General features: G+C 32.6%; 3 protein-coding genes and 1 pseudogene across 5 annotated transcripts; all 4 read right to left on the bottom strand.

The window, feature by feature from the left end:
- Nucleotides 1-30,057: 30,057 nt before the first annotated feature.
- Nucleotides 30,058-32,797, bottom strand: LOC108477146 (probable ribose-5-phosphate isomerase 2). Of its 3 annotated transcripts, none has more exons than XM_053023516.1 (2): nt 31,576-32,689; nt 30,058-30,303 (listed from the first exon to the last, which is right to left on the bottom strand). In XM_053023516.1, exons 1-2 carry the CDS (start codon nt 32,324-32,326, stop codon nt 30,281-30,283), a joined length of 774 nt encoding a protein of 257 aa, XP_052879476.1. In that variant the 5' UTR covers nt 32,327-32,689; the 3' UTR covers nt 30,058-30,280. The 3 variants fall into 3 exon arrangements, with proteins under 3 accessions (XP_052879476.1, XP_017635095.1, XP_017635094.1); XM_017779606.2 differs by lacking the exon at nt 30,058-30,303 and adding an exon at nt 31,304-31,472 and having other exon boundaries at nt 31,576-32,688; XM_017779605.2 differs by lacking the exon at nt 30,058-30,303 and having other exon boundaries at nt 31,304-32,797.
- A 4,586-nt stretch (nt 32,798-37,383) lies between these two features.
- LOC128285484 (uncharacterized) lies at nt 37,384-40,081 on the bottom strand. The gene is made up of 5 exons (XM_053022963.1): nt 39,988-40,081; nt 38,116-38,169; nt 37,853-37,966; nt 37,636-37,756; nt 37,384-37,508 (listed from the first exon to the last, which is right to left on the bottom strand). Exons 1-5 carry the CDS (start codon nt 40,036-40,038, stop codon nt 37,384-37,386), a joined length of 465 nt encoding a protein of 154 aa, XP_052878923.1. The 5' UTR covers nt 40,039-40,081.
- Nucleotides 40,082-40,228: 147 nt separating this feature from the next.
- On the bottom strand, nt 40,229-41,718 carry LOC108477310 (signal recognition particle 9 kDa protein-like). Its single transcript, XM_017779811.2, has 3 exons — nt 41,228-41,718; nt 40,738-40,831; nt 40,229-40,478 (listed from the first exon to the last, which is right to left on the bottom strand). Exons 1-3 carry the CDS (start codon nt 41,387-41,389, stop codon nt 40,402-40,404), a joined length of 333 nt encoding a protein of 110 aa, XP_017635300.2. The 5' UTR covers nt 41,390-41,718; the 3' UTR covers nt 40,229-40,401.
- An 8,405-nt stretch (nt 41,719-50,123) lies between these two features.
- On the bottom strand, nt 50,124-54,022 carry LOC108477585 (uncharacterized; annotated as a pseudogene).
- Nucleotides 54,023-72,089: the final 18,067 nt, after the last annotated feature.

Here is a 72,089-nt window from a genome sequence, read left to right as displayed (position 1 = left end):
CCTTAATCAACAGTAACAAATTATATTTTAAATGATCAATATTCAAATTCATCTTAATTTGAATTGTGTTTGAATTGTGTTGATCAAAATATAATACAAAAAATAGATTTGATTATTCAAATATAATGTTGCCTACATATTTAATTATTGTTTAATTATATTTTTAAAAGTTGGTTTATTAAATTTAATATTTGACAATTTTGAATATATGACATATATTGTTACCTAATAAAGTATAGATTTGAATAATAAATATTAAATTTATGACATAACTATGATGAGGGTGAAAAAATTATATAACAAATATATTTATTAAAATTTATATAAAAACCAAATGATATTTTGGTTACAATGGTAAAATTATAGATTTGATATGCATAGTTTTTTTTCAAATCTCATTTTAGGTAAGTTTATATTAATTTATAAAGCATAAAAAACACCTTCATAATATTTTGTATATAAAAAATTAATAATTTCTCAACTGAGAAAGAGTTATTGCCTAACCTATAAAATTAACATAGTCAAGTACTTTTTATTTTTGATGAATTACAAGAAGTGAGCAAAACCCTAACAACAACGCGATTAGAACCCAAACTGCACTTGAGGTGGTGAACACCCTGACCATCAAGTCAACACACGGAATTCAATGTATTTTAAGTATAAGCATCGATATTCAAATATCTTTTAATTGAAATGAATTCAAATAACAATTATTGTAGAATCTAACTTAAATGAATTTTTTTAACTTTAATATAAAAAAATAGACTCTTCCATTCTAATTCTCAGAATTAGTGACCCAACATAGTAAAACAAAATGCTAGTGAAAGAGTGAAAAGCTTGAAAATGTTTCGAAGAGAATATTGTTATATAATTTATATTCATACATACATTGTTATTTATAAATATATAAATTAGCTCAGTGTAGCACCCTTAACCCAAATCCGTCTCTAGAATAAGGTTACAGAGCATTACCGAAGATTATAGAACAAATAGACAAAAATTTCAAACATTTCACATCATATAATATTCATACCATAAATCAACCGAAAACAAACATATTGTCCCTTATATAAGCCTTCAAGGCCCAAAATACGCATTAGAAACAAGTCGGGACTAAATCAGATACTCAAAATTTTTTTCAAAAAATATTGAAATTTTTTTCAAAAAATATTGAAATTTTTTAAAGTTGCAAGGGACACACGACCCTGTGGCCTGGCCTTGTGACTCACATGGCCAAGAGATACACCCATGTCTCAAGTCGTGTGGCCATTCGAAATAGGGACACTCGGCCGTGTCCCAGCCTGTGTCCGTGCCCGTGCTCGTGTAACTCTCTGACTTGGGTCACAAGGCCAAGTCACACGCCTGTGTGCTAGGCCGTGTTGAGCATACTGACTTGAACAATTTTAAAGATACAGGGGACACACAACTGTGTCACCTAACCGTGTATCTCACATAGCTGAGACACACGCCCGTGTCTCTGCCTGTGTGGACAAAAATAAGTCATTTCTAAGCCACATTTCTCACCCAATTTGGTACCAACCTAAACACAAATTTGCATATCAACAAGCCATAACATGACATTCAAATCAAGCCAAAATCAAGTCTTAAACATGTATTATCACAATATACAACCAATATGCCCTTAGGCACCTCAAATGACAAATTAATAACATGCCAACCAAATATCCATATTTACCTAGATAACCAAATGCATATATGCATAATTATACCAAATATACCATTTCAAACTAATCATCAATATATCTATAATTTTTCCATCATTCACCCATATCAAACACACATTAAATATGTTAAGGCCACATATATAAACACATCAAAATACATCCAATAGAAGCCATTCAAATGGCTTGTCTCAACAAAACATTTATATACCAACATTGGCCAAAATATCCTATACATGCCATTATAATCAAAATTAATTTACTAAAAGTATCAAAAGAGCCAATGGATAATGTGAAATAGCTCCGACCAGCTTCTAACCCAAATGAACTTTCGAATTACTATAAAACATGGAAAATAACACAGAGTAAGCACTTAAGCTTAGTAAGTTCGTATAATACAGAATTTAACTTATCATATTTCCATAAAATAGGTAAGTAAATATAGCATATCTAAATCAATTTGGCCAAAAGCCTAAACACATGATCACCAACATATTAGCCATGAAAATCACATATAAAATCCAACACACATGGTTGAATTAATCAAATAATCATATTTCATGTATATACCAGTAATAGTTCATATCAAACTCATATGATTTCATAATAGAACTGTGCTCATTGAACCATTTAAAATATCGTTGGATACACGAGTAGTACACATGAGGTTTACTGAACTGTAATCTGTTAATTTATATTCATGTATGCTCATACGAGTTGTAAACGGAAAGCTCCTCTGAATTGAATAACGAGAAGCTCATGCACGCTAAATAACGGGAAGCTCATGCGAGTTGTATAACGGGAAGCTCATACGAGACGTGGTGTGTCCGCAACACATGCAGGACCCCAACCAAATCGGTAACCCTAATGACATGTCATTTGTATCCTACGAATTTCATAAGGTTCAGACTGGACTTGGTAGTCGTCGAATATACAACCGGTATTTATTCACGACAGTTGTACAATTCACAAACAATAATTCAATTTAACACATATTAATGTACAACTTAATTACACAAACTTACCTCGACAAGTTTATATAAATACAAAGGCGACTAATCTGATATTTTTCCTTTGCCTCGATCTAACTCAGTACTAGGTCTAACCAGATCTATATGAATGAATTTAACTCAATCCAATATAATTCGTATTCAATTTAGTCCAACACTCATTTTTGAAAAAATTACTATTTTACCCCTATACTTTTAATTTATTACAATTTAGTCCCTAGGCTTGGAAAATGACTTTCATGCAATTTAATCCTTACTCAAGCCGAGTCAATTTTTATATATATTAATAGCAGCCCACTTAATTCACAATTTCACAAATTTACCATAAATTTATCATCTGTTTCAATTTAATCCCTAATTGATAATTTCATCAAAATTCTCTTTACAAAAGTTGTTTATCTAACAACAACCTTTCATTTTCTATCATAAAGTTTCAAAATTCAAGCATACTCATCAATGGCAAAACCCTAATTCTTTATCGATTAGCTACTACGACGTTGGAAACATAGAAATCATAAAAAATGGGACAAGAATACATACCTAATTAAGCAAAACAAGCTTGCTAATATCTCAAGCTTCCATGGCTAGGTTTTCTCTTCTTTTCACTTTTTTTTATTTGGTGGTAGATGATGATAATAGATTTTTTATTTTATTTAATATCACTTTAATTGATAATTTCCAAAATTAATCTTAATGTTTCATGAAATTTCCAATGGTGACTATTCATGCTTAACCACTAAGCATTTTAATGGTCTATTTACTATATAAAGACCTCCGATTTAAAATTCTATAGCTATTTAATACCTTTAGCTATTAGAACTCGACTTTTACACTTAATACAATTTAGTCCTTTTCATCAAATTAGGTATGTAAATGGTAAAATTTTGTTTCTATCATACAATAGAACATAAAATAATAATAAAAATATTTTTTTTCGACTTCGGATTTGTGGTCCCTAAACCACTATTTTGATTTTACTAAAAATAGGCTGTTACACTCAACGGCTCGAGGGGGTGGCAGGGCACTCACCTCCTCCTGAAAGTTTTATAAAATTTTAATTTAATATATGGTAAAATTATAATTTAATCTTTCAAAAATGTTAAAATTTCAATTTAGTTTTTTGAAAACCATAAAGATATAAATCAATATAAGATTAAAATTATATTTTAGCTCTCATAAAATATATAACTTAATCTAACCCCCTTAAAAAAAAATTCTGACTTTGGTCCTCAATTAGCTATAAACAAATTTAACAATTATAAATATAACTTTATGTATTTATTTTGTATATTTTATATATTTCTAAAAGATATATAAATTATAACCATACATCAAGTATAAATCATACAAGCAACTTAATAATTGCCTATTTGGATAGCTTATTATTTGCATGTGAAAAGGACGTGCATCTAAGCCTCAAGCACCTCCTAATGATATAGGGACGAAAACAGAGTATGGACAATAATTTGAAGTAGTCATGCTCCCCTCTTTCCTACACCTTGCTGTTTATTAAGAATGAATCCATCCCATTGCCTTTGCCTTTGGAGTCCAGTTTCTTTTCTAATTATTATTCTTACTATTACATTAACCATTTTTATTTTTTTTGTACAAAAGAAGCATTAGCCTCCAGATAAAGAAAAAAATTATAGATATTGAGATTTGAATTTTACACTTGTTTAATATTATCTCTTAAAAATGATTGTATAAACAAACTGGTTTAAGCTCTAAATTCTTATATTAACCATAATTATTAAATTTAAATTGGATGCTTGTGGAGTGTGCCTCGTATTTATGAGCTGATGTCGCGACGAAACGACTACGACGTCCTGGCAAGAAGATTGGCCACGTTTTGACGACGCGAAGAACGACGTCCCGACAAGGAGCATTCAAAATGGCGAATGTCCCCCAATTCAACCAAGTTTTCTTCTCTTATTTAAACTTTGCTATTGTTTCCCAGTTAAAATCTTGTTAGTCTAGGTTATTTTAGCCATATTTAATCTACAAATTTAGTCTATAAACAGAGCTGCTGTAACCTAGAATAATTATCTTCATCATCTTTGAGATTGAGAAAGCTTTATGAGTTTTGGGAAATTTTGGGTTTTAGCTAGAATGCTTTGTACTTTTGTGAGATGTATGACACTTTGACTATCACAATATACGGTAGTCTTATTGTTTCTATCAATCAGCTCTCTGAAAAGACATTTCAACCAAATGACTTCTTTCACAACCTTTGTGATAGCCATGTATTTAGCTTCGGTAGTCGATAAAGCCACAATGGCTTGAAGGATGGCTTTCCAACTAATAGTCTTATTTCCAAAAGTGAACAAATAACCTGTGGGATATTTTCTTTTGTCTAAGTCTTCGGCATAATTTGAATCTACATAACCAATTAGACCTTCTGAACATTTTTCGAATTCCAAACAAGTATTGGAAGTTTGCCTCAAATATCTTAAAATCCACTTCATAGCTTGCTAGTGTAATTTGCCAGGTTTGGCCATATATCTACTTACTACACTAAAAATATGTGAGATATCGGGACTAGTACAAACCATTGCATACATTAGGCTTCCGATTGCACTAAAATAAGGAACCAAGGACATGTAACTTTCTTCTTCTTCGGTTTGTGGTGCATCTAAAATTGAAAGTCTAAAGTGGGCATCTAAGGGAGTACTTATCAATTTAGAGTCTTGCATTCCAAATAGCTTGAGAATTCTTTCAATATATAACTGTTGCGATAGAAATAGCTTCCCGAAGTGTCGATCCCCAACAAATTTGTATTAGAGCCTAGTTCAGCTTTCGCAGATCAATTCATTTGGTGACACAACAATGATTTGGGATATTGAAAAGTTCGACGGATCACAAATTTCAGTTTTTGACAGTTTCGAATAATTGCAAAAGTAGGTAATGTGGCTGAGGACAAGGTTGATGATTCGCTGCTCTCCACATAATTCGATTGAAGGTGGAGTTGTATCAGTTGTCAGGCATGTACTTGGTTTAGAGAAGAATCTAATCCCCTTTTAGTCTTTAGGAATCGTATCATATTAAATTAAATCCACTCATTTCTAAATTCAAATGTGAAAAACTAATTATGAATCTAAGTGAATTATTAGCATGGACTGTCCCGAGAGATAACATAATTATTGGTATCAATGTGATAATACATTCAATAATACAAAATCCTATATTCCATATTTTCTTTTCTTCCCTTCAAAAAAGAATCAAAATGAAGTTAATAAATATAGTTGTGAACAAGAAATGAATTTTCCTTGGTGACATAGGAAAGTAAAACTTTAACATTGAAAGTAATGATCTTTTTTTTCTTTTTAATTTGCGAGGATGTGTTGGGTTTATATTGAAATTTTGATTTATGTAAGAAATGATTGACAAAAGGAGGAGTGTGCTTTTACCATCCAAAATACATTTTTATGTTATATTTAATTAACTGAATCAACAATAAATGGTTTATCTGATATGAATATTATTTGATAATTAAGTCATATTGCAAATTAATGAGATATGAGGTGATTCAATTTTAGATTTATACTAATGACAATTCCCTAAGGCATGGAGTGTATTTTTTTTAATGTTATTTTACATTGAATCCCGCAAGCTTTTATGAAATTGAATTCTTTGTGAGGTTGTGATTGATGTAGAAACTTCGAAAATGCTTAACTGGCAAACCTAAAGCTGTGTATTGCAGTGATTGGTTACAAGAAATTTTTTGTTCCACTTTGCATTCAAATCAAAGTTGATATGTAATTTTAATATATATTTATTTTTAACATAATAAGTCAAAATTAATTACTTGGGAAACATTCTACTTTAAAAATAAAAAAATAAAAAGAAGAAGAAGAAGAAGAAGAAGAAGAACAGAAGGGGGAAAGAGTTATAAATGCAGTGTTTGCCGAAGAATCTTTTAATTATATAAAAAAATGTAAAACCTATAAGAGACGCAAGCAGAAGAGAAAATGATGAGATATAAGAGAAGGCCAGCTTAGCGGAGTTGGTTGAAGATTTGGTAAACGTCTTTATTTCTTCATATCATTTTGCCAATCAACCAACGTGCATGACAATATTAAAATCAAAACCCTGGCTTTAGATTTCAGGGTTTGCATAACAAAACTATCTTCACACGCTAATAATATAAAACTCAAGAGGTTTTTTTTTTTTAATTAGGGTATTTACTGTTAATTGTAATGATTAACTTTTTTATTATTGGTGATTTAAAAAAAATAAATAGTTACTTATTAAATGTGTTTTATTCTTATGAGTGGAACTAAGCTCTCATTCATATAATTAAGAGATAAAATAAGCAACCATCACGTTGTACCTTATAATTAAAAGCAAAAGTTGAACAGATTGAGTCTTAGCTCAATTGGTATTGGGATTGTTGCTAGTGCAACAGGATGCGTGAACTATAAGTAGTTCTAAACATTATATCAAAAAGAGTAGATATAATAAAAATTTATAATAAAATTAATATTAAAAAAAGCTAAACTTGAAACCCAAATTTTTGTTGAAGTATATGAGTAAAAATTTTTATACACCAAAAATAAAATTTCCCATTGAAGTATAGGATCTCAGGTTCCTTTTGAAATTGTAGCTTATAGTAAATGCTATTAACACTAAAATAATTACAACGTAGATAATCAAATTTATGTATACATTAAAATAGTCACTTCTCTACTATTTATATGTATAAATGAAATTTATGTATATACATATATAATGAACTCCTTAAAAATAATTTATTATATATTAAATTTATAAATGTAAGTATGTATACTATAAACATAAACAAATCATTCATCAGGTCATTATCAAGGCAAAGTTTGACAAAAATATTTAATTATATGAAAGTGATTTTCTTAAATTTATATTATTATTTTAACAAAACTGTCGCATATGCTCCTCAGATTTTTCAACTTCATTTAATATTAAAAATTCACATCAAAAATTTTTTTATGTATTATATTTAACAGAAGAAGAAAAAATGGTAGTGTGGTTTATAAAGCTGATAATTAAATAAACATAGTCATACTGCTTGAATTAACAGACATAAATTAAATTTGGATATCTTTTGGGGTTTAATATGATGTTTTAGGCGATTAAATTATTAGAAATGTAGGCCATGAAGAAGATTTAAGGATTATGGGAGGAAAATAAGGTGTAATTTCCTTTACAATTTACAACATTTCTATTTTTAATCCGATGGAGCCGCAGCAAGGATTTGGTCTCCTTATTAAATTAAATTTTTTTTAATTTATTTTACAACTTAATAATTTAATTTAAATTCTTTTATTCTTTAATTAAATATAAATTTTGTATTTTCACTCCTTCAATTATATTTTATTCAATTTTTAAAATGATTTTTTTAACTTTGACCCACTGTTCATATCCAACACATTATTACTCAAGTTAAAATATGTCATCATCCTGTATTTTTCTTAATTTTAAAATTTAGTTCTCTATTTTTTTATTTTTAGGAATTTAATTTCTTTACTTTTTAATTTTTAAAGTTTAAATCCAATTGTTAATACTGTTAAAAAATTTCGTTAAATTTTTGGTGCCATATTTTAAAACAAAAAAGGTACTCACTCAAGAGTCATGTAACTAAAACTAACATTGTAATGAACATGAATTTAACAAAATAATTTTAATAGTATTAAAAATTAGACTTGAATTTTAAAATCTAAAAAATAGAATGACTAAATTCCTATAAATAAGAGTATAAAGACTAAATTCTAAATTTTGGAAACTTACAGGGACTATAGTACATTTTAACCTATTACTCGTTATTAGTATGATACATACCCCTCCGAAAGCCGTTCGAATAAGGTTATCTGCCAGATTTGCCCAAATGGGATTGTGGACAAAGTCTATTTTGCAATTTAAGCTAACCTTATTTGATTAGAATTATTATTACTAATTAAAAAATAATTTTATTTTCTTTTTGCTTTTTCAATATTCAATAAACAAATCGGCCGAAAGATGAACAATAATTTAAGGCCATGAGCCCAATAGAAAACAGATTTGGGCTGAATAATTCAGTTCGCAGCCGAACCTGTCCTAGACCATGGAATGGTCTTCAGATTATGAACAATTTTTTTTTTTAATGAAAGAAAGGTTAATATTTAATACACTGGTAATATAATTTTATTTTAAAATATTTATTTTTATTTTAAAATCCATGAATTGGACCTTTTAAATTCATATAATTTATATAAAAAACTTATATGAATAAGTAAATTCATATATATCCTCTCAAAAAGTTTATATATTTACATAGTATTGCAGCATCTATTTATATATTTCTATTTAAGGTATTAGTAAAAGATGTACTCATGTACTTGTACAACTATCGGACAAATTCGTAATCCAAAATTTTCAAAAATGCTGATAAAAACTAAAAATATTATGGAGGCCTTTATATCAAGTGACAAATTGTATTTTATTTATTTATAAAATAGATAAATTAGTCCATGTTTATTATATTTAAGAATAAATTGATCATTTCTGTTAAAAAATTTATCCATTTGCATGATTAAAAACAATTGCGATTTACGGAAGAACTAGACAGTGTTATGTGGCATGCTACGTGATACGTGTACCTTATACTAACGTACAACGACTAGTTTTTAATAGAAGAAATGGATAGAATTTTTTAATAGAAGAATTAGTTTACTCTTTTAATATAATATGTAGGGACTAATTTGTCTATTTTTTAGTTGAGGGGGGAAATGCAATCCGACTCTGGGTACAAGGGCTTCCATGATACTTTTACCGCAGATAAAACTTTGACTCAATGTGAAACAACTTTTGGAGATTCTGATTTTTAGATTCAAGTTTATAGTAGGTTTTTTTAATTTATTTTTTTTGTTGGATTTTTTGAATTGTTTGTATAAATTAGTTTGGTTCTCTAAATTCCCATACCAATTTTAAGTTGGGTTTTTGGATTAATTTTAACAAAATAATCTTTATTTTATGGCATTTGGACATTATTTAGTAAAGTTTCAAAGTTTTTCACAAATATTTCTAAAAAAATAAATTTTCAAGTAAATAAAAATTACACAACAACACTTAAATAGTAATTTTTGAAAAATAATTTTTATATAGATTTTTTATGTAATACCCCTCGCCTAACTCGATTGCCGAGCCCGAGCTACGAAATACTATATTTGTTGCCAAAGCAACCCGAATCATTTAATAATAAATTTGAATCATTAAGCAAGTAAATACAAACATTATATGCAATAAAATTGATATTCAACCATTCCTGGATCTTACATGAGCTTACGAATGTTTTAATGCTAACTCGAGATCAGAAAAGGACTTAATTGCAAAATTTTAAAAATATCGATCCGTCATTGCAACATGAGGGAGTTCCTTAGCGCGACACAACTTACTGAATAGGCCTCGTTGCGAAGACCATCGCTGTAACAGCCCGATTTGGGGCCTAGTCGGAATAGTGGTCTCGGGACCATAAATCCGGAGTCGAATAAATTATTTTATTATTACTTAGATTTTATAGCATGTTTTTAAGAGTGCATGAAAAATTTGGTGAGTTAATTGTGACGTTTGTGAGCCCAATTGTGAAAAAGGACTAAATCGCATAAAATGCAAAAGTCCTATTTTGATATCTAGAAGTGTTAGATAGCTAAAGAATAAAATTTGGGGGTCTTTAAAGGGCAATTAGACCCTTTTAAAAGAGCTTGGCCGGCCATGAGGCAAGAAGAGTGAATGGTCAAAATGTTAGGTAATTTGATGACATGAGGTATGATATAATAATGCCAAAAAGCCTAGCTATCATTTTCTTCTCTCCATCATTTCTTTTGACCAAAACTTTCAGCAAAGAAATGGGGTTTTAAGAGCTTGAAATTTAAGCAACTTTAAGCCTTCACAAGTAAGTGATGTTAATAACTTTTCTTGAATATTTTTGTACTTTTGAGAACCTTAAAGCATGAGCTTTCAAAGGAGGGTACTACTTTGCAAAATGATCAAGAGTGTAGGATTTTGCCATGAAAGGGTTTGTGATGTTTACTGAGTTTTTATGGAAGAAAATAAGTATTAGGCGTGTTATGAACAACTTAAGTCTCATGAAGCGAACTACCCTACGCACGACTTAGAGCTAGCAGCAGTGATCTTCGCGTTAAAAATCTGGAGACATTACTTATATGGAGAAAAGTGTATCATATACACGGACCATAAGAGCCTAAAGTATCTATTAACTTAGAAGGAGTTAAACCTTAGGCAACGAAGATGGGTAGAGTTGCTTAAGGATTACGACTGTTCGATTGAGTACCACCCAGGTAAGGCTAACGTGGTGGCTGATGCGTTGAGTCGAAGGGTTGTTTCTGATTTGAGAGCCTTGTTTGTACGTTTGAGTCTGTTTGATGATGGAAGTCTGTTAGCAGAATTGCAAGTGAGGCCTATTTGGACTGAGCAGATTAAAGAAAAACAGTTGAAGAATAACTCATTGGTTCTTCGGTTTCAGCAAGTTGAGAAGGGTGAGAATGAGGATTTTGGACTGAATACTGAAGGAGTTTTATGCTTCCGAGGAAGAATTTGTATTCTGAAGGATTCTGACTTAAGACAGTCAATATTGAAGGAAGCTCATGGGGGACTTTGTGCCATGCATCCTGGAGGGAATAAGTTGTATCACGACTTGCAAGAACTGTATTGGTGGCCTGGGCTTAAACGAGAAGTAACAGAGTTCGTGGGAAAATGTCTGACATGCCAACAAGTGAAAGCTGAACATCAATTTCCTTTTGGATTACTGCAACCGGTGAAAATTCCATTGTGGAAGTGGGAGAGAGTCACTATGGACTTTGTGAGTGGGCTACCTTTGACACCCACCAAGAAAGATTCTGTGTGGATAGTGGTGGATAGGTTAACAAAATCGCCCATTTCATACCGGTTCGTCTGATTACTCCTCGCAAAAGTTGGCTAGGTTGTATGTGGCGAGATAGTGCGACTACATGGAGTGCCGATGTCGATTATTTTCTAATCGAGACCCTAGGTTTACATCTCGGTTCTAGAAGAAGTTGCAGGAGGCAATGGGTACACGTTTGGATTTCAAGATCGCCTTTCACCCACGCATGATGGACAATCGGAGAGGGTTATTGATTCGGAGGATATGTTAAGGGGTTGTATCATCGATTTTCGTGGGAGTTGGGAGGACTACTTGCCATTGGCGAGTTTGCATACAATAACAACTACCAAGCAAGTATTCAGATGGCTCCATATGAGGCACTTTATGGGCGGAGATGTCGTACGCTTACGTGTTGGACAGAGTTGGGTGAACGACAAGTGCTTGGACCGGAGATGGTGGCGAATCTGAAAGTAAGGTTAAGTGGATAAGAGATCGATTAAAGGAGGCATCGATGAGCGAAGTCGATGCGGACCTAAAGCGCAAAGAGATAGAGTTCGCAGTTGGGGATATGGTTTTCTTAAAGGTTTCACCTTGGAAGAAGATCTTGAGATTCCGCAAGAAAGGCAAATTGAGTCTGCGGTTTATAGGGCCTTATCGAGTTCTTAAGCGGGTAGGGCCAGTAGCGTATCAGTTAGAATTACCACTAGAGTTAGACAGAATCCATGATATTTTTCATGTGTCTATGTTAAGACGATATCGATCGGATCCCTCACATGTTGTGCCAGTGGAGGAGATTGAAGTAAGGACTGATTTTACCTTTGAGGAAGAACCTATACAAATTTTAGATCGAGAGGTTAAAGTTCTAATAAGGAAGTCGGTTCCGTTGGTAAAAGTACTGTGGCGTAATCATGGAAGGGAAGAAGCTACTTGGGAATCAGAAGAGACTATGCGTCAACAATACCCTCAACTATTTGGATCAGGTAAATTTCGAGGTCGAAATTTCTTTAATGGGGGTAGAGTTGTAACTCCCCAATTTTCGGGAATTCTGTGAATGTTGGCATAAGTTTAATTATGTTAGTGGGCCTCTAGAAAGCCAAGCTTAAGATAGAACCCGACAATTTTAGTTAATTTTTGTTCCATAAGAAAAAGGGGGTGAAATTATGAAATAGAACCTATGTGAAAATGTTTGAAAATGCTATAGGCTAAATTGAAGTGGCCAAATAAATAGGAGTGCAAAATAGGAGGATTTGCATGACAAACCTCCCATTTTACATGAAGTGGCCAGCCATCATGTTGTTGTAGACAATATGAGCACTTGATATCCATAATTTATGGTACAAATTGATACAAATTGATAATAGGTTAGGTAAATGTTTCATGATAATGGATTAGATAAATATTCCATGATAATGGGTTAGGTAAATGTTCCATGATAATGGTTTAGGTAAATGTTCCATGATGAAATTTCATGTCTTTTGTATTAAAGAATTAAATGGATGAAATATGAAATTTTATTAAAAGAAAAAGGGGTGAAAAGAACAAAGTTTTGTCCATCTTTGTTCATCATAGCCGAAAGTTAGAGAAGAGAAAGGAGAGGAGAAAGCTCTTGAATGTTCGGTCACTTGGGGAAGAAAATTGAAGGTAAGTTCATGGTAGTTTGCTTCTATCTTGATGTTCATGAGTTCTTCTTGATTCTACCTTAACTCTTGAAGCATATTTTGGTTTTTAGTTGTGTTGTGAGCATTTAGTCATGAATTAAAATGAAGGAAATGGTTGTTGTTTCATGTTCTTTTGATGAAAAATGGAAGATAGGTGAAGTTGAGCCAAACAAATGAGCATGCATGTGCCTTAGATGCTAAGGGGAAAAATCGGCTAACATGTTGTGCTTTAAAATGATGAAATGGAGATTATACTTAAGTAAAATCATAGATATGTGATGATTGATTGGTGATATACATGTTTAAATAACAAGCATGCAAGTTAGGTGTGAAAGAGTGATTTGGTAATAAATCTGCTTGGGACAGCAGGAGTAACGTGACTTTGGAAAATCACCATAAATTGTGGGAGATGAGTTAGAAGCTGAATAAATTATGTAATTAAAGCTTAATGGGTCTAGTTTCAAATGGAATAAACGAGAACATATTTTGAATTCTGTACAATGAGAAATTTGATTCGTAATGAAGAGTGGTTAGATTAGTCAAACAGTGAAACATGGGAAACTTTAAGAAAAATCTGGTATTGATTGGTCATACCAAAAATTCTGAAAATTTTATGGATAGAAGATATATGAGTCTATCTTCAGGGAAAATTAACCGCACTTGATTTGGAGTTTCGTAGCTCCAGTTATAAATAATTTAGTGACTGTTGCTCAGGAAGACAGCTTGCAGTGAAATTATGATTATGTGGTAAACATTGACAAAAATTTGTTAATGAGTTGCTTATTGATTTCTTATAAGCTTACTATGATCTGTAGGTGTGGTTGGCCGAATATTGTAAGGGTTTAATACGTAGTTTGTATTTGAATAGTTAGATTAACGTGTTAGTAATCCAATTGTAGGCGGTTCGTGTGTGGATCTAAATCAAGATATCGTCGCAAAATGTGTGTAACTAACACCTCTTTCTTAGTCCTGGATTGGCAAAAGTCGAAAAGCCGAAATACCGAAAACCGGTATTTTGTAGATTTGCAAGTGTGCGAATGCTCATGAGGTAAATCGATTAATGTTTTTGGTAAGCTGCAAAATTTGGACTGCAAAGTGCATGATTTCTGTGCCCTCGATATTTTGGGGCTTAATGGGTCAAAATTAGAATGATGGGCCAACGGGCCCAATTCGGTAAGAACCCTCGGTACGTGATTCTGTTAGTACGTGAAAAGTAGGAATATGCATGAAAAACCCTAAAATAGATAAATTACTGAAATCCCTTTAAAAAGTGGAAAATTTACAATTTTACCCCTAGTAGATAAATTACCGAAATACCCCTAGGGTTAAATTGACCTAAATACATGTTTGACTGTTGTTATTTACTGCATGTCATGTTGTTATTATCTGATGCATGGGATTGGGATATTGACGGAGGAAGTACTAAAAGTGGCTTGTCCACGTACTGGAGGTTTTGCCTCAATTCTTTGTTAAGCTGAGCAAAAGGCAAGAATGTGGAGTGTTAAATTTGGGTGGGTTGAGCTATTCCCCACATGGAGTGTAGGGCTGGTACGGGTGGAGTGTAGTGGTTGGTGGGTTGAGTAGTCTCCCCAAATGGGCTTGCATATGTTATTGATGTTGCATGTATTTTAAAATGGGCCTATGGGCAATACTGTTATCTGAATAAGGGGCTAAGGCCCAGTTTATTGTAATCTGAAAAGGGCTCTGGTCTAGTACCACTATTACCTGAATGGGCTTAGGCCCAATAGGCTTGAGCTGACTTGGGCTTTGAATGGGTTTTCCTTACACACTGAGTTTTCCCAAACTCATCCCTTTTATTTTCATCCACGCAGGAAATCCCCAACCATAGTGGGCTTGGAGTCGTGAGGGAATTGGAGTGGCCACCGTTCGAAAGTTTGATTTTCTTCGTGAACTGGACATCCTTTTATTTACGTTTGAAGTTTTGGGTTTTAAATGTAATAAGGCCGCTTAATTATTTTTGATGGTTTAATATGTATTACTAAGATAGGTATTACTTATTTTAACTGTTGAAATTGGATAGCTTTAGTAGCGTTTTCAAAAACAACAATTGATTTCAAAATAACACGACAACAAGCAAAGCTTCCGCAATGAAAGTATTTTCCAAAATTAATCATTTTTCCTAAAAATGACTTAATCAAATCGGTTTCCTAGAAATATCCATGACGTTAAGGTGTGGCAATGGCGGTATGCATGTCTAGGATTGGATCCGAAGGGAGTTTGGTACTTAAGCAGTCCGATGGACTCACCACCTCTTTTCCGGTTTCCTACCTGGTGCACAGCTTCCATTCACTTTAATCTATAATGAAATTATCTTTTAAAACACTAAGTAAGTTTTTCTGGATCAACAATATAAAATGTTTTGAACGCTTCGATGTGGCATGTCGGATCCAGTCATAACGTCTGGGTCAGGTTTGGGGTGTTACATTTGGGGGTCTTTAAAGGGCAATTAGACCCTTTTAAAAGAGCTTGGCCGGCCATGAGGCAAGAAGAGTGAATGGTCAAAATGTTAGGTAATTTGATGACATAAGGTATGATATAATAATGCCAAAAAGCCTTGCTATCATTTTCTTCTCTCCATCATTTCTTTTGACCGAAATTTTCAGCAAAGAAATGGGGTTTTAAGAGCTTGAAATTTCAGCAACTTTAAGCCTTCACAAGTAAGTGATTTTAATGACTTTTCTTGAATATTTTTGTACTTTTGAGAACCTTAAAGCATGAGCTTTCAAAGGAGGGTACTACTTTGCAAAATGATCAAGAGTGTAGGATTTTGCCATGAAAGGGTTTGTAATGTTTACTGAGTTTTTATGGAAGAAAATAAGTATTAGGCGTGTTATGAACAACTTTTGTGAAAGGTGTTAGCAACAACTTTTGTGAAAGGTGTTATCATGAAAACACCTAAAAGGACTATTTTGTATAAGTTGTAAAATAGATGTTAAATATGTGAAATAGTGGGAATTTGGAGTTTTTATAAGAGTATAAAGGGTTGTTCTAGGCTTAAGATGCAAAGAATTTCGATAAAAATCGATTTTCGGGCTTAAGGGTAAAATGGTCATTTTGCAAAAGTCTAGGGGCAAATTGGTCATTTTTCCCAATTATAAATTGTAGAGTGCCTATATTGATAAAGTGACTAAATAAGTGCATTTTGTTATTATAGATCAAGAAAAACCGAATCTAAACCTAAATTAAGGGAAAGCCAAACAAATCGACTAAATCGACTAGTGGCCACATTTTGTAATCCGAGCTAAGTTGTATGTAAATAATACAACTACAATATTAATGTATGTGTTGAATTGTATGTGAATTTAATATAGAATGAATTGCTTGATTGTGGAATTAAGAAAGCACGATGGTAATAAAGATAGTAGAGTTCCCGTTTGAACCTAGGAAATAAATCAGATATTCATGCCATAACATATGGATTATTATGAGCTAGTGTAAGACCATATCTGGGACATGGCATCGGCATTGAAACGAGTGCTAGTGTAAGACATATCTGGGACATGCATCGGTCTCGAGACGTAAGCCACTGTAAGACATGTCTGGGACATGCATTGGCTACGAGATGTGTTAGTGTAAGACCATGTCTGGGATATGTCATTGGCACAGATATGCTAGAGCTTGTGTAAGGCCATGTCTGGGACATAGCATCGGCACCTTACCCCATGTTTGAGGCTTGATGAACATCTGATGGTGTTCCAAATGGTTCAACGGTGAAAGTTATGATTTCGTTAACGAGGAAAGTGTAAATGTGTTGTGAGTGGTACAGGTACTTGTTTGATATATATAGAATATGAGCCCATTTTACGATATACTATGTGTACCGAATATCGATGAGTACTTTTTTCTTATGCCCAAATGTATGTTATGAGTTTATTGATGAATGGTAAAGTTCTGTTGTATATTAATTTATGTGCAACCTACTAAGCTTTATGCTTACTTCCTCTCCTTTTCCATTTTCTTATAGTGCCGCCTATCTAGCTCAAGGACCAAAGGAAGTCAGAGATATCGATCACACTATCAATTGAAGCATTCGATATAGTTTGATTTATATTTTTGAATATAGCATGTATAGGGCTTAGACTTTACTATTTTTGTGTCATTGAGAACTGGCTAAATGTGTTGGCTTGGGTTGGAAACCCTTCTTTTTGTATTAAGCCTAGAATGGTGGCAAATATTCATTTTGATTTATATGAAAAGATGTATTTTCATAAATGAATAAAATTCACAATTGGAATGTTGTCTATTGTGGCTGATTGGTTTAAATAAGTTATTCTTGTATTGGTTTGGTTGCTTTTGTGTAGGTTGGGTAAGTAATGGTGGCAATTAGGCTTGGTAAATAGCCTTATATTGTGCGCACGAGTAGACACACGGGCGTGTGTCTAGGCCGTGTGTGACACACAGTCTGCCCTATGGGCGTGTGGTCCTGCCATGTGTCCCCTGCACATAAAAATTTCAAGATAGTATGCATGATAGTAAACACACAGACAGAGACACGGCTGTGTGTCTCAGCCGTGTGAGGGACACGGCCTAGCACAACCTAGCACACGGGCGTATGCCTTGGCCATGTGACATTTTTGGAATGCTGACATTAGAAACAGAATGTCCATATTTTTGCACATGGGCTAGGACATGGGCGTGTCATGGCCGTGTGAAGGATACGGGTCAGGCACACGGGCGTGTACCAAGCTGTGTGAAAACCCCTGCAGGTGTGCATTTAAAATTATTTCCATACAGGTGGAGGACACGAGCGTGTCCCTATATTGCCTAGGCCGTGTGAGCCATATGCGCCATCAACACGACCATGTTGAAATGGCCACACGGGCGTGTTACTCTTCTACACGTGCGTGTACCTTGTTTCAAAGTTAAATTTTTCTATAGATAGTTTAAGTCCCCGGGTTAATTCTGAATAGTTTTCCAATGGTCGATTTGGGGCTCGTAGGCCCATAATAAAAAGTCCAAAGTAGAAATTGAAAAAGTTCTAAATTAGACCAAGTCTTGGTGACTTGGGGAACGTTTGTATGCATGAGATCAAATTAGGTAATGCATCGTATTTCGCTCTAGTATAAGTTACGGGTATGGGGTGTTACAATCGCTCGATATTGAGACGTGACATTCTGTTTTTGAAATTTCTACAAATTTTCTGAATGAAGCATTCACCTACAATTTCAAGTTAGCTTATATAGATATTCTAACCATATTTCCAACCAAATCATACAATACACATGGACTATAATGCCTAATCATTCAATTACTACATCCACTTGATTGGAAAGAAATCAATACATACCAATTAAGTCAACCATTCAAATACCAACTTTCAACTATGGCATACCATTTCAATTACATTATAACTACTAACGAATACATGTATATCCATAACTTATAAGCATTACACATAACAATCAATATCCAAATTAGGTCACATTTTTAAATATGTTACAACGTATACATGTTCACGTCCACTTCATCCCATTCGTAAACCAAACAAGCTACCAATTTCATCTCATTTCATATCATTCTCTATACTATTCATATAGTTATATAATATCACATCCTAAGCATGAAATGCCTTCATTCATCTTCATGTATGAATCAAGTTACCATATCATCACAAGATAATAAAACATCAGAATACCTTATGCATCAAAATATATGCCAAAACACTTATGTACATGCCACAATTCCCTGACTCAAGTTACTCAAAATAGCTACCTTAAGGAAGTATATACCTCAAGTTACTCAAAACATCTTATACAATAAAGAAGTGTGAGCTTCGAGTTGATCCGGGTTGACATGTTTCGCAAGGTGAAAATCTATAAAGGAAAGGGAAAACAAATAGAGTAAGCATATACAATGCTTAAAAAGTTCATAGGTAATAAATAACTACTTACCTTATGTTTCAGTTAAAAATACATTAAGCTTTCACATTATTAATATAGTTTGGCTAACATAACATGTCACAAAAATCAATAAGGTGAGTACTATACCAAAACCAAACTATATGATGCTATAAGTGCTCAATATGTTAGCACATGACATGTTAGGTCACAATTTTAATCTCATGATCACTTATACACAAGATTTATAATCAATTCAACATCTTTCAATTTAAACAACTTGCTCTTTTTATGACAATTTGATTTGTCATTTCATATTAGCTATATAGCCCAATGAACCCTAGTAAACGAACTTGGATGCATAGGTAGTAGTCATACCACACTAGTTGCTCATTTGAGCTAAATATATTCTTGGAAGGTTACCAATCCAAGCTAAACCTTTATAACGACACATTTGATTTCTTGTCCAAGCTAGAAATATACATGTCAGGTTACCTATCTGGGCTAAACCTTTAAAACAACGTAAGGTTACCACTCTAGACTAAACCTGTGTCACATGTATCTTCGAATTCGTAACAAATGCAAGTTATCGATAATCATTTGTAATCAATCCTTACAAGTGTATACAAGACCCTATTGACATGTCAATCATATCTTGATATTTACTAAGTTCATTCGGGCATCTTAAACACATATAAACATAACTTTACAAATTAGACCAATTCTCACCTTTCATGCTAATTTGCCACAATTCAATCCACAATCAAGCATATATACAAAAATAAAATACATGATAATTAAGACACATTCATACCATATGAACTTACCTAGCTAAAACTGCAAACAAGTTGAATTTGTAAAGACCAATTGATAATTTTGATTTTTCCCCAATTATCTTTGGTTTGATCCAATTCTCAATCTAAATAATTATTGTTAGAATTAAGTGACCCGAATCCTTATTTAAATAAAATACAGTGGTAAAATAAAATAAAAGAAGAATCCATATAGTATTACACTTCTTTTATTTTATTTTAGAATAAGGTTTTTAAACCTTATTAAATTCTATCTATTTGATATTGATTAGAATAAGGTGTTTCAGTCTTACTAGAATATGGCTTTACAAGCCTATAAATAGACATAGTCTATTCCTCTTGTAATAATTCGAATTCAACATAGTAAATTTTCTTCTCCTCTGCCCGTGGTTTTTTTCCCAAAAGCGTTTCCACATAAAAATCTTTGTGTGTTCTTTATTTTATTTTATTTTGTTTTTTGCAAATTGGTATTCGAGCTTCTGGGTTGTTCATCTCAATCACGGTAATGGCGTCTTTGAAGTATGAAATTCCGTTGTTGGATCGTAACACCAGATTTGCGTTGTGGCAAATTAAAATGCAAGCAGTTTTTGCGCAGATGGATCTGGAGGATGCCCTGCTAGGGATAGATAAGATGCCTTCGACTTTAATAAATAAAGAGAAGAAGCGTAAGGATTAAAAGGCGTTAACACAATTACATCTGCATTTTTCCAATGAAATTTTACAGAATGTGATGAAAGAGAAGACCGCAGCTGCATTATAGAAAAGGCTAGAACAAATATGTATGTCGAAAACTCTAACAAGCAAGTTGCATACGAAGCAGCGTCTTTATGCTCATCGTTTGGAGGAAGGTGCGTCTGTACACGAACACTTAACAATGTTTAAAGAAATTCTCTCAAACTTGGAGGCCATGGAGTTCAATATGATAAGGAATATCTAGGGTTGATTCTACTTTGTTCGTTGCCCCCGTCTTATTCAACCTTTAGAGACACGATTTTATATAGCCGCGAGTCTCTCACAGTTGATAAGGTTTATGATTCTTTGACCTCGTATGATAAGATGAAACATCTTGTGGTTAAACCCGACTCTCAGGGAGAGGGTCTCATTGTTCGTGGGAGACAAGATCGGAATGCTGATGATAATCGTGGAAGGACACAGGAACGAAATCCTGGTGATTAAATTCTTCAAACAGAGGTAAAACTTGTAACTTCTGCAAGAAGAAAGGGCACATTATATCTGAGTTCTATAAACTACAGAACAAGATTAAAAGGGAGGTTGCGAATCAAAAGGGAAAACAACCAAAAAATTCTGGTGAAGCCGATGTTGTAGACGACTACAACGATGGTGAACTTCTAGTCACTTCTGTCAATGATTCTAAAGTAAGCGAAGAATGGATACTTGATTCAGGCTGCACCTCCACATGAGTCCCAATCGAGATTGGTTTACAACTTACGAAACAGTGTCTGAAGGTGTTGTTTTGATGGGAAATAATGTTTCGTGTAAAATCGCAGGTGTTGGAACAATTAAAGTTAAGATGTTTGATGGAGTTGTTAGAACACTTAGTGACGTATGACATGTTCCAGAATTGAAGAGAAATTTAATTTTGTTGAGTACTCTTGATTCAAAAGGGTACAGATACACAGCTGAAAGTGGGGTTTTAAAGATTTCCAAAAGTTCCCTTGTTGTGATGAAAGGGCAAAGAAAGACTGCCAAATTATATGTTTTGCAGGGTTCTATTGTTACTGGTGATGCAGCTGTCGCTTCCTCTTCCTTGTCAGATGATGATATTACTAAACTTTGGCATATGCGCCTAGGGCATATGAGTGAGAATGGCATGGTAGAATTGAGCAAAAGAGGACTTCTTGATGGGCAAAGAATTTGCAAACTAAATTTCTGTGAGCACTATGTTTTTGGGAAGCAAAAGAGAGTTTGATTCACCAGAGGAATCCATAACACGAAGGGAACGTTGGAGTATATTCATTCTGATCTGTAGGGGCCATCAGAGTGCCTTCGAGAGGTGGAGCTAATTATATGCTAACATTTATTGATGATTTTTCTAGAAAAGTTTAGGCGTTCTTCCTGAAGCAAAAAAGCAATGTGTTTTTCGCATTTAAGTCTTGGAAAATTATGATTGAAAAACAGACGGGAAAAAAAATAAAATACTTCCAAACAGACAATAGCTTAGAGTTCTGTTCTGATGAGTTTAATAGATTGTGCAAGTCAGAAGGGATCATGAGACACTTGACAGTTCGCCATACTCCACAGCAAAATGGCGTTGCAAAACGAATGAACAGAACGATCATGGAGAAGGTTCGATGTATGTTTTCAAATGCCAACTTACCAAAGTTGTTTTAGGCAGAAGCAGCCTCTACTGCATGTTTTTTGATCAACCGATCTCCATCCGTTGCCATTAAGAAAAAGACTCCACAAGAGGTATGGTCTGGTAATCCTACTAATTATTCTGATTTAAAGATTTTCAGGTGTCCTACGTATGCTCATATTGATAATGGAAAATTAGAACCGAGATCCATTAAATGCGTTTTTCTTGGTTATAAAGCTGGTGTAAAAGGGTATAAGTTATGGTGTCCTGAAAATAGAAAAGTTGTGATTAACAGAGATGTTATTTTTGATGAAACTGCTATGCTACCTAACTTATCTCTTAAAGACTCTTCCAATAAAGAAAATCAAAAGCAGTAGAGCATCAGATTAATACAGAGCCAACTCCTCAAGCCAGTACAAAAATTGAGAATAGAGTTGCTTCTTCACCACAGTACTCTATCGCCAAAAATAGAACTAGAAGAGAAATTAAACCTCCAAAGAAGTATGCCGAAGCTGATTTAGTTGCTTGTGCTCTAAATGTGGCTGAAGATGCAAACCAAAAGCCATCTAATTATTCTGAGGAGGTTAGCTGTGAAGACTCAGAAAAATGGATGTTTGTTATACAAGGAGAGATGGAATCACTTCACAAAAACAAAACATGGGATCTTGTGAAACTTCCTAAAGGTAAGAAGACTATTCGTTGTAAATGGATGTTTAAAAAGAAAGAAGGGACTTCAGGAGTTGAAGAACCCAGATATAAAGCAAGGCTTGTTGCAAAAGGTTACAGTCAAATTCCAGGAGTGGACTTCACAGATGTGTTCTCCCCAGTTGTGAAGCATAGTTCGATTCAAGCTTTGCTTGGTATTGTCGCCATGCATGATTTGGAGCTTGAGCAATTAAATGTAAAAACTATATTTTTGCATAGAGAAATTGAAGAGGATATTTACATGCAACAACCAGAGGGTTTTACAGTCTTAGAAAAAGAGGACTATGTTTGCTTGCTGAAAAAATCCCTTTACGGTTTGAAGCAGTCACCAAGGCAGTGGCACAAGAGGTTTGATTCTTTTATGACTTCTCATGATTTCAAAAGAAGTAGTTTTGACAGTTGTGTTTACTTTAAGAAAAACAGTGATGGTTCTTTTGTGTATCTACTTCTTTGTGTTGATGACATGTTGATAGTAGCGAAAAATAAAGGAGAGATAATAAAGGTCAAAGCCCAACTAAGTGAAGAATTTGAGATGAAAGATTTGGGACCAGGAAAAAAGATACTTGGTATGGAGATTCTCAGAGATAGAAAAGTAAGTAAATTGTACCTAAGTCAGAAAGGGTACATTGAGAAAGTTCTTTGTAGGTTCAATATGCAGAGTGCTAAGCCTGTTAATACTCCTTTAGCAGCCTATTTCAAAATTTCATCGGCTTTGTCTCCACAATCAGATGATAAGATTGAGTACATGTCACATGTTTCATACTCTAGTGCAGTGGGATCTCTCATGTATGTTATGGTTTGTTCATGTCCAGATTTATCATATGCAGTTAGTGTAGTTAGCAGATATATAGTGAATCCCGGTAAAGAACATTGGAAAGCAGTTCAGTGGATTTTAAGACACTTACAAGGTACTACTGATGTTTGCTTACAGTTTAGAAGAACTAGAGATGGAGTCATTGGGTATGTTAATGCTGATTTTGCTGGAGACATTGATAGAAGAAGATCTCTTACAGGTTTTGTCTTTAGAATCGGAGGTTGTGCAATCAGTTGGAAAGTCACTTTGCAAACTACAGTCGCTTTGTCTACCACTGAAGCTGAGTACATGGCGATTACTGAGGCTTGTAAAGAAGCTATTTGGTTGAAGGGGCTCTTTAGTAAACTCAATGAAGACCTTCAAATCAGCACAATATTTTGTGACAGTCAGAGTGCAATCTTTCTTACAAAAGATCAAATGTTTCATGAGAGAACAAAACATATTGATGTTCGGTATCATTTTATTCATGATATTATTGCTCGTGGTGATATTGTTGTGAGCAAAATTAGCACTCATGAAAATCCTGCAGATATGATGACTAAGTCACTTCCTATAACCAAGTTTGAGCATTGCTTGGACTTGGTTGGTGTTCATTATTGAAGTTAAACCCTTAAGGGGTTTTATGGAAGAGGTGGAGAACTTGTTCGTTGAGAGTTCACGATGAAGAACTTGTTCATTGAGAATTCGTGTCAAGGTGGAGATTGTTAGAATTAAGTGACCTGAATCCTTATTTAAATAAAATACAGTGGTAAAATAAAATAAAAGAAGAATCCATATAGAATTACACTTATTTTATTTTATTTTAGAATAAGGTTTTTTAAACCTTATTAAATTCTATCTATTTGATATTGATTAGAATAAGGTATTTCAGTCTTACTAGAATATGGCTTTACAAGCCTATAAATAGACATAGTCTATTCCTCTTGTAATAATTTGAACTCGACATAGTGAATTTTCTTCTCCTCTACCTGTGGTTTTTTCCCGAAAGGGTTTCCACGTAAAAATCTTTGTGTGTTCTTTATTTTATTTTATTTTGTTTTTCGCAATTATTTTAAACAATTCATCAATACCAAACATATTATATCATCCATTATATGCATGATCATATTTAATTCCATTTTTTAAATGTTCCTTAAGTTTTTTATTTTATTCAATTTAGTCCCTAAAATCAAAATAACAATAACTTTCAATTTTGATCTTCGATTTCAAAATTGATCTCAATTACATCCTTTATGGACCCTTTAATATCTATTATTACTGAAATTTCACATAAATTTACATTTTATTCACTTTAGTCCTTTTGAACAAAACTAACAATTAAAGTTTACAATCTAGTCCTTTTTCACATCTAAGCTTAAAATCTATCAACTTAACACCAATTTCTTTAAGAAATCAACAATAAAAACTTTCAAAAACTTTAAAAATTTTGCAAATTGGTACATGGGCTAGCTAAATCAAGCTTTCATAACCTAAAAAATATGAAAATTACAAGAAAAGAACTTGAATTATCTTAACAATTGAGGACCAGATGTATGAATACTTCTTAGGTTTTCCTTTCTCTCAAATTCGGCAAGGATGAAGAAGATAACTATTGTTTTCATGTTTTCCCACTAACTTAATATATATAGTCTAATTAGAATATGATTAAGCTAGGTTAATTAACATAAGTATAACTAGTTTAACTTAATCAATCATTAACATTCCTAATTGCAATTTGACATCATATTCCACTAGCACATAATATATTATGGTTTAATTGTCATTTTGGTCCTTTTTCTTTTAAAAATTTATAGTGATAAAACTTTTACAATTTAGTCTATGTACCTTAATTAAGCAATTAATAGACAAAATTAAAAGACCAAACTTTAATAAAATATTAGACCAACTCTGTAAATATTTTAATTTAATATTTACTGAATCCAATTTACGAAAATGGGATTCTAAAACTGTATTTTCTAGTACCACTAAAACTAGGATTGTTACATTTTAAATTATATTCACTATTTTAAGTAGAAAATATTTATTTTAACAATTAGAAATAATTATAAATTAAATAAAATAGATTTCAATTTAAGTAATTATAGATTTTTAATTTATATTAAAATTGAGCTCAGTCTATATTTTAAATGAGTCAATTAAATTAAACTTAGGCTATGAATATTAGAGTTCGAACTCAATTCATATTTTAAATAATTTTTATTTAAATCTATTTCTTGAATTTAATATATTTATTTAAATCTTCTTAAATTTTGAAATAACCTTCGATAATCTAACTTTTGAATAGGTTTAATTGTAATGATAGATTCAGTTAGCAGTTACTTGAGTTGTATTTTGTGTAATTACATTTTATTTTTCTAAAAGATGTTTATTTAAAAATTGAATTAATGAAATTAGATTCGTGAACCGAATCGATTTAACCTATGCCAAAATATTTAAATGGAATGTATCACATGCTATTCAGTAGCACGTGGGCGGCGGATGTTGGGTCAATTGAGATTCAGGGCAGGGTGGTACCCTTTTAAGGGATTGGGAGTTGTTTTCCGAGAGAGAAAACAAATAAGACCAAACAAGCTCAAAACTCGAAACTGAAAAACGGGAGACCTTTCTTGGTTGAAATATGAATTATTATATTTTATTATTTATTATTATATTAATTAAAATATGCTCTAATTCTCTATATCTTTCGTATGTTTGTCCTCGTATTATATTATATAATGCTAAATCATATTATATAATATATTAATAGTTTATATATATCAACGGTTAAATATGATAATATCATTTAATAATATATCTTTTATTATAATTTATATAATAATAGTTATATATGTATTAATATTTTAGTAATAGTTATATAATATATTATTACATTATCATTAAAGTTTAATTTTATAGATTTTAATAATTGTTATTTATATATATTTATTATACATATATAATTATAGTATTAAAAATATTTTATATTAAATTTAAAAAATTATTTCACTTTATAATTTAACATATAAAATTATTATTAATTGCTTTTCATATTAATAAAATTTTAATATAAATATGCAATGCTTATGAATACATTTTCAAAAATAAAGAATTCATTTATTTTTATTTTAAGTAATAACATAAAATTATATTAATTATTGAAGTCTATTATGGTTGCTTAGTTATAAATTCGGGTTTTGGATCGATTTATCTTGAGCTCGAATATATTACAAGCTCTGGCTTTCTCAAGCTTGGATTTTTCTAGGTTCAATTTTTTTCGAGCTCAGATTTATTGTGAGCTCAAACTTTCTCAAACTCAAATCATTATAGACTCAAATCGATATGGACAGATTTTTGTCTTGTGAGCTCTATGCAAACCAAAGAGTTAGGCTGGCCTTAGTTTTTAGAATACTAGAAAGATTCATTTTGTTGGCGTAGAAAGTGTGGAGACCCATTCAAAGTCATTGCAAGTTGATTGCTTTATGATACCGTATTATTCGTAGCAATGCAGTGGGACGAAAATAGATGATGTGAAATGCATTACCACTTTTATGGTTGGTACGTTTTATTTTGTCACTTATCTTACCTCACTATATAATTTTAAAAATTATTATCCATAAATCTTAGATGCATGTATTTTCATTGATCGCGTGATTTGTAACAAGTAATAAATATTTATAATGAAGATCAAACCTAGACTAACTATTATCACAACAAAAAGGCAAGCGAACCTATCGAACAATAGTATAGTAATGGCAAGACCGGAATATCATACCCAAGGGAACCAAAAGTACTAGTAATAACTATCTTTTTATTATGTAGCCTAAGAATAAAAGGGTTTGTTTTAATTAACTAATTGTTTAAACTAATTAACTGATTTAGTTAAAGCAAAGAGAAAATTTGGAAAAAGACTTGAAGAAAAGCAATTGATAAAGACGACACCCAAGGAGGAATCCACCTAGATTTCACTTGTTATCTGACTTTGAACCGAACGATTTATTCACTTGACTTGATTCGTGAGACTCCCTAACCTATGCTATTATCTCTTTCGAGACTAATAACGTCTAACCCTCAGTTGAATTAATCGAAATTTCTTTCTTAATTAAAACCTCTAGGGAAACAGTAAATCACTCTATGGACTCCCATATTAGGTTTCACCCTAATCTGGCAAAATCTCGTAACCCTATTTTTAGGCGTTCGATCAACTCCGCTTAATTATGCCAAATCTACTATTAGGCAGGGTCTATTCCTCCTCTGCATAAGCACATCAAATCATGAATTAATAGCCGGAATATTAACTCAAGCATTAAGAACACATAATTAAGAACAAATCAAGTATTTATCATACAGTTCAGATAATAATAACAAGATCCATCATAGGTTTTATCCCCCTTAGGTATCTAAGGGGTTTAGTTCATCATAAAATAAGAGTACATCTCAAGAGTATGAAAGTAACAAAACATAAAGAAAACTCTAAAACTCCTGAAGGAATTCTGAGAGAGATCTTCAGTCTTGGAGTAGCTCCGGCTTTTGAGATGGATCGTCTGGCTTTCTTCAAGTAATTCCTGGCGTGTAGTTCTGTATTCCAGAAAAGTTCTGGAAAGAGTGGCCTCCTTCTAGGTCACACTTAGGGTGTTTATATAGGCTTTGGATTGGCTTTCTTTCTCCCTAAGTACCATTTTCCGTGTAAAATACAACTCTTTGAAAAAGGGACACGCCCGTGTGCCACGTCCGCGTGACGTGATTACCAGGCCGTGTTCGATCCGTTGAATTGCACACGGCCGTGTGGGCTCAATGGCCAGGCCGTATGAATCGTGAAAACCTTGGTCGACACCCCCGAAGGACACGGGCGTGTGAGATGCCCATGTGGCAAGGCTTAGGCCGTGTCATCTTCTCGATTTGGTCCGTTTTGTCCCTTTTTAGCTCGTTTTTGGCTCCTTTCGACTCTTGGTGCTCTCCTGAGTACAAAACATGAAATAACCGGATTAAGAGCACCAAAATCCACAAATCTAGTAATAAACATCCATAAATATGCTAAGTATTTGGGGTATAGATATGTATAATTTGGCGTTTATCATTCATCTAGCCCTGCTCCGTTTTAATTTATTTTTAACTATTATATTTTTATTTTTCCTTAATTAAGTAATTATTTAAACATAATTTTTAAAATATATAACTAAAAAAACTATTTTTTGTTTTGTTATAACACATTGTTACATTTTTAATAATTATATACATAATAAAAGTAAAATGATAATTTCTTGTGGAGCGAAGTAATTATCATAACTATATTCCATATTTATTATCAAAATAAAATCTATCCCGCCTTGCATTCATTTTAAAAAAAAATCCATTTAAAGTGAATCAATTTGGAATCCAGTTTAAGTTTTGAAAAAAGGGACTTGATTGGCAGTTTTGGAGCGGAAAGAAAGCAAAGATCTTGGAAGGGGACATTCCTATATACTGTCTCATCCATAAGTAGTGATCAAGGAATTCCAGTTAGAAACCTTATGAATTTTGATAGGGAAAATTGTAAAATAGAAGATGCCAATAGGCAACTTAACAGGGATACTTAAATATTTCAATGGTGAATAAGGCCTTTTCTTGTTATCAGAAGCTCGTCTGGAAACATACTAGCTGAAGCAAGGTTAGGGTTCAATTAGCTAATGCCTTATGTACCCAAGCTGAGAATCATAGTGTACAACCAAATCAAGGATCTCAACAAAGCTTTTGACAAACCTTATAAAATGACGATGTTCATTTGGAAGCGGATGACAAATTGCTTCCCTAGTTAAATGGAAATTGCGAAAAGTGTGCCACACTACATGTGTCTTCTGCAAAGGAGAAGAGGAAGACCTATAATCGCCTTTTAACACACATGGAGCGAAACACCACAGGGTTAGAGGATGGCTTGGACTTATCAATATTTTTTGCAAATATTGTTTAAAATTTTTGTAGAAAATATTAAATAATTTTAGATTTGTCTCCCAACAACTAGAAAAAAAAAGTAATTATGAAAAAGAGAGACATTAATTGCTGGTTTGCTACTAGTACGTGTCTTTTATTCTAACAAGGAAGCTTTTGGTGGTCCCTCAATTTGTTGACTCAATTAAATAAAAAATGAAAGAAAAATTTATTATCCCCAATACTCCTCTAGATAACGACCGGAGGAGATGAGTCGGAGAAAACTCTTAAGTTAAGCGCAAGAAACCAAGAAGGACAAAGAAGAACAAATTCGGGTGAATTAAATACTTTCAATTGTTTTTTACATTTTCAATTCCTCTTTATTTTATTATTTACCAAATCTGATTTTAATTGCAAGGATTAACTCTTAAAAGAAGGGGAGAGTAAAATTTAGAAATTATAAATTAGGATTTAACTATTTGAATTTTTTTTCTCTTTGCCATTCTCTGCCTAACATATAATAATAATAATAATAATAATAATAATAATAATAATAATAATAAGGAAGTTTCATTAACAATTAGACTAAAATTAAAATTAAATAAGTAAATCAATTTACTCTTAGTTGTCATAAATTACAAAATATAAAAAAAAAAGAAGCTATTTTGGTCCCTAACGAAATCCTAGTTCCGCCCCTGCACACAAAAAAGAAGATTAATGGAAAGTTAGAAAGTCCAAATTTATGGAAGAGCCCACTATGGTGGCATGGTTTCCTGGAAGACTGGAAAGGGAGTTTATTTTTAGCATTAAAAGCTTAGGGAGTCAATCCATCCTAATTTTACAAAAGTTTTTTAGTGGGGAAAATCATAGAGTAGTCAAGTTGTTTTTGTTAACAAGGTCCTGCTACTTGCAGAAATCTGGAGCAATTACAAAATTATTTGTAGGTTATTTAAAGTTAAACGGTTTAGAAGCCCCTGGAATGCTCACAAAATAGATACAAGGACCGACCAACAGCACAAGGTTAGCAGCATGGAGTAGAGAGAGAGTATCAAAATGGCTTGAGCCTCTTATAAGGGGAGAAAATCACTTTATATGGCCAGGATAGTAGGGGTTGTATTTCGGTAACCTTGCCTGTTTTCTTTCTTTATTGTTTTAATTATTCAAGATTAATTTATTAATTCATGATTATAATCTAAAATTTTTGTTTTTCATTTAATATTAAAAATACATTTTATTCTTCACATTTATATTACTTTGATATTAATGATAATTTGACAATATTTTAATTATTAAATAGTACCAAATAGGTCTATTGTATTTGTTGTTGCAATTCTAGGTTGTGCGCATTAATGTAATATGATCATCCCTCTTTCTTCACAGACACATAATGGAGATTTTAGCTGCTGAAATGGATGCCAAAATCCAATTCATTCCAATATTTCTATGTACATAAATCACTTTTCAGTCGTAGGTTTGGTTTTGGTCTTCAAACACGATTAGGCTTTGATCAAGTCAAAAAGTCGATGCAAGTATACCAGAGTTAGACGCCCACGCAACCACACATTCAACACTAGATAATAAATAAGCATAAAAAACCTGTTAAACATGAGTTGCTTATCACCATTTCAGCATGACTTTGAAGTTTTATCAAATGAGTTGAATTGGACTATTTTTTTTTTTTATTTGGAAAAACTATTGATTGTAAGATTAAAATTATCATAACAATTGATAGCTCAATTGCTGTCACAATCCTAACATTCCTAAACCCAATCTTCCCTTACAATTATAATTAATTGCCTCAACAAACTTACTAGTGAAGACCTCTCTTCCCATCATCAATCAATATAGATGCCAAAAGGTAAATCTGAAAGCAATAGTTGTAATTCAGTAAATACGAAAAAGGGTTAGAATAATTGCCCCCCGCCCCCAATAGTTCTACTTATCCTTGATAGTAATTCCAAGCTCACCTGCAACAATAACAGTGGTGGCCATATCAAGAAACATCCCATGTTCAACCACACCCGCAATCCTCAAAATAGCATCGCTTGCAACCTGCAAATCCCCCATTTCTTTCTTCAAATACAAATCCACGATGTAATTCCCGTTATCTGTCACAAATGGCTTCCCTTCACCATCATTCCTCAGCTTGGCCACGCAATCCGACCCTTGGAACAACTTTTGGAGCTTATTTGCAGTAAATTTCCAGCAAAAGGGAACGATTTCAACCGGCAAAGCCAAACCGCTCCCTCCCAAATGTTTAACCAATTTGGATTCGTCAACAATACAAACAAATTTCTTGCATGCTCCTTCCACCATTTTCTCTCTTAAAAGCGACCCACCTCTCCCTTTCACCAGATTGAGATGCGGGTCCACTTCATCCGCCCCGTCGATGGCTAAATCAATGGTGGGATAGTTGTCGAGATCTGAAAGTGGGATACCCAAAGAAACAGCTTGTTCCTGCGTTTTCTTCGATGTGGGAATTCCGACGATGTTGCTGAGCTTGCCTTGCCGGAGCAACTCCCCGATTCGATCCACGGCGTGTTTGGCAGTCGAACCCGTACCCAGACCCAAAACCATACCCGACTCAACGAACTCAACGGCTTTGTAAGCGGCGATTTTTTTCAATTCGTCTTGGGTTAGGATGACGGGTGGGGACATAGGAGGAGACAAAGATAAAGCCTCCATTGAAGCAGCGGTTTCAGACCAAGCAATCGCCATCTTTTGAGGGTTAATAAAGAATAATAGGTTCAAATTTTTTTAAAAAAAAAAAGAAAAATAAAAAAGAGATGATAATTTGAATCAAAAGAAACGAAAGGCTAAAATTGAATCAGTCAGAAAGGGGGCAAGAAAAAGAGTGGGGTTTCTTATTATTATTCCGTTCTCCTTCAGGGGTTCCTTCAGAAACCCAGATATTGGGATGGGGATTAACAGCGTAATGGCGATGAAAGGGATAGGGAAAGGGATAAGGGAAGAGAGGGTATGTGGTGAAGTGAAGAGGAAGAAGAAGATAGGGTTTTGTATTCCGGCAAATAGAGAGAACGCGGGATAAGTTGAATGCAAAATTAGTGGGCTTTTGTATGCTTCTTATAAAAGAAAATCGAGGAAGGTCCAAAACAAGAGATTTGGAATTAAAAGTTAATTGGTTTTTGGTGTTATGGTCCCCCCTTTCATACTCTTTTATTTTTTAATGTCTATACCCTTTTTGTTTTTGTATGGGTATTAATATATATTTTATATTATTTCAAGTTTATCAATCTTTTGATTTTTTACTAGAGATTTATTTATATCAATACAAAATTATATCATTTTATATATTTTTATATGACGTTAAATTTATTGATATAATTGTATTTTTCATACATGTAAATTTTTAAATCAATCTAATATTGTTAGGATATTATTATGAGATATTTTTAAGCGTTTATTTAAAAATATATTATATATCTTTTCTATTCCTATATGATTATTGTTTTATACTCTTAAGGTTCATCAATAAAATTAAAAGGGATTATCCTATTTTTATCTTATATTGATCTAAAATAATATATATTATTATTATTTATTGAATGGTTGAAAGTTCTTAATATAAAATAAATAATTAAAATTATTAATTTACATCATATTTAACATGCATAATTTATATAAATAAAATGTGAAATATAACTATTAAATTATTAAAATATTAATAATACAAAAATATAAAACGATATAAATAGATGTAAATGAATTCCTCACAAAATTGTAACCACAAGTTAGTGAAAAAAAAGAAAAGAAAGTAATTTTGAGGTTAATTAATAAAGAGGGGCGCATGCATGTAAATCTAAAACCGAGATGTGATAGGTGGTTGAATTCATAGGAGGATAAAAATTATGAATGATTTGACGGTATAAATTTAAATACCAATGGCTATTGAATTTATGCTAACAAGGCGATTCTCCGCGTAGCATATTCTCTCAACTTTGGATGGATGGATGGATATCTGAGTTTTCATTGTTCATGTATTCTCATTGCTTTATTTATTTATTTAGCTTTGCATAATATTCTCTTATTCTTTTCTGTAATTTCTAAAAATTCACTCTTCTATTCATCTTTCGTTGGGACAATAATTCAAAAAACTATAAACGATTTTTTACCCTCTACAACTCTGCTTCAACTTTCCCGAGGCCAAGCGTATTCTTAAATAAATTTTTCATTTTAAACTTGAAAAATAAATTTGAACAAAAAATTAAAACATTTAACTCTTGAGCTTCATCTAATTCTTTTTAAATTAGTAATGTTTTATGTTATGTAATTTTATATATTATGTAATGTAGAACATATAAAATTAAATATTTAGTAATATATAAAACTATATTATTATGATGTAAATATTAAAATTAGTAAGTGACTATATATAAAATTTTAATAAATAAAATATATAAAATAATTAATTATTAAATAACATAAATCTATATTTTAATTTTTTTTAAAAAAATAATATGATCGATTTAAAATAGACTTGAGTTAACTATTTATAAATTTAGATGAGTTTAGACAAAAATTTAAACCCATATTTTAGATTGAACCAACCTTAAATAAATATAAATTATATTAATATTATGCATAAATTCAACCCGACTTGATTATCAATATCTCGAGTAAATCATCTAAAAGGGAATAACGCAACTTTAAATTGAATGGCCTAAAATATTTCAATGATTCTTCAGATAAAGGTGATGAGGATGTAGGGATATTGTTTGGAAGTTGCATTCCATTTCATTTAAGAAATGAGAGAAACGTTTAACAAATTCACACAAATTAATTGGTTTAATTGGAATCTTACATATGATAAATCTTTTGACTGCCACGTCTAAATGTCGGCATTATTACCATCTATATTTGTTTACGGTTGAGGCTTAAGTATTTTAGTTAAAAGACATTTACATCTTCAAGCTTGGACCCGTTATTAGGTATTTATATTTTTAGTATTGATATTATTATCAGTATAGAAAGATATAAATTTTAATATATTGAAGCGCATTATTCTTTTATTTAAAGGTTGAAAATAGATTATGAGTAATTATAGACATTATATAAATAATAACAATAATAATAACTTATAACAAAATTAATATTTAAAAAATAGAAAAAATTTAGTATTGAATTAATTAAAATTAAAATCTTATCATTTAATGTTTAAAATTAAAAAATTCTAAAATTGATGTTTATCTTTAATTAATTTTTATCGCTTTGAGAAATCAAATAAATTTATAGTTTTATTAGAGTAATTGAATGGACCAAAATGGGATTGGTTTTTTTCAACCATAACGTACATCAACCAAAAACAAGGACTGAAACTTGAAACATGAAATTTGGAACATAAATAGAAACATGGAACTTAGACCTAAACTTCAAGTTTGAATTTGAAACCGTCTAAGAATGGAAATGACAAAACTGAACTTTGACTTGGAACAAAGATGGCATACCATAATATCACGTGGAAAGCATGGGGTTTTCCTTTTTTTCTTTTTTCTTTTACGTTTATATTATCAAATACAAAATATAAACCCTAAAGAAATAGCATTAGAAAGCTTCGTAGATAAAGTTTCATGCTTGTTAGAAATATGACGTGGATATGATTATATATATATATATATATATTCTAATATGGAACTCATTAAAATCAAATAAAATATGGGTAAATCTTCAAATTACACTTGAACTTTGATTTAATATGTAAATTTATACATGACTTTTGATTTGGTACAATTATATGCATAAAACTTTGATTGTGGTTCAAATGTATACATGAAACTTTAATTTTGATTCAATCATACACATTTAAAGAAATAAACACATCAATTACTTTTATATTGGATAAATATAATTATATGTGTATTGTTGAATGTTTTTGTATGTCTCCCTTTAAAAAGGGTTAGATTCTTTATTTATATGATATGATTACTGTTCATGAATGAGATGTCGTAGGTAGGTCACCATGCATGCCAATACGTACTCTATTCTAGGCTTAATATTATAAGCTTCTGAATATGTGCTTCTGGAAATAAGATATTATATTTGAAGTAGGGTGGGCTTAATATTATAGGCTTCTTTAAGGTTCTAACTATTAGAAACGTGTTTCAGTACTATCTCGTAAATTAGAGCCCTAATAGATGGCAGCCAATTGATGATAACAATGGTGTGAATATCGTGACTCTGTTGCCTGTGCAATTCGCATGGCCACATGAAGCACTGATTGTTTAGGGCTTATACTCTTAGGAAAGAAAGAAGAATCTAAAAATTATTTTTATACCTTTTGTAAATTAAAGCCTCGTCTGTAGTCCTCTAAACTTGCAGGGGATCAAGAAAGTGGTGTGAACCCCCTTATGATAACTACTGGCGCTAATAATAGACTTGTTGGTAATGCAGGCACAATTCGAGTTGTTAAAGAGAATTCAAGAGAATCCACAAGTTTATCTAGGGAGATTGACGAATACATGGACGTTCAATCTTTTATGCAAAATGGACATTCTATTCGTCATATCGGTTTCGTATGGGTGTCCAACACGTACATGCCATAGATATGCCTAGATATGTACGAGACACGTCATAATACATCAAGAGAGAGATATTGGACACGATCAAGATACCAATGTTAGAAAACGGACATGGGAAGGCACAGATGACTAGCAAACAAATGGAGAACAAACAAACTGATGAAGATGAGAAGAGAAGAAACAACCAAATGATGAAGATGAGAATAATGAAGTTGCAATTTCAGAAATGGAAAAAATTAAATGGTTGCATAGAAGAAAATGTGCTAGGGTCGGGGGTTATAAAACGCCTCATTTTCATTAAAAGATGGGAGGGTCTTTTTAGTTAATTTGGTTTGGACCATCCAGTTATTTTATTGGGATAAAGGCATGAATGATCTTTGTACTTTAGGGTTTGTTCTAATATGGTACCTCTATTTTTAAAATGTCTAATTTGATACTTGAAGTTTAATTTATTTTATAAAAATGATACCCAACTTTAACGCGATTTAAAAAATTTATGACATGACACATTAATTAATAAAATAGTGCCACGTGGCTTATGGTTGCACTACAGCAAAACTGACTTTTAGCGGCATTTTTTTAGGCCTTTAGCGACGCTTTTAAATGCCACTAAAACTATTTGCGGCGTTTTTACAAGCGCCGCAAAAAACGCCGCTGTAGATGGCGCCGCTAAGGTCATGGCCTTTAGCGCGCTTTTCCTACAACGCCGCTAAAGGTCATGAAATTAAAAAAATATATATTAAAAAGATCATGAAAATGTAAAAAAATTAAAATTGTTATCAAAATATTGAGAAGAATAATGTCCATGATTTAAATATAAAATTTTCTATTAAAATTCATTAATCAAATTAAAATAAAAATAAAAATATAGAATCAAAACTAAAATAAATAATAAAAATTAGATTAAATATAAATATAGAATCAAAATAATAAAGCACCAAACTTGTATACTGCCCACCATTATAAGTCACTAAAAGCAAGTAAAACAAAATGACTTAATTCATGGAATTCACGAATGTTAACATTAGACATGAGTTTAAAACTTTGCCTTAATTCGAAAGGATGTTCAAAACCAGAATCCACAATAGATCAAGCGACTCGATTTCAAAGAGAAAATTTCAATCCCAAACTGTGAATTCCAACATACCCCTACACCACATAAAAAGAACATTGCTTTACACTAAAATTAGCAGATTATATTAGAACATTGTTTACCTTAAAAATATGTATAAATTAAAATCAACTAAGGCTAAAATACGGAGGAAGTGCTTTGACACAATTGCGATAAGTATAAAGCATCGATGCCATCTCCTTCCCATCCCGGATAAGTGTGTTCGCCATGCCATCAAATACAAGATCAGAGACTAAAACAAAACACTAAAAAGTTTATCAAAGTTTTGCAATTAACTTTAGACTCTAACTAGCTTGGGCAAAAAATAAGTATTTATGCATATAAGCAAAAAGGAGAAAAAATAAAATAAATTGACATACAAGCTAATTGAGAGCTTTTGTGTCCTCTGTAAGAGCAGAAACGATAAGCAGAAGTAATCATGGTGTGGTTCATATTTCTGTCCAACTTCATAGTGGAGAACTTGAAGAACTTCTCCATGCTCTGTAGATTATGAAATTAGCCAACTCATTAGAAAGAAAAGAAAAACAAAATATACCCTCAGTGAACAAAATATAGAAAAAGGAGAAATTCAGCAACCTGATTACAAAGTGGTTCTAATTGCAAACTCTTTACTGTGATTTGCCTTTTGACCTTAACTTTGTTAACTCGACCAAGATTTTCAATATTGCAATGTTGCTCAAACATGATAAGCTATAAAATACAAGTAATATTTTATTAATATAACTAAATTATAATATTAAAATTAAAATGTTAAATAACATTTTAATTTGAAAACATAACTAAATCTATTAAAATTCTAAAAAATAAGAATTATATTATATATAACAATATTTATGTACGCATAAATAAAAAATACTCAATGCCAAAAGTTCCAACTTCCTAATCTGGATCTCCTGCACGTTCAAATAAAAATATATATGTCAACCAAGAATTTCTGAAGATGCTAAATTCAAAAATAATGCCAATGTAATAAAGGATTATGATATTACTAGATAGCTTTAGCATTGACAATGACTACATTTCTAAAATAGGATGGTTTCTCAATCATTTAGGTTGTTCCTTGACAGCAAGTTTAGAGAGTTAAGAGGGAATAATTGACTGAGGGTGGATGAAAAGATGGCATTAAGCTAACCTTGTTAGTGTTTGAGTGGTAAGAACATAAAGTGGAGGATCAACAATGCTCTCATTAGCATGCCGCAAGAAGAGCAACAAAAATGAGAGGTTTCGGTGAAAAAATTAACCATCTATAACCAAGTTTTAATAATCATCTGTGTTCAACACAAATGAAACTGGCAAGTCAAAGTTTTGAAGCAGAGGTGAAAGCATGTAATGGTCAATCTATATTTGTCAAAAAAAACCCCCAAAAAAGGATTTCAAGCACTAAGTAAGACCATTTTCACCAATAAAAAGCAACGTTTTACCCTAAAAGACTAGCGTTGAATCATGGTATCTGAAAAAACTTAAAGAAATAGAAATGATTGTAAAGAAGCAGTGAATAAGAACATTACATACTATGAATTTATATTCAATGTATAAGTTTTTTGCGAGTAATATGTAAAAATAACAAACAGACCATTACACATGTGACAATAACACATTAAATCTTAAAAATAACAGAACTTAAAGACTAAAATTTTCAAATTCCAAAAGTATAAAAACTAAAATGACTAAATTAAAGTAGAGACTAAATTAACAAATATAGTGTCTCGATAATAGAATTTGAAAATCAACTTATTTGATATTAATTTAAGATATGATATGACATATCCAATGGAACCATTTTAGCTTAACTCCATATTGCATTTAATATTTAGCACAAAAGTTCAAGTTAAACTACAATGATCTAATTGAATATACTACCTCACTTCAAAATATCACATAATATTTTAAACTAATATTTCCATATCGTAAAATTAGGAAAACTACAATGGTGGTCAACTAACAATTATCAATTTTATCTTTTATCATCCAATTATGAAAATTTTAAAATGATCACCCAACTAAAAAATATAATTTTATTAAAATCAAAACCAAATTGCATTAATTTGAAGAAAATGAGGATTAATTTCTTTACAACATGACCAAATTGAAAAAAAATATGTAGTCATTAAGAGTTAAATAAGCTATTGTACCATTTTAAAACTACCACTAGTTAAGTGCCTATCAATGTAATTTACACATTTCTTTTATTAGTTGGAAAAATTATCAGTTTATTTCATTTTTCTAAGCTAAAAAAGAAAAAGCGCTGCACGGGGACATGTACTACATACTTTAGGGAATTAATATCTAGTGTAACTTTTTAAGTCACCGGAGTTATTATTAAAAAGGTTAATTAAAAATACTACTTTCTTATTTAATTTTTGTGTCAATTATCTTTTTCAGTATTTAAAAGAAAAACATTCCTCGTATCCAAACATGTAGAAACCAAACTAGTGTTTTCATAGTTAAAAACCAACTACAAACCTCAGGAGTTTAGTGGAGGCTGTCACACTTATGCCTCGATCTTTACACCATCAATCAACCAAAGTAGACCCATAATTATTAAGACATGACGTTTTAAAATAGTTTCTTTCTTTTATCAGCCTAAACTCAAGAGTTTGGCTGAGGAATAAAAAACACCAAAGCTGCCAACAAATTGACTAGACATTCACACTCGAGTACACTCAAATACAGTTATTGGCCCAAATACTGAAAAGAGAAATAGATTTTACCTCTTTTGCAGGTTTATTGGGTGAAGAGGGTTGAACTTTGTAGCATTGCATGATATCAAAAGATTCAGGTGAACAATCCTGTAAAAATTTCAATAATCATGGCTATTCAGCATCCTGGAGAAGTAAAAACACAGATGGTCCACAACCCTTGTAAAAGATTTTTTTTCTTTGGTTAGTGGTGAGTGTAGAGCTTCAATATCCACCCAAAAGGGAGAGAAAATGATAAAATTGTATCATGATCTACAGAAAGTGAATCTCTTCATTCAATGGAATCTAGAAAACATGATAAATTTTCCAGGAAAATTTTGACAATCTCAGCATTTTCAATTCATAAAAAGTCACGATTTCTCTCTAAAATTCAGAGGGTCCTATAGTATTTGTTTAAGAACCCAATGTGTTAAGCAGAAAATCCAGCTACTGTTTTCTTCCTCTTCCCTTCTTTGCTGGTTGGGCTTCGATCTGTTCTTTCCCTGTAATTTCTGACATTTCCACTGCATCACAATGAAAAATGATAATTATTAGAAATTCCACATACAAAACCAAACATAAATAAACGAAAATGTTGGAAAATATTGTTCATAAATGAACTCCATTGGACCACGGACAAGTTTTGGAATCTTTTCCAATTAAGTTCTTAAAGGTTTTTCGTTCTATGTCAACAAAGTAACATGTATTTAGTTGCTTTTTTTTTTTTGCCTACAAATTTGAGAAAGATCAGTCATTTTTAAACGAAGTAATGAAGAACAATACCATCAGGTCCCCGAGCCATCAAGGTAAAGAATATATTGTTCAGTTTCTCCATCTTCTTGGCCTCCTGTGCTTGATCTGTCTTGAACTTAAGGCACTAATAGCAAATAAAATAGTTTATAATGAGAAACCCCATAGCATTTCCCATGAAAGAAGTAGGGTAACATCAAATCCAGAAGTCATAAATCCAGTACTTTACAATTGATCAAGCTCTTTCCCTCAAACAAACAATAAAAATTACTAAAATTGAATGCCAAAAACACAATAGAATGTGAAATAATGAAAAACCACGGAAAAAGTACATGTACGCTAGGAACGAGTCTCATATTTTCACAACAAAATAGATTATACTGATTTTTAGAAGAGATCCCTCAACTGCTTTGGGTCATTCGTCCAATACAGATGCTATTATAGGTCTATAACTTATAGATTCAAACTTGAGATATTCAAGCAACACGGAAGATAAAGTTTGTAAGTTAAAGAAATCAGATACCATGATTTTGCAGGCAGACAACAAGGAAAAGGGGGAGGTGGCCGCAGGTGCAGGTTTTGGAGTGGAACTAGAAGATGCTAATTTTGCTGCAATGTTGGAGAGCATCGACTGACACTTCTCCTGCTGCTGTTTAAATCTACCTAACTTCTCTAGTAATACCATCACTCAAGACCTTCTTAACCTTCACAACTCTCAAATCCCAGAGACAAAAAAGAAAGAAAAATCTCAAATCGACCAGATTTCCTAGAACTCCCATTTCTACTACTACCTTTGAAGAAATGAAATGGAAGAAGAAGTGTGATTGGTGTAGGTGTATTGACTTGTGTTGCTGGAAATGGGAAATTTGGGGGCAAATTTTGAGAGTTATTTGGGGGATTTAGGGCGCGACGGAGATGAGAAAAAGAGGGAGTAATGAGCGGGTAAAAAAAATTTGGGGATTTTGACTTTCCCTTTCTGCGGCGTTTCCACTAAAAACGCCATTATAGTTCAACTTTTTACGGTATTTTTTATAAAAACGCCATTATAGCTCAATTTTTTGTGACATTTTACCTAAAAGTGCCACTATTGTATAATTTTAAGTTTTTATATTTTTAACATATTTTTCTATTTTTCTTTCAAAATTTTTGTCTTTGAGATTGTCATTTTTTAAATTTTTTTTAATTTTGAATATTAAACTTTTAACGCAATATGGACTAAAATATTAAATATTAAATATCAAATTTTAAGTCTTTTATTTTTATTTTAAAATTTTTATTTTAAAATTTTAAATTTTTAAAGATTTTTATAATTTTAAATTAACATATAAAATACAAAAGGAAACTTTAAGAGAAATAAAATGGAATCGATCAATTAAAAAATACAAAATGACACAACAATACAAGCATTATTCTTTTAAGTATAGTCGCATTAGTTGTTTGGATTTTTATATAATGGCATCTTGGTTATTACATCAAATTTTATTAATTTTGTTACATAAAATTCAATGAGTGTGCCATATTCTAAAATGATTATTTTGCTTTACTTAATTCAAAACATCTATTGTTTGAATCGAGTTTTAAATAAAATTAATTGTAATTTTATAATTTATATCAATTTGAGTGCAATAATTTTTGTCTATATAAATTAAATATTAAAATATTTTTAGTTGAATCATATAAATGGAAAGAAAATTTTATAATTATAGTTATTTTTTTATTAAGTTGTGTTAAGGGTTAATCAAGTATATTAATTTAGTTGTGAAATTATTAATTTACCCTCTCACATATAAATTAAGTTCTAAGAATGTATTTTATATTTATATATATATATAATAAAAATTGAAAAACAATTAACTTTATGATTATAACCAAAATAACAATTAATTTTTATATAAACTTTTAATAAATATATGAGTTAAATAATATCTTTTAGCATAGGAGTGTTAAATCTTAAAAAGAAAAAATAATTCTCTTAACATACTTTAACAAATTGAATACTAAACCACTTAATCTGTAAAAGCTAAAAATATGAGATAAGTATTTGTACTTTTCAGTAAAATTAAAATTTAGTCATTATATTTCTATTCTTAAGAATTTAATTCCTCTATGTTTCAAATTTCTGAATTTAAATGTAATTGTTAAAATTACTTTAATATTATTATTAAATTGTTAGGGATTTAGGATGTCGAATTTGGGAATGGGTGATAATACTTTAGGGATTTAGGATGAGGAAGAAGGGGAAATAAAACGGGGAAAAACGGGAAAATGTTAAGTGTATCGTGTGGGTAAAAATAAGACAACTAAACCATTTAAGTTTTGAACAAAATAATTTAACATTAGCAGTGTTTATAACCTAGCGCCACTGAAAATGCACCAATTGCGGCGTTTAGGGTTTTAGGGGTTATAGTTTAGTGTTTAGGGCTTGTTAGGGTTTAGGAGTTTACTATTTTAGGGGTTATAGATTAATGTTTTATGTTTTTTTTGGGGTTTAAGATTTTAGGAGTTATATGACTTTTAGTGGCGTTTTACTAAAAGCGCCGCTAATGCTCTGGTGTTTAGCGGCGTTTTACCAAAAGCGCCGCTAATGCTCTGTTTTTTAGAGGCGTTTTACCAAAAGCGCCGCTAATGCTCTATTTTTTAACGGCGTTTTACAAAAAGCGCCGCTAATGCTCTGTTTTTAGCGGCGTTTTAACAAAAAAGCCGCTATTGCTCAGTTTTTAGCGGCGTCTATTGCTCTGTGTTTTACAATTTTTGCAAGCCCTATTTTCTTGTAGTGTTGACTTATTGACTAAGAACTCAATGGCGTTTTAGCAATAAGTCTAAAAAAATATTTTTTTTTCGAAATTAATTTATTTACTTTTTTTTTTCACATTTTCCTCTTGCTTTCTCTTTCTTTTTATTTTTTTAAAATTATTTCTTTTTCACGTTTTTTCTCTAAACTCTCACTTTCTCTCCGAACATACCAAATCGACGACCACTAGTTTCGCCGCCTCCACCATCGTCCAACATCATCAGAAGGCTTTCAACGCATTGATGTGGAAGGAGACTTGTTGATGGAAGAAGTTCCCAAGCTTCATTTGAATTTTCTATTACAATCCAAATACAAAATGTAACCCCCATTATACCATGTTCGACTCAAGAAACCTGATATAGGAATATTACATTTGATGCCAAAGTAATTCTTGGCTAATTACTAATATATTTGAACATAAAAACAGACACTTGGAACATACTTAATATTTTTCTAAAGTACATGCCATTCTATTCAAAATTTTAAAACATACCCTGGTGCTGCTTGAAGATGTGATGAGATGAAGGCTTGCAATCTCAAATTCAACTCTTCAAAAATTTTTGTACCTAATCTGCGCACGGAAACAAATCACACGCTAAGTATACACCCAGTAGTATTACTATAATTCAAATACTTAAAGTAAAAACAATAAATATGCACAATTAATCTTACCACTATTTTACTTTTAATAAATCATTCATGCATTTAAAACTTTAAATTTTCTTAGTAATATGTATCTTAAATAGCTTTTCTTCATCTTAATTTATACATCTTCTTACTATATCAATATTCATTTCATGCATTTCATCAATAACCATTTCATAAAATCATTATTTCATATATTTCATTTCTATATCTCAATTCAATAACTTATTCTATTTCATATCTAAAACCTTACAACATTAGTCTTTCAATAATTATTTAAACCAACATTTTCAATAAAAATAATTATAATTAATTCATATGATTATATTCAATTAACTCATACACTATTTCATTATTTCCAATTCATTCTATTTTCACTTCTTATTTCGATATTTTAACAAATTCATGAACCTTAAGTTCATGCTTCAAATCTCATGTCTCAATTCAATTCACAATTCAACTCATAAATTTTTTCTCGTATTTTCAATAGTACGATTAATCAAATTTATTTAATTTTCTCATTTCAGTTATTCACCCTATTAACAAACTCGAACCTTGGCGAATACACTGATTCCAACCAAAACACCAGTACGGCACATTGTGCCTAAAACGGTGCTCAGTACCTGATCAATATATTAGAAGCAGTATACGACACATAAAGTGCCTGAAATGACACACAAGGTGCCTGATCGGCAAAGCCGATAAATCCCGTACTCTTCTAATCTTATGACATGCTAATTATATCCGACTCAGCCCGACTAGTTAATAGGGTATTCAAATCATTTTTCTATTTCAAATTCACTTTCAATTCAATGACAATTCAATTCAAATTCATTTTCCACTTTCCACTTTCCACTTTCTAATCAATATACAATTCAATACCAATACATATTTCAGATATTCACATATAATCATACATCGATTCAGTTCAAACCACTTTTCAATCAATACACAGTTCACATATTCACACATATTCATAATTTAATTCACTTTTATTCAATTCATATTTTTAATTCATTTTCCAATCAATTTCAAATCACTAATTACTTTTCAATCAATATACATTTCAAATACTCACATATTTTCTTCATTCAATTCAATTTGATTCAATTCAAATCACTTTTAGTTTCCAATAAATATACTTTCAAATATTCACATAATTCATAATTCAATTACATAGTTCAAATCACTTTTAGTTTCCAATTTGTTCACATTCAATTTCAATAGCCATAAACATTTTTGAATCAATTTCATTCAAATCAATATTATCATTTCAATTGCTTACCTAATTTTACTTACCATACATTTTAATTAAAATATAACAATTAATAATAAATAGATTTGAATTATAGTAATGCAAACCGTGATTCTCGTGTCTACTCCTCGTCCACTTTTTCTTTTCCTTTCTTCGTGGATGCCTCGAGTGCTATATTAGCTACGAAAAATTAAGATAATTTTCATAATCATTAATACAGTATTAATTCATGTCTAATATTTAAATTTTCCTATTCAATTTCTAATCAATTTCTACCTTAAATTCAATTTGGTCCTAATTAAATTCACTTACTTTCGTATCTTAATTCATACTTTATTTCTACTCAAATTTCAACCAAACTTAGACATAACTATCTAAATTTCCTCATAAATACCTAATTTTGAAATTCTTGGAATTTAGTCCCTACTATGCAAAACTTATAGCTTACTTTACAATTTAATCCTTTAACCAATTCTAACTAGAATTTCTATCAATTAAACCCCTAATTTATCAATTTGTTCAACATGAACTATATTCAAAAACTAAGAATTTCCAAAACTTTAACTTGATTTCAACAAAACTTTGTTCTAAAGCTTCTAAAACATCAAAATTAAGTAAAAAGGACTTAATTGACTTACCAATTAAAGCTTTAAGCTTCAAAACCCGAATTTTTCCTTTTTTCTGTTTTCTTCTCTCCTTTCCCCGTGTTTCGAATTGCTCTCTGTTTCTTTTCTTCTTTGTTTTGTTTCTTTTCTTTTATTTACTTTATTATATATATATATATATATATATATATATATATATTAGTTAATAATAATAATATAATATAATAAATATCTATTTACTTAAAAAGTAACTAAATAAATATATTACAAATGTATAAATACAATTATTACATTTGTATATTTTTATCACCATACACTTGGCTTTAATTTAATTTAATTCATAATATGATATTTATAATAAATTAATTTAATAATAATTATTATAATAAATATCTTTAGCTTAAAATATAAGTAAATAAATAATTATATTACAAATGTTTACATATATTTATTACACATGCGTTTTATCATCACCCTTCATTTGTCAACTATTTAATTTAATTTATAATTTAATATCAATTAAATAATAAATATTTATTTAATAACAAATATATGTATTACAATTGTGCACGCATATATTTTTACAATTGTATATTACCATCACAATCCACTTGTCCTTATTTTATTTATTTCATAATATAATATAATATAATATAATATAATATAATATAATATAATATAATATAATAATATAATTATTATAATTTAACATAATTAAATTTATAACTAATTTATTTATTTATATTAATTAAACAAACAAAACCGCCTTAACTTATGCTAAATGGCATATTTTCCATTTTGGTCATTTTTATTTTCTATTAATCTACAATTCAAAATTTACCATTTATTCACTTTAGTCCTTTTTCCTAATTACTCTTAATTAAGCTAAATTCACCTAATTAGAACCTAATTAGGCACACCACTAGTCTCATAAATATTTCTAATAATTATTTACGAACCCATTTCACTAAGATGGAGGCCTGATATTGCACTTTTTTTATGCTCGTGAATTTTGGGTCATTACATTTCTCCCCCCTTAATAAATTTTTTCGTCGAAATTTACCTGCAAAGAGATGGGGGTATTGAGATCTCATAGTTTCTTCCAGTTTCCAAATTGCTTCTTCTACACTATGACTTTTCCACAACACTTCCACTAAGGAAACCTGTTTATTCCGTAACTTCTTTACCTTCCGAGCTAACATCTTCTGTCGAAATAATATGAGAAGGGTTTAATCGATATCTCCGTAGAATGAAAACATGAAAAACATCATGAATCTTTTGTAATTTCAGAGGCAATACAAAGCAATAGGCAACTAGCCCAACTCTTCTTATAATTTTTTTACAGCTTAATAAAACGAGGACTCAGTTTTTCTTTTCGGCTTAATATCAATATTTTCTTCCAAAACGATACTTTAAAAATATTTTGTCGCCAATAGGATACTCAATATCCAGGCGTTTTAAATTTGTATAAGATTTCTATCTGTTGAAGCTGCCTTTAGTCTATCTCAAATCTTCTTAACAATTTCCTCCATTTATTGGATTAATTCTGGCCCTATCATTTTTCTTTCATTCAATATATAAGAATACCACACATCCTCATAATTTCTCGAATTTAAACTTCAACAAGTTTTTGAAGTGACCAATCAGTTCTGAATGCTACAAAATGAGCTGATTTCGTTAGCCTATCAACAATCACCCAAATAACATTCTTTTTACTTGCTGATAAGGGTAGTCCTGTTACAAATATTTCCCATTTCCATTCAAGAATGTTAATAGACTGAAGTAATCCGGCAGGAACCTAATGCTCTACCTTAACTCATTGATAAGTCAAACATTTATCCACATATTCGACCACATCTCTTTTCACTCCTGGCCACCAATAAAATTTTTGTAAACTGTAATACATTTTCGTTCCTCTAGGATGCAGAACAAAATGACTATTATGAGCTTTGCGAAGTATCAACTTTTTCAATTTAGAAATATCCAGAATGCAAATTCGATTGTGAAATCTCAAGCAACCATAATTATCAAGGTTGAAATTTTCTAATATACCATTCTGAACCATTTCTCTTTTCCTCACCAATTTGTCATTTTCTAACTACACTGACTTAATCTGATCAACATCACCAATTTGATTTTTAATCCAGCTAATAAGCTTTCATCGTCATTGATACTAAGTTGAGCAAACATTGTTCGCAATTCAATTGTTGCTTTCCTGCTCAATGCATCAACTATAACATTAGCTTTATCAGGGTAATAATCAATAACACAATCAAAATTTTTCAAAAACTCTATCTAACGATGCTGTCTTAAATTCAACTCTTTTTCAGATAAAAGATTTTTGGGACTTTTATGATCGGTATAAATATAACACTTTTCATCATACAAATAGTGTATCAATATCTTTAAAACAAAAACCACAACAACTAGTTTCTAAATCGTGTGTCAGATAATTGCATTCATACATTTTTAGCTGACTAGATGCATAAGCAATCACTTCTAGTCTTACATCAAAACACGATTAAAACCATTCAAGAATCATCACTATAGATGACAATATTATTTCCATAAGAATTGAAAACCTTTAGTAGATTATCTTTAGAGTTATTCTTATAATCCTATATATATTTTTAGGTTCTACTTTGTTATACTTTTATATTCTCATTTTCATTTCCTTTTTTTTCTTTCTCTTTTCGAGGCAAAAAATGATTATTCCAGTTATGGATCAGAGTTATTACTCTTAATCCAAACCTCGTAGAAATCTATTGGATCTATTGGACCGACAGCTGCCAACAGTCTCCTTGAGGTAACTGTTCTTTCTAAAGTTTGCCTCTTTTATTACACAATTTACAACTTTGCTATTTCTTCTTCTTCTTTTCACACTTTAGGTCACTATTTATTCACTAATTCTTAAAATCATTTTGCTACCTTTTTATGTTCTCTAAAGTACTCACACTATTTTTTTTATGGTCAATTCTATTCTTATCTTCTATAATCTATTTTTTTAACTAAGGTCTTTATTTCTTTCTATACTTCTTTCTAAAATACCTCAAAGTAGAGTTGTCTTCCATGTTGTTATCCTTATTTTATTTGGTATAACAAGTTATACATGGGTTATTCATTGGACCAAGTTATACATGGGTTATATTTTAAATAAATAAATTATAATATTTAGGTTGAGTTTTTTAACATAAAAAATATTTTTTTTATCGTTATGTCTGTACTTTCATTAAAAAAGATTTATAGCATATCGTGTGGCATCTGTATTGCATGTCGATCGCATGCTTCATAGTCAGTAACGAAGCTTGATTTCTTCTTTATCTTGAATAAATATATTTATTGATGCAGTGGACTCATTCATAATGAAAACCTGTTGGAGCAGTGTACTTATCCCAAGAAAACCTTGAAATAAACAGCAGAGTTGTGAGATGTTGGAGGCAAATTTCGTGGTCTCCTCCTTCTGTTTGTTTGGAAGTTGAATGTTGATGGTGCTTACAAATCCAACATGGCTTGATGTTATTGGAGACTCATATGGAAAATGGATTAGGGATTTTGGCCGTAGTCGGATGGGCCCGATCAGGCTTGTATCACCATTGAGCTCGATTGTTTAAAGGCTACCCAACAGATTAAAAGTTGTAATATCGTACGGATTTACAGGATAGTTGGGAGCTTCTCTAGAGGAATCAAGAAGTGGAAAGTAACTCACATGTATAGCTAGCATTGCTATAGATCTTCCTTTGGGTGTCCACGTCTTGGCTCAATCTCTTGGTGCGGTCATTTATGTCATACATGAGGACCATCACTGCTTGGAATTGCCAAGGCTGGTAAGTATGTAATAATATAGTCTCTTTTCCAATTTGATAAAAAATAACTTATCCATATATTTGAAAAATCATACTATACACACTTATAAGCTGCAACATACTATGATGGGAAATAAGGGATTTATGTAAGCAGAGATGCCAATAATAAAAAAATTATATGACAGCACAGTGACAGAAATTAGAATTACCCACCCCCACTTACAATGGAGCTTTGCCCCACCTTGGTTCCTTTCCTAATATGGGATAACAACAAAAATGAATGCTTTTCAACCTAATTTCTTGCTACAATTTAGACACAATTAGTTGTAGTTGATAATACTCTTATCTTGTTGCTCTCTGGGCTGTAAATCTTTCTGCAATTCATATATTTTATTGGAAACAATAACTTCACAATGGTATCTACCTGGCAAGGGCAGTCAGCATAGAATATCCAAAGAACTAGGCAAAGCAATACTCCAACTGAGATTTACCCCAGTCCTGCATTTACTATCTTAAGGTAATGCTCTAATGGATGGTAGTAATTTGAGCCAATCTTTTGTAACATATCCCTAACAAAATCACAGTTTTGCAGGCAAAGTAAGAGCGGAGTATAGTGCTCGAAAGCGAAGCTCTCATTAACTGCTGCCACCAGTTGCATGAATCTATCAGGTGTTATCCTTCTAGTTATGGTGCATAGCCCAGATGCCGAGACCATGTACGTGAAGTTTTACCAAACCTGAAAAAATATAAAAATTTAATCTAGTCGAACTTTTCTTGCATGAATAGGAGCCTTTTAAATTTTAGTACATAATTTGCAATGCGGTGTTTATCATTGTCAAGGGTAAAAGTTATACTATTTGTGAATTCTACCTGAAAGTTCATTGAAACTTAGTTGCAACGACAAATAATATCATGCTTTCCTCAAACACTAAATGACTAGGCCATTTTACTGGGACTTGAGTGTGAATGTTGGATATGGACATATGTTCAACTCAGGTATGCTTATTTCTTTTCCAAGTTTTTTCATGTATTTGAACAGTTATTGGGGGATCATATATCTTTGTACCTTTTTCCAGATATGCATCGGTCTAGGTATTTGACTATTAACACAAACACACAACAAACCTTATTTTTGTAGAGTGTGGAACATCTTTACAAGCAAAAGCTAAGAGCAACAATTTATTTAGTTTACAATCTCGACTAAATCGGTAACACAATATTGAATGGATAATTATTTATTTTTTGATGGCTAAATATGTTTGTATCACCTAAAGCTAAATCTTGAAGGTAGAAAAGCTTCACATGCAAAAATAACTATTCAATATCCAAAGACTCTTTGTTCAATCTTGAAGGTAGAAAAGCTTCACATGCAAAAATAACTATTCAATATCCAAAGACTCTTTGTTCACTTTGGACAGACAAAATTGTTCCGGTAATGTCTGTGGGAAATAAATTGTGAACAAAAAGAAGAAAAAACTCAAACCAAATTATCAAATTTGGTAAACATACTAGAGAAGCATTTGCAATAGACACCTCATTTGACTCACATTGACAATCTTAGAGTTGAGAATCAAATGGAGAACATACAGGAGGCATTGAAGGCCCGGATTGATTATACTAACGATTGTCATCAGGGGAAGGATTAGAATTGGCAAAGGTATAAATATATGTATTGACAACTTTTACTAAACTATTGATGACTTGTTTGCTCTGAGTGAGTGTATGGTTTGTTGTTCTTTGATCAACATAAGAAAGTATGTTGCTAAGTGCGGTCTTTGCATGTGGATTTTCCACCCATTCTTCCATAGCCAAACAAGTGTTGGAAATCGCACTGAAACACACAAAACAGGTCATTCATCCGTCAGACGATGACATCCATATAAGCATTTTGTCGTAGACAAGTCAAGGTTAAATTTCTTTAAGCTTTCTTCCAACAAAGAATAGCAGCCAAGTAATCATATATGGTAATAGGGGGAAAAAGCAAATAAGTAGAAATGACATGGAGGATCAATTTTTTCAAACAAACTACAACCACAAAACTGATACATTTGATATATTGTTTCAGTATGCAACCTTGAATTAGCAAATGCAAAAAGGTGCCAATGCATCTTGTATCAAATGTTAACAGTCTCTAAACATGCGGATGCTGATAGGATGTTAGATTTCTTACAAGAAAGCATGTAGGAAAAGTTTAAGTCTAACATCTTACTTGTTCAGGAGTATAAAAACTCCACAAAGGATGAAAGTAGTAGCTACTAGTAACCAGCCGCTCACTATGAATCTGCAACAATTTATTGATAGTGTTAGAAAGAGTTGTGAATTTGTAGAATAACCGAAATAGAGGAATTCCCAGACTAAGTGCCATTTAATTTCAGAACAAGTTTCCTATTTTCCATTTTTGTTTATATTCTAAATGTGATCAATAAGATAAGGTAAATAACTAATTTGAAAATTCAGAAAACAAGGATTGTAGAAAAAAGTTTGATGTTTAGTTATTTCATCATGTAAAAGTATAGATGGAAAATGGAAAAAACATTATATAGGCCCCAAAAGAACTTACATGTGAATGTTATGTTGGTGCCCTAGAACAGACAACACTGCAACAAAATTATGAACAAAATTTTAAATCGGCAAGACATGGTAATGGTCGAGAAACATATAAGATACAAATCAGTAATATATTATAGTGATACTTACAAAGACCAAGCAGGGCCAAAATTAGCATCACTGCTACCACGGAGATCAATGCCAATCGTTTAAAAACAAATTCGAAATACTTTGATTTGCATGCTAGTTTGACAATAATGAGGCAATATCAAATGGTTTAGGGGGACTATATACAACATTGAAGACTCTTCTTATTTTGACAGCATTTTCATCAGTCTTCTCTGTAAGTGTATCTGCTGTTGCATTTAAATCTATGTTCAACTTGTCGATGTCAGTCATGACATTGGAAGGAGGGAACAACTCAGTCACATTGATGGTTTTTCAAGAGAAAGGTATTGTGTAACATTATTTAGGATTTGCAGAGTGTAGTCGGACTGGTTTACAACATATTTCAAAGTATGCAACACTTTACCATGAAACTCATCTTGCCTAACTGAAAGAAGAATGCATCCAATCCTGTTCAGGAAACAATTCGCTGCTTAGATAAAGAAAAGAACATGAGCATAAATAAATACAAGAAAGAACATAAGCATAAAACACACACAGTCATGGAAAGTGCATAAATAAGTACAAGATAATTTGCTCGGTGCTTTGCTTTTTAATTTTTAATTTTTGCTTTCCACATCTTGTTTTTAGTTAATTATATGTTTATCATTTTTTTTTCTATTGAAAAGAAAAGGCACCAATAAAATCATAAACAAAGTAAATAAGATAGTAAAAGCTCCATAACATTGTAGACATTAACATTATAGACATTAAAGTTCTATAAGTTAGAGTTATTACGCTGCAGCACTAGTGAACAATATGAGTAGTATAAGACAAATTGTTTGAGAATGATCTATTCTTTTTCCTTTAATGTTTACTCTCCATCTACAGCAATGATATGCCAAAAGAACCAAGCCAAAAGAAACGGACCACAACGCAACAAATATTAATCCCACTGCCCCTGTAAATCCAATTTACTGTACACAAAACAGTTGAAAATGCTAATCAGAAATATCTGATACATATATGAGCAAGCAGGATACGATCCTTAATGACAAGGTGCACGCTGAAACATGTTAGCTTAATGGTATCTTTAGCATTTCCTAAATGAGTATAAAATAACTTCTTCATTTGGTTTTTGGTTGAATAAATTACACTTTCTTATTAACAATAACAATCTATTATCATTTGACACAGATTGCAATTTAACCTCAGCATAAAGATGCAGATTTATTAGTTCAAGTATAATATATATATGTATATACAATCCAATACTGCTAAAAGTGAACAATCTATAAAGTAATTAGATTCAACAGATCAATCAACAGGCTATCAAGAAAGCAAGGTAAACTAAAGACTTTATCGCCCAGTAGTGGCAGTTGGTAATATTGCAACCACTGTGATAATGCTTAAAATGGCGCAGAAGGTCTGGCCTATTTGTCCTTTGTCCTGCCAACACCAGCGTGCTTGGAGACTTATAAGTTGTTAGTACTGGTGCTTGTGGTAGTTCTAATATCTCATTATTCTATGCACCTAAACTCACTCCTTCTGCATACACCACAAACATACAGTAAATATGAAACAATATGAGACAACAATTAGGAACAAAACTCTTTTCGTTTCTCTTAATCATAAGGGTTAAGCTTACAGTAAGAGTGGGGAAAAGAAAAAAATAGAAAATAAGATATCAGATCTTTCAAAACTAGCAATGATCCCAACCAACTACTTCAATCTGCCTTACAATTCAGCAACCAAACATGAGAAAGGAAACATAAAGCAAACAATCAAAATAGAAAATGAAATAAAAACTTAAATAGGAACTCCACATTATAGTAGGAATCTAAATCGAATTATAGAACGCCAAACAGAAATGAGCATAACATGATCTGTGAACGGTCCATTTTGAGCCAAAACTGGAACTGAGCTCAAACAATAAATCCAACAATAAGCAAGGAAACAAAATGTCTAAATAAAATGGTGTTCTTCATTTGCAGCTTTAAGTAAAAGTTCACTGCCAACTCATCCTCTCAAGATTTAGGAAACTAAAAAGACAAATCTTAGGGACATTTCCCACAGGATCAGAAAAAATAGAAGCAAAAGCCACACTGGCAATGTGAAAAGAAACAGAAGAACATCTTAATTTCTCAGCTTCGTGATTTGATTATAGTGATATTGTAATCTAAGAAGCAATAAAATTATATAAAGCTTAATGGGGTAATACTTTAGAGGTAGATAGAGATAGAGATAGTGTCATGTGACTATAAAAGGTGGGTAGGATTAATAAAGTGATACGAAATTACAAAATAGAGTTCTCTTTTGAAAATATTTATTCGTTTTGTCATGGTGAAAACTAATATTGGAAAGCATACGCTACATTTACAAGTAAAATTGAAAAAAGAAAATGATATCATAAATTTCAGAGATCCATAATTAAAATTGTATTAAAAATAATTGTAACTCCCCAATTTTCGGGAATTCTATGAATGTTGGCAAAATTTCATGCTTTGATTTTGTCATTTGTGAGTGAAATTATGAAATAGGACCTATGTGAAAATGTTTGAAAATGCTATAGGCTAAATTGAAGTGGCCAAATAAATAGGAGTGCAAAATAGGAGGATTTGCATGACAAACCTCCCATTTTACATGAAGTAGCTAGCCATCATGTTGTTGTAGACAAAATGTGCACTTGATATCCATAATTTATGGTACAAATTGATACAAATTGATAATAGGTTAGGTAAATGTTCCATGATAATAGGTTAGGTAAATGTTCCATGATAATAGGTTAGGCAAATGTTCCATGATAATGGGTTAGGTAAATGTTTCATGATAATGGGTTAGGTAAATGTTTCATGATAAGAATTTCATGTCTTTTGTATTAAAGAATTAAATGGATGAAATATGAAGTTTTATTAAAAGAAAAAGGGGTGAAAAGAACAAAGTTTTGTCCATCTTTGTTCATCATAGCTGAAAGTTAGAGAAGAGAAAGGAGAGGAGAAAGCTCTTGAGTATTCGGTCATTAGGAGGAGGAAAATTGAAGGTAAGTTCTTGGTACCTTGTTTCTATTTTGAGGTTCATGAGTTCTTCTTGATTCTACCTTAACTCTTGAAGTATATTTTGATTTTTAGTTGTGTTAAAATGAAAGAAATAGTTGTTGTTTTATGTTCTTTTGATGAAAAATAGAAGATAGGTGAAGTTGAGCCAAACAAATGAGCATGCATGTGCCTTAGATGTTAAAAGGAAAAATCAGCTAACACGTTGTGCTTTAAAATGATGAAATGGAGATTATACTTAAGTAAAATCATAGATATGTGATGATTGATTGGTGATATACATGTTTAAATAACATGCATGCAAGGTATGTGTGAAAGAGTGATTTGGTAATAAATCTGCTTGGGACAGCAGCAGTAATGTGACTTTGGCAAATCACCATAAATTGTGGGAGATGAATTAGAAGCTGAATAAATTATGTAATTAAAGCTTATTGAGTCTAGTTTCTAATGAAATAAACAAGAACATATTTTGAATTCTGTACAATGAGAAATTTGATTCGTAATGAAGAGTGGTCAGATTAGTCAAACAGTGAAACATGCGAAATTTTGAGAAAATTCTGGTATTGATTGGCCAAACCAAAACTTCTGAAAATTTTATGGATATAAGATATATGAGTCTATTTTCAGGGAAAATTAACGGCACTTGATTTGGAGTTTCGTAGCTCCAGTTATAAATAATTTAGTGACTATTGCTCAGGAAGACAACTTGCAGTGAAATTATGATTATGTGGTAAACATTGACAAAAAATTTGTTAATGAGTTGCTTATTGATTTCTTATAAGCTTACTATGATCTACAGGTGTGGTTGGCCGAATATTGTAAGGGGTTAATACGTAGTTTGTATTTGAATAGTTAGATTAACGTGTTAGTAATCCAATTGTAGGCAGTTCGTGTGTGGATCTCGTCAAGATATCGTCGCAAAAGTGTGTAACTAACACCCTCTTTCTTAGTCTAGATCGGCAAAAGCCGAAAAAGTGAAATGCTGAAAACCGATATTTTGTAGATTTGCGAGTGTGCGAATGCTCGTGAGGTAAATCGATTAATGTTTTTGGTAAGCTGCAATGTTTGGACGCAAAGTGCATGATTTCGTGCCCTCGATATTTTTGGGCTTAATGGGCCAAAATTGAAATGATGGGCCAACTGCCCAATTCGATAAGAACCCTCGATGACGTGATTCGTTAGTACGTGAAAAGTAGGAATATGCATGAAAAACCCTAAAATAGATAAATTCTGAAATACCTTTAAAAGTGGAAAATTTACGTTTACCCCTAGTAGATAAATTACCAAATACCCCAGGTTAAATTGACCTAAATGCATGTTTGATGTTGTTATTTATCGCATGCCATGTTGTTATTATCGATGCATGGGATTGGGATATTAACGGAGGAAGTACTAAAAGTGGCTTGTCCACATCTTGGAGGCTTTGCCTCAATTCTATCGTTAATCGAGCAAAGAAGGCTACAACTGTGGAGTCTTGGGGGTGGGTTGAGCTATTCCCACATGGAGTGTATGGCTGGTACGGTGGAGTGTAGTGGTTGGTGGGTTGAGTAGTCTCCCCAAATGGGTTTGCATATGTTTATTGATGTTGCATGTATTTTGAAATGGGCCTATGGGCCATCGTTATCTGAATAAGAGGCTAAGGCCCGCTTTATTGTAATCAAAAGGGCTCGCCCAAGATCATCAATTACTGAATGGGCTTAGGCCCAATGGGCTTGAGTGACTTGGGCTTTGAATGGGTTTTCCTTGCACACCTGAGTTTCCCAAACTCACCCTTTTATTTTCATCCACGTAGAAATCCCCAACCATAGTGGGCTTGAGTGTGAAGGAATTCAAGTGGCCACCCGCTCGAAAGTTTGATTTTCTTCGTGAACTGGACATCCTTTTATTTACGTTGAAGTTTTGGGCTTTTAAATGTAATAAGGCCGCTTAATTATTTTTGATGGTTTTAATATGTATTACTAAGATAGGTAATACTTATTTTAACTGTTGAAATTGGATAGCTTTAGTAGCGTTTTCAAAAACAACAGTTGATTTCAAAATAACACGACAACAAGCAAAGCTTCCGCAATGAAAGTATTTTTCCAAAATTAATCACTTTTCCTAAAATGACTTAATAAAATCGGTTTCTCGAAATATCCATGACGTTAAGGTGTGGCAATGGCAAGATGCATGTCTAGGATTGGATCCGAAGGAGCTTGGTACTTAAGCAATCCGATGGACTCACCACCTCTTTTCAGGTTTCCTACTTGGTGCACAGCTTCCATTCACTTTAACCCTTAATGAATTAATCTTTTGAACATCAAGTACGATTTTCTAGACTTAGAATGGAAATTTTTTTTTAACATTTTTGATGTGGCATGTCGGATCCGACCATAACTTTTGGGCCGGGTTTGGGGTGCTACATTTAGTGGATCAGAGCCTAGGTTACAACAACTCGGCTGTGGAATGGGTTTACAAAAACAAAGATTTTTGAAAATGAAAAAAATTATAAAGATTGCGAAAAACGTGATTTTCAAAATTTAGATCTTTAGAAGGTGACATTCCGAATCTCAAGCCCAAGCCTGTAAGTATTACTCTAAACTCTTCTGAATATTTTTTTGACTTATCTATCTATACTGAAATCCTGCTAGGATACTCTAGATAGGATGATACTGAAACCATAGGAAAATATGATAAGAGATTGAAACTATAGCTAGACTTCGATTCTACGAAAACAAACGCTGAACTACTGTCTGATTCATAAAACATCTGTAATAAACACTGGAATATTAATTGATGCATAAAAATTCTTAATTAAGATAATACGATATGAGTACAAGAGGCCGTGGACGGGGCCGAAAAAGTGCTCGAGCGAGATCTTCGTCTTCGAGACATATACCGGCGGTGGATGCACCGGTACCACCGGCAACAGAGGTAGAGTCTCATGACCATAGTGCCGAGGATGATGCCCTGTCACAAGTAATGCTTCGTGTTCTGGAAAGGGTTACCGAGGCAAGTACGGGCAATGGAGTTCGGGGATTTATTTCTGAACGACTTCGGGCTAACGGAGCGGAGATCTTTAGGGGCGTATCTGGTGTAGCCCCAAATGTGGCGGAATATTGGTTGAAGGCCACAGAACGGATTATGGACAACTTTGACTGCTCTGAGGAGATTGTGAATGGGGTATCTGTTCTAAGTCCTTTGGGTCATTCGGTTAGGGTAGACAAACTATATAGGGATGTACCCTTAGAAACTCAAGGTAGGATTTTCCCTGGAGGTCTGATGGAGTTATCGTTCAGAGAGTTTGATCTCATTTTGGGAATGGACTGGCTTGTTAAGCATAAGACGACCCTGGATTGTACTGCTAAACGAATGGTGTTAAGGACCACAAAGGATGAGGAGGTTATAGTGATAGGTGAGCGAAGGGATTATTTGTCCAATGTAGTTCGGCTTTAAGAGCCGAAAAGTGGATTCGGAAAGGTTGTGAGGCCTATTTGGCATTTGTAAGTCAGTCAGAAGAGGAGGGACTGACAGTGGATAAGGTTAGGACCGTAAAGGAGTTCCAAGATGTTTTTCCGGAGGAGCTTCCAAGATTGCCTCCGAACCGAGAAGTTGAGTTTGGAAAATATTTGTTGCCTGGAACGGTGCCCGTGTCCATCGCACCGTATAGGATGGCATCGAAGGAGTTAGTGGAATTAAAGACTCAAATTCAAGAGTTGTTGGATAGGGGCTTCATTAGGCCAAGCGTGTCTCCATGGGGAGCACCGGTGCTATTTATGAAAAAGAAGGATGGTACGATGCGGATGTGCTTTAATTATCGCCAGTTGAACAAACTGACGATTAAGAATAAGTATCCACTGCCAAGGATTGACGATCTGTTTTACCAACTTAGAGGAGCTTTTGTATTTTCCAAGATCGACCTTCGATCTGGATATCATCAGTTAAGGGTCAATGAGGCAGATATCCATAAGACAGCATTCAGGATTCGGTATGGTCATTACGAGTTTCTGGTTATGCCATTTGGACTGACGAACGCTCCTGCAGCATTTATGGATCTGATGAATCGTGTGTTCGAACCATTTTTTTTATCAGTTCGTAGTCACCTTTATTAACGATATCCTGGTATATTCTTAAACTGAAGCGAAACATGATGAGCATCTCCGTATAGTGCTGCAAGTGTTAAGGGAGAAGGAGCTCTTTGTGAAGTTCAGCAAGTCTGAACTTTGGTTGAGGGAGGTAACCTTCTTAGGACATGCGGTCTCTGCTGGGGATTAAGGTGGACCTCGAAAAATTGAAGCGATTTTGGAGTGGAAGCCGCCTAGGTCAAGGTCAAAATACGGAGTTTTCTAGGACTGTAGGATACTACGAAGGTTTGTGGAAGGTTTTTTTGTGATGGCAGCACCTCGACAAAACACATAAGGAAAGGAGTACCGTTTGTATGGACTAAGAAACAAGCAGGAAGCTTTTGAGAAGTTGAAGAAAGTTCGATCAAGCAACGTGTTAATTCAACTGAGTCTGGAAGGATTTTCTGTGTACGATGACGCATCACACGTGGGTTTGGGTGCGTGTTAATGCAAGAGGGTAAGGTGGTTGCATATGCATCACGACAACTTAAGCCTCATGGGGGGAACTATCCGACTCATGATTTAGAGTTGGCAGCAGTGATATTTGCACTTAAGATTTGGAGACATTACTTGTACGGAGAAAGGTGTATTATATACACAGATCACAAGAGTCTTAAGTATTTGTTGACTCAGAAGGAGTTGAACCTTAGGCAAAAGAGATGAATTGAGTTGCTTAAGGATTATGACTGTTCGATCGAGTATCACCCAGGCAAGGCTAATGTGGTAGCTGATGCTTTAAGTCGTAGAACCGTATCTGATCTGAGAGCAATGTTTGCTCGTTTGAGTCTGTATGATGATGGCAGTTTGTTGGCTGAATTGCAAGTAAGGCCAACCTGGGTAGACCAGATTAAGGAAAAGAGTTGGAAAATGAGTCTTTGGTTGCTCGTTTTCAACAAGTTAAGGAAGGGGAAACTTCTGAGTTCGGTTTAAATGGTGATGGGGTTCTGTGTTTCCGAGGAAGAATTTGTGTTCCGAAAGACTCTGATTTAAGGCAGACAATATTGAAGGAAGCTCATGGGGGACTATGTGCCATGCATCCTGGAGGGAATAAGTTGTATCACGACTTGCGAGAATTGTACTGGTGGCCTGGTCTTAAACGAGAAGTAACAGAATTTGTAGAGAAATGTCTGACATGCCAGCAAGTGAAAGCTGAGCATCAATTACCCTCTGGACTGTTACAGTCAGTGAAGATACCACTTTGGAAGTGGGAGAGGGTAACCATGGACTTTGTGAGTGGGCTGCCCTTGACATCATCAAAGAAAGACTCGGTGTGGGTGATTGTGGATAGGTTGACCAAATCGGCCCATTTCATACTGTTCAGATCGACTTTTCACTTCAAAAGTTAGCCAAGCTGTATGTGGCGAAGATTGTACGACTTCATGGAGTCCCAGTTTCGATTATTTCTGATCGGGTTCCTAGATTTACATCTCGGTTTTGGCAAAGGTTGCATGAGTTATTGGGGATGCGATTGAATTTTAGTACGGCTTTCCATCCCTAGACTGATGGTCAATCGGAAAGGGTTATTCAGATTCTGGAGGACATGTTGAGGGGATGCGTGATTGACTTTCGAGGTAGTTGGGAGGATTACTTGCCGTTGGCAGAATTTGCATACAATAACAGTTACCAGGCGAGTATTCGAATGGCACCGTATGAAGCACTGTATGGACGAAGGTGTCGTACACCTAGTTGTTAGACCGAACTAGGAAAGCGATAAGTTCTTGGACCAGAGTTGGTAGCTGATACTGAGGATAAGGTCAGAATAATTAGGGACCGGTTAAAAGAAGCATCTGATAGGAAAAAAGTCGTATGCAGATTTGAAGCGTAAGGAGATTGAGTACTCAGTAGGTGATATGATCTTCTTAAAGGTTTCTTCTTGGAAGAAGATATTAAGGTTTGGTAAGAAGGGCAAGTTGAGTCCGCGGTTCATTGGGCCTTATCGGGTTTTGAAGCGAGTAGGCCTAGTGGCTTATCAATTGGAATTGCCTCCAGAGTTAGACAGGATTCACGATGTTTTTCACGTCTCCATGTTAAGGCGTTATCGTTCTGACCCTGCTCATGTCGTGCGATTGCGTAAATTGAAGTTCGATCGATTTGACCTTTGAGGAGGAGCCTGCAAATATTGGCTCGAGATGTTAAGGTTCTCAGAAGGAAATCTGTCCCGTTAGTGAAAGTACTTTGGCGTAATCATGGAAGGGAAGAAGCTACATGGGAATCAGAAGAGACTATGCGTCAACAATAGCCTCATCTGTTTGGATTAGGTAAATTTCGAGGACGAAATTTCTTTAAGGAGGGTAGAGTTGTAACGCCCCAATTTTCGGGAATTCTGTGAATGTTGGCAAAATTTCATGCTTTGATTTTGTCATTGTGAGTGAAATTATGAAATAGGACTAATGTGAAAATGTTTGAAAATGCTATAGGCTAAATTGAAGTGGCCAAATAAATAGGAGTGCAAAATAGGAGGATTTGCATGACAAACCTCCCATTTTACATGAAGTGGCTAGCCATCATGTTGTTGTAGACAAAATGTGCACTTGATATCCATAATTTATGGTACAAATTGATACAAATTGATAATAGGCTAGGTAAATGTTCCATGATAATAGGTTAGGTAAATGTTTCATGATAATGGGTTAGGTAAATGTTTCATGATAAGAATTTCATGTCTTTTGTATTAAAGAATTAAATGGATGAAATATGAAGTTTTATTAAAAGAAAAAGGGGTGAAAAAAACAAAGTTTTGTCCATCTTTGTTCATCATAGCTGAAAGTTAGAGAAGAGAAAGGAGAGGAGAAAGCTCTTGAGTATTCGGTCATTAGGAGGAGGAAAATTGAAGGTAAGTTCTTGGTACCTTATTTCTATTTTGAGGTTCATGAGTTCTTCTTGATTCTACCTTAACTCTTGAAGTATATTTTGATTTTTAGTTGTGTTAAAATGAAGGAAATAGTTGTTGTTTGATGTTCTTTTGATGAAAAATGGAAGATAGGTAAAGTTGAGCCAAACAAATGAGCATGCATGTGCCTTAGATGTTAAAGGGAAAAATCAGCTAACACGTTGTGCTTTAAAATGATGAAATGGAGATTATACTTAAGTAAAATCATAGATATGTGATGATTGATTGGTGATATACATGTTTAAATAACATGCATGCAAGGTATGTGTGAAAGAGTGATTTGGTAATAAATCTGCTTGGGACAGCAGCAGTAACGTGACTTTGGAAAATCACCATAAATTATGGGAGATGAATTAGAAGCTGAATAAATTATGTAATTAAAGCTTATTGAATATAGTTTCTAATGAAATAAACAAGAACATATTTTTAATTCTGTACAATGAGAAATTTGATTCGTAATGAAGAGTGGTCGATTAGTCAAACAGTGAAACATGCGAAATTTTGAGAAAATTATGGTATTGATTGGCCAAACCAAAAATTCTGAAAATTTTATGGATATAAGATATATGAGTCTATTTTCAGGGAAAATTAACGGCACTTGATTTGGAGTTTCGTAGCTCCAGTTATAAATAATTTAGTGACTATTGCTCAGGAAGACAGCTTGCAGTGAAATTATGATTATGTGGTAAACATTGACAAAAAATTTGTTAATGAGTTGCTTATTGATTTCTTATAAGCTTACTATGATCTACAGGTGTGGTTGGCCGAATATTGTAAGGGGTTAATACGTAGTTTGTATTTGAATAGTTAGATTAACGTGTTAGTAATCCAATTGTAGGCGGTTCGTGTGTGGATCACGTCAAGATATCGTCGCAAATGTGTGTAACTAACACCCTCTTTCTTAGTCTAGATCGGCAAAAGCCGAAAAGTCAAATGCCGAAAACCGGTATTTTGTAGATTTACGAAAGTGTGCGAATGCTCGTGAGGTAAATCGATTAATGTTTTTGGTAAGCTGCAATGTTTGGACCGCAAAGTGCATGATTTACGTGCCCTCGATATTTTTGGGTTTAATGGGCCAAAATTGGAATGATGGGCCAATCTGCCCAATTCGTAAGAACCCTCGATGCGTGATTACATTAGTACGTGAAAAGTAGGAATATGCATGAAAACCCTAAAATAGATAAATTCTGAAATACCTTTAAAATGGAAAATTTACGCTTTTACCCCTAGTAGATAAATTACCAAATACCCCTAGGTTAAATTGACCTAAATGCATGTTTGACTGTTGTTATTTACTGCATGCCATGTTGTTATTATCTGATGCATGGGATTGGGATATTAACGGAGGAAGTACTAAAAGTGGCTTGTCCACATACTGGAGGCTTTGCCTCAATTTACTGTTAACTGAGCAGTAAGGCTACAACTGTGGAGTCTTGGGCTGGGTGGGTTGAGCTATTCCCCACATGGAGTGTATGGCTGGTACGGGTGGAGTGTAGTGGTTGGTGGGTTGAGTAGTCTCCCCAAATGGGTTTGCATATGTTTATTGATGTTGCATGTATTTTGAAATGGGCCTATGGGCCATACTGTTATCTGAATAAGAGGCTAAGGCCCAGTTTATTGTAATCTGAAAAGGGCTCTGGCCCAGTATCACTGTTACCTGAATGGGCTTAGGCCCAATGGGCTTGAGCTGACTTGGGCTTTGAATGGGTTTTCCTTGCACACTGAGTTTCCCCAAACTCACCCCTTTTATTTTCATCCACGCAGGAAATCCCTAACCATAGTGGGCTTGGAGCTGTGAGGGAATTCAGAGTGGCCACCCGTTCTGAAAGTTTGATTTTCTTCTGGTGAACTGGACATCCTTTTATTTACGTTGAAGTTTTTGGGCTTTTAAATGTAATAAGGCCGCTTAATTATTTTTGATGGTTTTAATATGTATTACTAAGATAGGTAATACTTATTTTAACTGTTGAAATTGGATAGCTTTAGGGCGCGTTTTCAAAAACAACAGTTGATTTCAAAATAACACGACAACAAGCAAAGCTTCCGCAATGAAAGTATTTTTCCAAAATTAATCACTTTTTCAAAAAATGACTTAATCAAATCGGTTTCTAGAAATATCCATGACGTTAAGGTGTGGCAATGGCGGTATGCATGTCTAGGATTGGATCCGAAGGAGCTTGGTACTTAAGCGATCGATGGACTCACCACCTCTTTTCTCGGTTTCCTACCGGTGCATGACTTCCATTCACTTTAACCCTTAATGAATTAATCTTTTGAACATCAAGTACGATTTTCGGATTTAGAATGGAAATTTTTTTTTTAACATTTTTGATGTGGCATGTCGGATCCGGCCATAACTTTTGGGCCGTGTTTGGGATGCTACAATAATAATTTTATAAAACAATTAATTTGTAAAAAACATGGTCAAAATAGTCTATTACATATATAATAGGATCAAAATATGGTTCAAATTATAAAAATTAAAACTTATAAAAATCATAAAAATTCTAAAAATAATAACAATGGTAACATTTTAAATTTATAAAAAAATTATAAAAATAGTTTATTACACAAATAATATGATCAAAATATCACATATTATTGAGGACTAAAAATAATATGTGAATGTACATGGTAGGTTCTTCTAGGATTGGATCAAATTAGTCATTCTACTATTATATGAATTAATTTAGTCCTCGTACTATTAAAAAATTAAATAAGATGAATTTTCAACAAAATTAACATTTCTTGTTTAAAAATGTCATTTATTATTTAGCGAATCAATATTTTGAAAGTTTTTTTATGGTTCTGCAAATGAAGTATTTTATTTGGAATTGAACTACAAACAAAAATATATTTTTTTATGAAAGTTTTGAAATAATAAATGTTAACTATGTTATAATTTAGCCTTGAATCTTTTTAATAATAGACTTGTAACACCCCTCACTCGTATTCAACGCCAGAATAGGGTTAGGGAGCATTACCGGACTTATAACACTTTTAAGCATACATTTCATATACAACTATCAATTCAGATACAACATAATCATAAACAATCATAATGTCCCTTAAACGAGCCTAAGAGGCCTTAAACATACATTGAGAGTGGTTCGGGACTAAACCAGATACTCGAGAAATTTTTTCAACACTTAGCAAAATTTTTCTCAAAATAAGGGACATACGCCTGTGTGGCCAGGCCGTGTGTAGACACGTCCTTGTCACAAGCCGTGTGATCATTCGAAATGGGAGCATGTGGTCGTGTCCCATCCCGTGTTCTACCCCGTGTCCGAACAAGTGAGGTTACTGACTTGGGTCACACAGCCAACCACACGCCCTTATGTCTAGCCCATGTGCCCTTCAAAGTGGCCACATACGCTCGTGTCCCAGGCCGTGTGTTAGAACGTGCCAAACCTGTAGGGTATACTAACTTATGCAACACGGCCAAGTAACACATCCGTGTGCTAGGCCGTGTACAAATTAGGGGGTATACTGACTTGCACCACATGGCCGATCACACTCCCGTGTGTGAGACCGTGTGGAATGTACTGACTTCATTTCAATTTCAACACTAGGGAACACACAGCCATGTAACAAGATCGTGTGTCACACACGGCTAAGACACACGCCGGTGTCTCTGCCCGTATGGACAAAAATAGGCTATTTACCAAGCCAATTTGCCACCCACAACTTCACGTACCTAAACAACCCAAATGACACCACAACATAGCATAGTTAAACATATATTTTAGCTACAACCAAGACAATTTCATGCCATTTTCAACACTATTAACCAACATGCTTATAACTTAGGTTTTTCTTAATCAAAACATACCTAAACACATATACCAATTAACTAGCTAAAAATTTACCAAACACACATCATTTTGTACCAATTCATAAGCATGATACCAATTCCACAAATCTCATAATATAAGCCATAAGCACACTTATATATACATCATCAAACTAGCCAAATTAAGCCAAGTCTCACAACTAGAAATATATACAAACCGAAACATAACCATTTACAAGCCATCTCAAATGGCAAAACTCAATACCAAAACATAACCAACATAACCAATATCCTATACATGCCATATGACTAAACCATAAGCTCAAAAGTACCAAAGTGTTGGTTGGATAGTGTGACGTAGTCTCCGACGATCCCCGACTCCGAGCTAGCTTTGAAATCACTATAAGGCATGGAAAATAAATAAAGTAAGCTTTATAGCTTAGTAAGCTCGTATAATATAAACTTAACTACTAATACACCATTCATCAATTTAAACATATTAACATGAAATTCATGTTTACTAACAAACCTTTCACATGCTTATTCATACTCTTATATGCAAACTTTGTAACTTCTTCGATTCAAAGCTCATACTATGCATGTACATACCTGTACCAATCCATAACAAGCTCATACATATTCGGAATAATGTTGAATACTCGATATCTCACTCACTAAGTGCCGTACATAGCCGATGCTATCTCAAATCGCGCACGAAGTGCCATATATAGCTGAAGCTATCTCGATCTCACACACTAAATGCCATATATAGCCGAAGCTGTGTCGAATCACACACTAAGTGCCACATATAGCCGACGCTATGTTGACTCGCATACTAAGTGCCAGTTATAGCTGATTTGTCATGGAACATGACTGTAGTCTCGTATATACAATTTATGCAATATCAAAGCATTAAAAACATAATTATAATAATGATTATTACATACGAAATTACCTCAGATATTAAAATAGCGAATCGAGCCTATTGGTCGATAACTTTCGTTTTTCCTCGATCCTGATCCGAATTCTGTTTTTCTTCATCTAAATATATTCAAAGTTAACTCATTTAATCAACTATTTATTCAATTCAATCCAAAATATATTTTAGGGCTATTTTATGCATTTACCCCTAAACTTTCACATTTTTTTCAATTTAGTCCTTATTTCATAAAATTGCAAATTCATGCAATTTAGTAGAAACCCATGCTTAGCCAAATTTAATACATGTTACTAGTAGCCCATATTTTCAATTTATTCACACTTTTAACTACCACATTTCACATTTTCTCAATTTAATCCCTTTTTGACATTTTTGTCAAAAATTACTTTACAAAAGTTATTAATCTAACATTAAACCTTCCAAATCTATCATAAATCATCAAATTACTCAAGCATTCAACAATGGCAACATGATAAATCTTTAACAATTTCAAATTTTAAGGTACGAGCTAGCTAGAATACGAAGCAACGATCTCAAAAACATAGAAATCATTAAAAACAGGAGAAAAATCACTCACCAATTGAGCTATCGAGTGACTGAATACTTCAAGCTATTTTAATGGCTTTCTCCACCCTAACATTCGGCTTTGAGAAGATGAATACATCAAATGGCCTTTTGTTTAATTATTATTCTTAAGTTATTTTATAAATTACTATATTAACCTTAATTTAAAACATCAAAATTCACTTAATATAAGTCCATAATTGTCCACCCACCACTTTAATGGTCTAATTACAACATAAGGACTTCCAAATTAAGATTCCATAGCTATTAGATACCTTTTCCTAATGGAACTCAAATTTTGCACTTTACGTAATTTAGTCCTTTTTACCAAATTGAGCATTCAAACAATAAAATTCTTTAACGAAAATTTCACAAAGCAATATTATCATGCCACGGACATTAAAATAATAATAAAATAATTGTTTTGACCTCAGATTTGTGGTCCCAAAACTACTGTTCCGATTTGACAAAAAACGGGCTGTTACAAGACTAATTAATTCAATCCAATATGTATAAAGCGAGTTGGCAAACAATTTCACCCAAAATAACAGTATGACTAAACTATACTATTATTCACTAAACAATAGGTAACCTTTTCGTTTTGGTCACTTAATTAAAAAAAGTTACAATTTGTCACTGAGCTATTCCAAAGTGTTCATTAAAGTCATTCAACTATTCAAAATTTTTTATTTAAGTTATTGGCCTATTAAGTGTTTCTTTTTAAAAAAGTTCCATTAGTGAGTTTCAAGTGACGATTAATTCGACAATCGGTACGATAAATTAGTATCCATCAATGAGTAGAAGAACATAATTTAGATCCAAGTTGATCTGACAATTAGTATAGGAGATTGTAAAAAAAAGTTGTTTGAATTTTGGTTCATAGATTTGTGACGTTTAAAGTTGTTTCATAAAAAAAATTAAACTGTAAAAGAGAAGTGCGAACAGAAAAAATCATATAACATCAATTTTAACAGTGCAATGACTGAATGGAAACTTTTGAATAATTAAGTGACTAAATTATAACTTTTCTAATTAAATCCTATAATTTATTCTTACTAAAAGTTGATTACCAAATGAGATTTGAGTGAGATGATTAAAAGAGTTAAGAGAGAGTATTAGAATCATCTCAAAGCTGGTTTTATATATGCAATATTTTGAAGAAATGAGTTTTAAATTAAAAAACTGATATAAAAATAACAACTGATTCACTAAACTCATACCTAAAGCTAAAGTTATTCATCAATCATATTGCACCCTACCCAAGATTAATTCAAATTAGGTTACCTAATGACAACAATTTTGTATCAAATCATGTGCCTAATCTCCAAATACAACCTAACACGTGCATTTCATATTCTGGTTAAAATTAAAAAGAAAAAGAATGAGCAAATTAGTGATTTAGAAACCATTTACAACCTTGAATCATTTCATAACAATCCAATACCACACTTATGCTACCAAATATACAATACTGAAACTACTTAGTTATCCAATTTTTAGTGTTTTTCTACTTTGATCATTCAATTATCAAAATTTTCAATTTAATCATTAAACTTTTTGAATTTATTTTTTAATCACTCTAGTGTTAAATCTTTAAATCGCAATGATGTGACATTTCCTCCCAAAAAACCTTAAGCTTTCCTCCACCAAAGTTCTCCATTGCTTTGCGACATAATTAGCACCAGAATGTTCCCCTTTCTCCCCTTTTTCTTCTCAATTTGGTTTCCCTTGAAACCCACTCAAAAATGATAAAAGTCAAGTCAAGGCTTTATTGTTATCTTGGTTCGATCTTTGACGGTGACCATATGATGGGGCTGGTTTTGACATATGTTGTTGTCTTCTTGAACGAATGCTTCTCACTGTTAAGATTCTCTGAAGGACATCCTGAAACCTTAAAATCTAACAAACCTCCAGATAAAGAAAAAGAGAGAAGGCTACCCATTTTTAGACTCCCTTGATTCTCTAACACCATAGCATCTTCCTCCAAATCCCAATAGTGGATAGGAGGAGAAGAAGGAGAAGAGCAATATAACCTGAATCCATGTAAATTCGATGGTGAAGCCTGTAGGTCGAAGTAATTTTCCTTCAAGTTTGAAGTTTTGTAAGTTTCAAAGAGGGTTACGAAAAAATCTAAACTGATAGAATGGAAAATGACAATGAGATGAGTTTGTCGATACCTAGAGTGACCAAAGAAGATGCCAAAGAACAGGATTCTAGCGGCGATGGCATGATATGGATGTGTGTGTTAAGGGAAAAATATTTTTGGCTTTCTTGCCAAAAAAGTGATTAAAAACAACCAATTTAAAAAAGCTTAGTGATTAATTAAAAATTTTAATAGTTAAGTGACCGAAACAAAAGTTGGATGACTAATCAAGTTTTATATCATCCTAAAATGATACAACTAGATTGTATAAGATATGGTACTAAATTTTATATGTTTTTACTTTATTAAATTTTTAAAATAAACAACTTAATATATCTTTTATATATTTAATTTTATTTGATATAAATAAAATAAATAAATATTCCAAAATAAAAACAAATTAAATTCAAAGACTTAAATATTAAAACTTAACCCTTTTAATTAAATCTAATATTTCTCTTCTAACTTTGTCATAGTTTTATTTTCACTTTCCACTGTAATTGTTTTTCCTATAATAGTAATGTATGTTCGGAAATGAAACAAAAGCACATGACTGGACTTTTTGCATTCATTCTTTGTGGACTAATATACCTAAAAAGGCCCATTCCCAAGCATATTTACGAAAATGAGCCGATTACACAATTATTTATCAAAAAAGGGCTGCTTTTTCGAGCCTACGTGGACGTGCTTAAAGGGGAAAATGCCAGCAAAGCGCGTCCCTGGGGCAGCATTTTTTGCCACGTCAGCCAAAAACGCGCTTACATGGAAATGTTTTGCTGACGTGGCAAATAGTGCTCCCTAATGGTGCACTTTGCTGGTAGATTTTCAAACCCAAAGGTTATTTTTTTAGACCGTTAGGGGGGTCCAACGGTAAAAAAAAGAGAGTATAAAAACCCCCTCCTATTATTTCACAAATAATTTCTTCACAATTTAGCAAAAAATTTCTACAATTTCTCCCTAAAGCTCTCAAATTTCTCATTAAATTTCTCAAAGCTCTTTATAATTAGTTATTTACTTTAATTTTTTTCTAAATTAGTTTTTTTTTTATAATTTCAAAAATATTTGATCATGTTTGTAATGGCCGGGAAATTAATTTGTCTCGATCATAAACAGATCTCCGTCGAACAAATGAAAATGGTAACGGTTTATTTTAAAATTTGAATATTATTTAATTTTTAATTTATGTAATTTTAATTAATTTTTATTTTATAATTTTTTATAATAGTCTGTAGATCGGGTGTTACAATGTTATATTCGTAATATATCCGGTCTGCCATCACCGTTGATAGAAAATTACTTGAGAGAAGCGGGTTTTTGGCACACGGCCTGTAACACCCTTAACCCGTATCCGTCACCAGAATAGGGTTACGAGGCATTACCGGACTTATACACTAATATTTATACAAAACCGAGTCATAAACTTGTATTCTAGATCAATTCCTTTCAAATTTCACTATAAAGTCCCAAATATGGGCCTACGGGGCCCAATACATGCTTTGGAAGTGGTTCGGAACTAAACTGGCAACTTTGAAAACTTTTCCTTGAAGATAGGGGCCCACGCCCATGTGGCCTGGGACATAGCCGTGTGGCCAGCCCGTGGGCAGATCTGACTTGCAAATTCTTAGACATCAGAGGAGCACATGGCCTGGGCACATGCCCATGTGGCTAGGTCGTGTGGTAATCTGATTTTTCACCATTTTTAGACCATTTTCATATAATTTTGACACACGGTTATGCTTAAAACCCGTGTCCTTCACACGACCAAGACACACGGCCGTGTCTTTTACCTGTGTACTATCCTGACTTTACATTTAAGGATGTAGGGGACACACGGTCATATCACATGCCCATGGGCTTACCGTGTGTCAGACACGGCCTAGACACACGCCCGTGTGTCTAACCATGTGGACGAAAATAGGCCATTTTAGGTCACTTTTCTCACCCTTTCATTCATTACCTGTATTTAAACACAATTATATACGATTTACAACCAACCAATCAACCAATTTATGCCCATATTATGCATTTTATATTAACACACTACTACCTAGCCATTAAACAAAGTAACTTCAAAATTTGTACTTAAGTACCATTCAAATCAATTCAAAATAAACTATATAATTGACTATTTTATAAACATAAATTTTG

Source organism: Gossypium arboreum, chromosome 12 (assembly GCF_025698485.1).
Source record: "Gossypium arboreum isolate Shixiya-1 chromosome 12, ASM2569848v2, whole genome shotgun sequence".
Classification (NCBI taxonomy): Eukaryota; Viridiplantae; Streptophyta; class Magnoliopsida; order Malvales; family Malvaceae; genus Gossypium; species Gossypium arboreum.
This window is presented reverse-complemented; position numbering and strand designations above follow the sequence as displayed.

Bases quoted from the DNA above. Each gene is read 5' to 3' on its own strand.
- LOC108477146 (XM_017779605.2), bottom strand. From the start codon at position 32,326: ATGGCGATTGCTTGGTCTGAAACCGCTGCTTCAATGGAGGCTTTATCT.
- LOC128285484 (XM_053022963.1), bottom strand. From the start codon at position 40,038: ATGCAATGCTACAAAGTTCAACCCTCTTCACCCAATAAACCTGCAAAA. The intron at 37,967-38,115 runs GTACATAAATAT...TGTATTTTATAG, and splicing joins TGAGTATTTTTTATTTATGC to CTTATCATGTTTGAGCAACA. The intron at 37,509-37,635 runs GTATGTCAATTT...GTTTTGTTTTAG, and splicing joins CAAAAGCTCTCAATTAGCTT to TCTCTGATCTTGTATTTGAT.
- LOC108477310 (XM_017779811.2), bottom strand. From the start codon at position 41,389: ATGGTATTACTAGAGAAGTTAGGTAGATTTAAACAGCAGCAGGAGAAG. The intron at 40,832-41,227 runs GTATCTGATTTC...ATTTGCTATTAG, and splicing joins TGTCTGCCTGCAAAATCATG to TGCCTTAAGTTCAAGACAGA. The intron at 40,479-40,737 runs GTATTGTTCTTC...ATTGTGATGCAG, and splicing joins GATGGCTCGGGGACCTGATG to TGGAAATGTCAGAAATTACA.